A 72089-nucleotide genomic window follows, 5' to 3' on the forward strand; every position below is an offset into this window, starting at 1 on the left:
TACTGGACAGCTGAAGGTTAATTCATTTGATGTTTCTGGCATTGTTTATTACTATTTCTGAAAAAGAGGAACTCCAGACAAATGTAATGTATGTTACTTACTATACAAATGCCAACATGCCATTTCTGTTCTATGCATTTCATTCAATTTTAATGAATCTTATGTTTTAAGAAATGCTGGTCATACAGTTGATGGAATTAATTCCATTAAGAATCACTCGCCAGATATTACAAACAATACTGCTCCTATGCATTAATGTTGAGTAGAACTGACCTTTTTAAGAAACTTGGAGATCGAAATGGATAGTTACATGGACTGGATGATAATCAAATGTTTAAAATGGTCATTAGACTAATCCGGTTCAGGTATTTAGTCTTGCTTTAGCTTCTGAATCACTTTTGATAAAGTATCCACAGAACACAGGTCTTGTTTTGCTCAGACACATTACATTAGCCCAAGAGATCTAAGGAAAAATAAGTCTTAAACCCATGCTTATTGTCTAGCTTGTGTAACTTAACTGTGAGATAATTTCAATATAATGTACTTTTAATTATTATGTTTGCCCCATGAATAAGAGTGATTGTGTTAATGGAGATTTGGTGAATTTATATCTTATCTAGGGATGTTCATCATGTTACATCTTTGCTGCTTTTTTTGCGCACAAAACACCGGGGGAAACTGGGAAGATTTATGACAAGAGTGCCATCTACAGCACAAGAATGTTAAATGACTGTGGTAATGCTGCTACAGTGTATATAACACTGGAGCTGAAATAAAAATGCAGGTGATAAATGATATGTGCACTGGATTCTATTATTATTGTTAAACAATGTGATTTAATGGAGTGTCACTGAGGGCTCTGTCTTAAAGTATGTGGAAAGACCAGTCTGTACCTTGAACTTTATGACTTTAGAACCAATAGAGGGCACTATAGTTCATAATGGATTGTCACCTCAAAGCACACTGCTCACATGTGTTGTTGGAGTTGTAGCCAGGTGTCTATTTCTGAAAATTATGTGTGGTTATGGTGAGAGTTAGGGAATTTTTACAATGTTTAATTGTTGCATTTGATAAGGTATAATATTGACATATGCCTTAATAATTTTGAAATCACAGGCTTGTCGATTGTGGTTATTATGTGGTCATTTAAGATGTATATAAAATTGTGTTTGTGGATAAATGCCAGATTCCTTTTATGAAGGTTTTGTGCTGAAGACCAATGTGCTACATTTTTGCCCGTTGAAGACCTTTCAAAAATCCTATGACAGTTTGACAAGGCTACTTCCTGGAAAATGCAGTATCACTTTTGTAGTGTATTGTGTTGCATCATTGTATAACAGCATACCTTTATAACATTAACTACAATGCTATGAATGTAATCACTAACCACTCACACAATATGAGGACAGGGCATAAAATCCATGACAACCATCTGACGAGTCGGATGCAAGAGTATATCTGCTGATGGGAGAAAAAAAGGAGCTGTGCTGGTGCCATGGTACGTACATCAGGGATCCAGTTTCACCGCTGTCCAGGGAATCTTCCCTTGTGCAACGATCAGGGCTGATTAGAACCACTTTCAGCTCCAGCAAATTTGTTAGCCAGTCACGGCATATTAGAGCACTGACAATGCCTGTCTTTGTAGTGGAGTTAGGTTTTTCTCTGTCTTTAAAGGAAGTAATCTCTTTGTTTTCCAAAGTATGAGTGGGTACCATGAAGAGCAGCATGATGGTGTCACGACCACACTATGCTGAATCTTAAGGGCCAATCAGATTCACAGAGAGATAGACCGTTAAAGCACAGAGCTAAACAGGAAAAGTGCAGGATTTAAAATTAAAAAAACATTTTTATTCTGTCTATTTGTTTCTGTTCAGACATTAGGGGCACATTTCCATGAACTCACTTCACTTTTGTCATTATAGATATACAGTGGGGAGAACATGTATTTGATAACCTGCAAAATCGGCAGTGTTTCTTACTTACAAAGCATGTAGAGGTCGGTAATTTTTTATCATAGGTACACTTCAACTATGAGAGACGGAATCCAAAACAAAATCCAGAAAATCACATTGTATGATTTAAGTGATTAATTACCATTTTAATGCATGACATAAGTATTTGATACATCAGAAAAGCAGAACTTAATATTTGGTACATGTAATGATATTCGTCTGTTGTTTGAAGTGAGTCAGACCGAAATGCAGCGTGCAGGTTACTCATGACTTTTAATGAAGAAAATGCTGTACATGAAATAACTGAGAATACAAAACAACAAATGAGTGAAACTAATTACAGCCTATCTGGTGACTAACACAAAGACAGGTACAATCGCCCACGAAATACAACGCGCACTCAGGCTACCTAAATACGGTTCCCAATCCGAGACAACTAGAATCAGCTGACTCCAATTAGGAATCGCCTCAGGCAGCCAGGCCTAACTAGACACACCCCTAATAATACACACTCCCAATTAATACAAACCCTAATACGAAATACAACATATAAACCCATGTCACACCCTGGCCTACCCAAACATATAACAAAAACACAAGATACAATGACCAAGGCGTGACAGTACAGAAACCTTTGTTTGCAATTACAGAGATCATACGTTTCCTGTAGTTCTTGACCAGGTTTGCGCACACTGCAGCAGGGATTTTGGCAAACTCCTCCATACAGACCATACAGACCTTCTCCAGGGGTTTAGGAAAACTTGCAAAATCGGTAGTGTATCAAATACTTGTTCTCCCCACTGTACTTCAAAGCAACATTTATTTCCTCATTATTGATATCACAGGAATGAGTATTAAATTTATATGGTGTCCCTCTGTTCCCATGCAGATCCTCTTTCTACAGTATTGCAACTATGTACTCATGGTATGCTTTGGTGGCTCCATGTTACGATGGGGGCTTATGAGCCTCTGTGTGGGAAGGTGAATTGGGACCTCCCCCTTTTCAACCCCCCATCTTTGATTTTAGGAAAGACTGTACCGGTGGCGGAGAGACACTCCCTCTGTCTGAGCATAAAGAAATACGATGTGGAGGAAGAGAAACAGGGAGGAGGTTCTTTTACTCTACTGTGTTTGTAAATCAATGTACCATGTCCCTCACAGCTCCTGGAAGTGCAGGCTACACAATAGCACATGGGGTTATTATAGTTCTAACCTTCAGCTATGGCCGTCAACAAGCTCCTTTATCTTGATGGGCATGTTCTTTTACACCATGTTGCCAGAGACACACTGAGAGATACTGTCAGATTTCTAATTCGTCAAAACAGATGCTATCTCCTCTTCACTACCTGTGTCCTCCAAGGGCCTTGTTCACAAAATATAGCTTGCTAGAGATGAATGGGGATGTAGTCATCCTTTTTACAGTTATTCTTTCATTTAGAACATCTGTTTAGATTTGACTTCACACTCGCATAATAATGAGAAACCATAAGCCAGCAGCACCGGTACAGTGCAACTTATTGTTAGACTATGAAACATGCATAGTGAAACTACACTGAACAAAAATATAAACGCAACATTCAATAATTTCTAAGATTTTACTGAGTGACAGTTCAAGTAAGGAAATTAGTCAGTTGAAATAAATTCATTAGGCCCTAATCTAAGGATTTCACATACGTAACTGGGAATACGAATATGCATCTGTTGGTCACAGATACAGTTGAAGTCAGAAGTTTATGTACACCTTAGCCAAATACATTTAAACTCAGTTTTTCACAATTCTTGACATTTAATAGTAGTAAAAAATCCCTGTCTTAGGTCAGTTAGGATCTCCACTTTATTTTAAGAATGTAAAATGTCAGAATAATAGTAGAAAGTGATTTATTTCAGCTTTAATTGATTTCATCACATTCCCAGTGGGTCAGAAGTTTACATACAGTTAACTAGTATTTGGTAGCATTGCCTTTTAATTGTTTAACTTGGGTCAACCATTTTGGGTAGCCTTCCACAAGCTTCCCACAATAAGTTGGGTGAATATTAGCCCATTCCTCCTGACAGAGCTGGTGTAACTGAGTCAGGTTTGTAGACCTTGCTCGCACACGCTTTTTCAGTTCTGCCCACAAATTGTCTATCTAATTGAGGTCAGGGCTTTGTGATGGCCACTCCAATAACTTGACTTTGGTGTCCTTAAGCCATTTTGCCACACCTTTGGAAGTATGCTTTGGATTATTGTCCATTTGGAAGACCCATTTCCGACCAAGCTTTAACTTCCTGACTGATGTCTTGAGATGTTTCTTCAATATATCCACATAATTTTCATGCCTCATGATGCCATCTATTTTGTGAAGTGCACCAGTCCCCCCCTGCAACAAAGCACCCCCACAACATGATGCCCCCCCCCCCCCCCCCCCCCCCCCCTGTGCTCCACGGTTGGGTTGGTGTTCTTCAGCTTGCAAGCCTCCCCTTTTCTCCTCCAAAGATAACGATGGTCATTATGTCCAAACAGTTCTACTTTTGTTTCATCAGACCAGAGGACATTTCTCCAAAAAAGTATTACCTTTGTCCCCATGTTCAGTTGCAAACTGTACTGCTTTTTTATGGCAGTTTTGGAGCAGTGGCTTCTTCTTTGCTGAATGGTCTTTCAGGTTATGTCAGTATAGAACTTGTTTTACTGTGGATATAGATACTTTTGTACCCGTTTCCTCCAGCATCTTCACAAGGACCTTTGCTGTTGTTCTGGGATTGATTTGCACTTTTCACACCAAAGTACGTTCATCTCTAGGAGACGGAACACGTTTCCTTCCTGAGCGGTATGACGGCTGCATTGTCCCATGGTGTTTATACTTGCGTACTATTGTTTGTACAGATGAACGTGGTACCTTCAGGTGTTTGGAAATTGCTCCAAAGGATGAACCAGAATTCTTCTTCTGAGGTCTTGGCTGATTTCTTTAGATTTTCCCATGATGTCAAGCAAAGAGGCAATGAGTTTGAAGGTAGGCCTTGAAATACATCCACAGGTACACCTCCAATTGACTCAAATGATGTCAGAAGCTTCCAAAGCCATGACATAATTTTCTGGAATTTTCCAAGCTGTTAAAGGCACAGTCAACTTAGTGTATGTAAACTTGTAACCCACTGGAATTGTGATGCAGTGAATTATAAGTGAAATAATCTATCTGAAAACAATTGTTGAAAAAAAAATACCCTGATCAGGATGACTAGATGATGCAGATTATGTTCCCTGAGACAGTTTCTGACTTCGGTTGTGCAAAACCCACAGTTTCATCAGCTGTCCAGGTCACTGGTCTCAGACGATCCCGCAGGTGAAGAAACCGGATGTTGAGGTCCTGGGCTTGCGTGATTACACGTGGTCTGTGGTTGTGAGGCTGGCTGGACGTTCTGCCAAATTCTCTAAAACAACGTTGGAGGTGGCTTATGGTAGAGAAATTAACATTAAATTATCTGGCAACAGCTCTGGTGGACAATCATCATGCCAATTGCACGCTCCCTCAAAACTTCAGACATCTGTGGCATTGTGTGCCAAAACTGCACATTTTAGAGTGGCCTTTTATTGTCCCCAACACAATGACATGCTATTAAATCAGCTTCTTGATATGCCACACCTGTCAGGTGGATGGATTATCTTGGCAAAGGAGAAATGCTCACTAACAGGGATGTAAACAAATTTGTGCACAACACGGAATAAGCTTTTTGTGCGTATGGAAAATGTTTGCTTTCTTTTATTTCAACTCATGAAACATGTTACCAACACCTTACATGTTGCGTTTATATTTTTATTCAATGTAACCATGTAAGTATTACACTTTTTATAACTGTACAGTTACACATTATTTGTAAACAGGTTACTATTTGTTATTATTAATTTTATAGGGATATGATCCCTATATTTGATATTGGAGTTACCAGTTAAATACCACTGTATGTAACATGTTGGGTACGTTGCCTGAGTAGGATCCATAAGCTCCTCCTCAGGCTGAGTTAGTTATCGGTCTCAAACAGGTTATTGGCATGGCCTCGTCAAACCTCCAGATAAAGGCTTTGGTTATCTGAACTGGATCAGACCTCTGTCGACACTGGAGTTGTGCAACTGTAAACATACCCTTCCTCATACAGCCCCAGACCATGTCATCTTATCAGCAATGTTTGGATGATGTTGTCCTCATTTCTTTTTCTGTTTATCTGGCTACTCTTATAGCTAAAACTTCACTTTGTTTCTGTGTTCCTCACAATTTATTTGTTTTAGTGGGGGATTATTTTTCAAATAATTATTTCAATCTACAAGATATACCAGTGCATTCGGAAAGTATTCAGACCCCTTGACTTTTTCCACATATTCAAAAATGGACTAAATAAATAAAAGTCCTCCTCAATCTAGACACAATAATGACAAAGCGAAAATAGGTTTTTAGAAATATTTGCTAAATATTTACATAAGTATTCAGTCCCTTTGCTATGAGACTCGAAATTGAGCTCGGGTGCATCCTGTTTCCATTGATCATCTTTGAGATGTTTCTCCTACTTGATTGGAGTCCACCTGTGGTAAATTCAATTGATTAAACATGATTTGGAAAGGCCCACACCTGTCTATATAAGGTCCCACATTTGACAGTGCATGTCAGAGCAAAAACCAAGCCATGAGGTCAAAGGGATTGTCTAGAGACAGGAATCTGTCAATGCACCTATCTAGGTAAGCGTACCAAATAAATGTATTCAGCATGGAAGGTCCTCAAGAACAGAGTGTCCTCCATTATTCTTAAATGGAAGAATTTTGGAACAACCAAGACTCTTCCTAGAGCTGGCCACCCGGCCAAATTGAGCAATCTGGAGAGAAGGTCCTTGGTCAGGGAGGTGACCAAGAACCCAATGATCACTGACAGAGCTCCAGAGTTCCTCTGTGGAGATTGGAGAACCTTCCAGAAGGACAACCATCTCTGCAGCACTCCACCAATCAGGCCTTTATGCTAGAGTGGCATAAACTCCTCAGTAAAAGGCACATGACAGCCCGCTTCGAGTTTGCCAAAAGGCACTTAAAGGACTCTCAGACCATGAGAAACAAGATTCTCTGGTCTGATGAAACAAAGATTGAACTCTTTGACCTGAATACCAAGCGTCTGGAAGAAACCTGGCACCATTCCTATGGTGACGCATGGTGGTGGCAGCATCATGCTGTCGGGATGTTTTTCAGCAGCAGGGACTGGGAGACTAATCAGGATCAAGGAAAAGATTAACAGAGCAAAGTGCAGAGAGATCCTTGATGAAAACCTGCTCCTGAGCACTTAGGACCTCAGACTGTGGCGAAGTTTCACCTTCCAACAGGACAACGACCCGAAGCACACAGCCAAGACAACGCAGGAGTGGCTTTGGGACAAGTCTCTGAATGTCCTTGAGTGACCAAGCCAGAGCCCAGACTTGAACCTGATCGAACATCTCTGGAGAGACCCGAAAATAGCTGTGCAGCAACGCTCCCCATCCAACCTGACAGAACATGAGAAGATCTGATCACTTTTTTTCACACTTTTACAGTTAGTTTCATCAGCTGTTGTACATATGATACGAATCACACAGGAAAACAGAAATTTGACTACACTGGTACGATAAAAATGCATTTGCACCCACTACCCTCTTTGTATCTGAGATCAAATCAAGACAGGCTCTGCTCGAGCAAGGGGGACCAGTGATTATCAGGGGAGGAGATCAGAGTGGGTCTGTGCTGCAGGTGAATGCTGCTTGGTCTGACTCAGCGTCATGGCCCATTGTTACTGCCCTCACTCTGAGTGTCATGGATGAGAACTCATCTGTCCAGGAGAGCACCAGGAGAGGGGCTTCTGGAGAACAAAACCACCAACTCAAAACACGTCTGAGTCATGTACAATGAGTCACAAGAACAGGCCAATGACAATCAAGGTACATTGAGCTAAATTGAGATGGAGTAGTAGACAGCCCCTCCAGACACTGAGACCTCAGGCTTGGGAAAGCAGTGTCTCTGTCTCTGCTGATAAAAGCGAGCCCCTTGCCCTTTGGCAACATGCCTACAGGAGGCTATGTGATTGAGTGGGGTGAGGAGGCACCAAATACAAGCCATGGATTTCAGAGTTTGCTGGAAACAGTCAACTAGAGAGAGTACATTCCATAGCTGCCACAGAGGTGAGTGGGTGGCATTCCATTTTTCACCATGATATCTTACTCTAGGCTACCCTTACGCCACCCTGCCTATCTCAATGAAAACATTGTCAGTACAGAGATTGCTATTATTAACTGGCTTGACATTACTGAGAAATACAGTTTGGGTGGCTCTGTTTTACACAACCACATGCTAGTGGCAAGGACAATAGTGCTATCTTGTGTATCAATTTGACGTCAGGACAGGACAACAATAATGTCTGAGAGAGACAGATCTAGACAAGACATTTCCTAGATAGATGTTGTTGTTTTTTATGCTGAAGGTATGGCTACCTACAGTACCTGTATCTCCTGTTCCTGTTCCATCATCAAATATGTAATAAGTGTTTATTACTGATTTATAAAATATAAACAAAAACGAACTATAGTAGCCTACTTATAAAGCATTTGCAAAACCTTCATAAACCATTACAAAAATGCACCATAAAATGTTACCAAAGTATCACCACAATTACGTGTAAGATTGCCTGGCTGCCATGCGAGAGTCACATGCTGAACTCAACAACCATTTACTTGTGGACATTCTACCAATAGTGTTAGTCCCATATTTGATCCTGAAGGATACACTAACTTTGATTTCCCCCATAGCTCCATGTGTCCATCCCTTGCCTGTCTTACATCCCTTGCCTGTCTCAAGTGTGATTGTGGGGGAAACCATTTCACATTTCACGTAGTCACCACAATGAGGAACTGCCTTCAGTATAGGTCAATTAACTAAGGTCGATTTCCGAGCCCGCGAGGAGATCTAATTTGCATAATACAAACATCCCCATAAAAATCTATCAGTTTAATCTAGAGATTTTTTTTTCTTTCATGGGATGTGTCTCAATCAACCGCATCCTCTTATGTAAAACTTCCACATTTGTGGTGAAAGGTGACAGAGCTAGAGTGGAATTTGTCAGAAGGTGAGACATCCGGAAAATTGGTCTTCTTACAAAATCGTCTGTAGTGTCCGAACTATTATGAAATCTCTATGGAAAGATGAGACTCTCACGAACACATACATGTCTGTTGTTTTGCTCTAGGAAGCCCACTCCTCTGAAGGTCCCCCAGTACCAGTTGACAAAATGAATGGAATTGTATATATAGACAATGTTTAGTGCCAAATAAAAAGGGTTAAATACATGTAAAAAAAAATCATTATAGTAAAGTTTCCTGATCTTTCTTATACTGCTCAGATATAGGACAGACACTTCATAACAAACTTCCTTTAGATTTTTTTTGGGGGGGACTATCAGTTGTTCCATGTAGTGAATCTGTTATTCAATGTGTTTGTATGGGCTAATAGCAGTTAGGAAAATATTTTTTCATCAAATACATGTTTTGTATATTTTTTTGATACTTCAAGGGGTCTTAATTAAAAATCAATCAGCTAAATGATCCTTAGTATGACCTTCTTAAAACAATCCCATATAGCTATGTACAGGTTCCCAAACTGGGGTACGCGCAATGCCGTCGGGGGTACGCCAAATAAAAATGTGATTCACATTAAAAAATATATAAAAACTTGACCGCTTGCATGATGACGAGTTTCTCCCACAACTGGCCTATCTGGGTGATGTCTTTTCATGCCTGAATGATCTGAATCTAGGATTACAAGGACTCTCTGCGACTATATTCAATGTGCGGGAAAACATTGAGGCTATGATTAAGAAGTTGGAGCTCTTCTCTCTCTGCATTAACAAGGACAACACACAGGTCTTTCCGTCATTGTATGATTTATTTGCGTGGAAATGAACTCAAGCTTACCGGCAATGTAAAATCTAGTATATCGAAGCACCTGAGTGAGTTGGGTGCGCAATTACGCAGGTACGGTCCCGAAATGGATGACACAAACAACTGGATTTGTTATCCCTTTCATTCCCTGACTCCAGTCCACTTACCGATATCGGAACAAGACAGCCATCGAAATTGCAACAAGTTCTGTGAAAATGGAATTTAATCAGAAGCCCTGTCAGATTTCTGGATTGGGCTGCGCTCCAAGTATCCTGCCTTGGCAAATCGCGCTGTTAAGACACTGATGCCCTTTGCAACCACGTACCTATGTGAGAGTGGATTCTCGGCCCTCTCTAAGCATGAAAACTAAATACAGGCACAGACTGCTTGTGGAAAATGATTTAAGTCTGAGACTCTCTCCAATACAGCCGAACATTGCAGAGTTATGTGTGTCCTTTCAAGCACACCCTTCTCATTAACCTGTGATGAGTTATTCACAATTTTTGATGAACAAATACGGTTTTATATGTAAGATGGTTAAATGAAGAGCAAAATTATTGATTATTATTATATTATTATCTGTGCCCTGGTCCTATAAGAGTTCTTTGTCACCTCCCATGACCCGGGTTGTGACAAAAACTCACACTCATTCTTATGTTTAATAAATATATCGTATAGTGTGTGTGTGTGGCAGGCTTACAATGGCAAAAAACAACATTTGAGAGTGTGCTGACCCTGGTGCTAGAGGGGGTAAGCAGCTGGAGGTTGAATGTTTGAAGGGGTATGGGACTTTAAAAAGTTTGGGAACCACTGGCTTAGTAGAACCCCTCCCCGGCTCAGACAGGGTTTAGACTCTAGGTTTTTTTTAAAGACAAGTTGATGTCGAATCAAATCTCAGTTTAAATTGATGGATAGGGGCTATTTATCTGTTAAAGAAGACAAGCATTGTTGTTTAGAGAAGGCCCTCATCACTCAGGTTTTCCAGCCAAACCCTTATCTGCTCATGCAATTTGCTAGTATTATCAGAGTTTAACTACAGGTACAACCATTGTTTGCCTTGAGCAACAGTTTCTGTAGACCCTATTTCAAGCATTCATTCCTGCATGTAAGTATATACATTCAGTTTAAAGCGACACTTATGGCTCGCACAGGGAGAGGTGTTTGTCAAGAAATGGCTAAATAACTGTTGAGTCATACCTTATTTCCACAACCAGCCATGGCCAAGTACATAGTGTTCTTTATCTTAATCAACTCAGAGCTCAGAATAGTGCCATTTATGCTTGCTTAGCTGTAACTCAGCAAAATGGAAAGAGTAAACTTGAGTAAACACTGTTTCATTTTTAATAACCATAACTAGGCTACTCCCTAAATTAAATGGTGAGCTGCATGGGTACTGACAAATTTAGCACCACTTCCATTACTACAGCTGGCAAAACTTTTCATAGACCTTGACACTGCAATATCATTTGAGTTACTTAGTCTAAACATCAAATCAGTCACTCTTTATTTTCTTGCAACATACATTTTCAGGAAAAAAAACAAATAAATAACTATTTTTGCTGTGATAACATACTTATAGAGGTATAGGCTATGAATAAAAAATAATGACAGTTGACAGTTTATGACATAGGTAGGTTACAGTGTATAGCCATAGAAAAGTAGATCAAATACCTATGTTACATAATTAGCTTAACATGCTCCCTCATAAGGAATAGTGACCATATTGACATTAATATTATCCAGTAGATTTAATGTTCACCACAGAGTTGGTCTCCATGTGCGATTAAAGTCATACACATATGGTCGGAATTGATATGTTTTGTACAACGTGGTGAGAAGTGATGCTCTGACTAAATCGTCCTCTGTATTTAGTCCTTCTGACTTTTGAAATAAATCCGTACAGTATTCCGTAGCTTGCTGCTTGCGTTTGGTTTTGTATCTTCTGTTCTGAAACCAGATTTTAATTTGCGTCTCCGTCAGTCTCAACGTGTTAGCAAGATTGGCTCTTTCAGGAGCGGACAGGTACTTCTGGTGGTTAAATTTAGTCTCCAGTTCTAGCACTTGCAGATGCGAAAAGGCAGCGCGCGAGCGTTTCTGTTTTCCCGCTGATGTAAAACTTTTCATAGCATCTGGGGTGTTGGAACTAGAGCTGGCAATGGAATCTGTAAAAGAAAGTCATGATTAGCCCGTTTGTGGTACAAAATTTGACAATTGACAGGTGAGCTGCCTACTCCACAGGTTCATATATCGAATATTACCTTTTATAAATGGGTATGATTCCAGGGAATCTGGCACACCCCCGTCAAAATATACATTTGCCTATAGGCCTACACTTTCTTTAAGTTGCCTAAATAAGATCCCAATGTGCTCACCTTTCCGCGCTCCAAATGCGGTGTGCTTTGCGCAAAGTTCCGCGGACTGTGATACCTGATCGTGCTGTTGGTTATTCCATTGAGCGCATCCCTCCTTGGACTTGTGTGAAGAAGAGCACCTTACGTTTAGCCGTGTCTTTTCTTTAATGGACAAGATGTCCTCGATGAAAAATGAAGTTAGTGGCTTGACAGTCTCCGACATTTCTGCAGTTAGTAATCCAATTTATTTGCCAACGAATGTAGACTAAGGCTTGAAAGAAGCGCGCAAGCCAAGTACGGAATGTTGTCCCGGACACTGGGCTGACTCATATCTTAGTGGCGCCTCAATTTATACTAATACTGTAGTAGTCATGACAGCAGCAGCGAATGGCGAGGCGGGTCATCTCGTCGAATCAAATGCATCTCTGCCACATAGCAAATGATTAGAATTGCATGAATTAGTTGAATTAATAAGTTGCACAATTTTCTCTATGCCTCAATGTCAAATGTGTAGAACTGCAGAAAACTTCACAAATGTAAAGTACCAGTCAAAAGTTTGGACACACCTTCTCATTCAAGAGTTTCTTTATTTTTACTATTTTCTCCATTGTAGAATAGCAGTGAAGATATCAAAACTATGAAATAACACAGATGGAATAATGTAGTAACCAAAAAGGTGTTAAACAAGTCAAAATATATGTTATATTTGACATTCTTCAAAGTAGCCACCCTTTGCCTTAATGACAGCTTTGCACACTCTTGGCATTTTCTCAACCAGCTTCATCTGGAAAGGTTTACCAACAGTCTTGAAGGAGTTCCCACTTATGCTGAGCACTTGTTGGCTGCTTTTCCTTCACTCTGCAGTCCAACTCATCCCAAACCATCTCAATTGGGTTGAGGTCGGGTGATTGTGGAGGCCAGGTCATCTGATGCAGCACTCCATCACTCTCCTTTTTGGTCAAATAGACCTTCCACAGCCTGGAGGTGTATTGGTTCATTTTCCTGTTAGAAAAAAATGATAGTCCCACTAAGCGCAAACCAGATGGGATGGCGTATCACTGCAGAATGCTGTGGTAGCCATGCTAGTTAACTGTACTTTGAATTCTAAATAAATCACAGACAGTGTCACCAGCAAATCAAATGTAAATTGCTCGTGTTTCTTGGCCCAAGCAAGCCTCTTCTTCTTATTTGTGTCCTTTAGTGATTTCTTTGCAGCAATTCGACCACGAAGGCCTGATTCACACAGTCTCCTCTGAACAGTTGATGTTGAGATGTGTCTGTTTATTTGGGCTGCAATTTCTGAGGCTGGAAACTCTAATGAACATATCCTCTGCAGCAGAGGTAACTATTCCTTTCCTGTGGTGGTGCTCGTGAGAGCTAATTTCATCATAGAGCTTGAGGGTTTTTGTGACTGCACTTGAAGAAACTTTAAAAGTTTTGATTGACTACTTCATGTCTTAAAGTAACGATGGACTGTCATGTCTCTTTGCTTATTTGAGCTGTTTTTGCGGTAATATGGACTTGGTCTTTTACCAAATAGGGCTTTATTCTGTATACCAACCCTACCTTGTCACAACACAACTGATTGGCTCAAACACATTAAGAAGGAAAGAAATTCAACAAATTAACTTTTAACAAGGCACACCTGTTAATTGAAATGCATTCCTGGTGACTATATCATGAAGCTGGTTGAGAGAATGCCAAGAGTGTGCAAAGCTGTCATCAAGGCAAGGGGTGGCTACTTTGAAGAATCTCAAATCTAAAATATATTTGGATTTGTTTAACACTTGTTTGGTTACCACATGATTCAATATGTTTTATGTCATAGTTTTGATGTCTTCACTATTATTCTACAATGTAGAAAATAGTAAAAATGAACAAAAACCCTTGAATGAGTATGTCCAAACTTTTCACTGAAACCCCATTGCAAAATGAGTAGAATTGCTTTTAAGGTGTTATAAAATTGCTAAATGTTTTCTCTGCCCCATGACAAAATGTGTAGAACTGCAAAAAAAATTGCTTTAAAATGGCAACATTTTCTCTATGCCCCATTGCAAAATGTGTATAATTACAGGAAATTAACTTTAAAAAGTACATTTTTCTCTCCACAGACCAGAGGGGGGCCACTAAAAGATTCGACCTGCTTGAGCCGGCCCTGTGTTGATGTAATTAGATTTTATTTTAGTCATTTAGCAGACAATCTTATCCGGAACAGTTAGGGTTTAAGTGCCTTGCTCAAAGGCACAGACAGATTTTTCACCTAGTCAGCACGGGGATTAGACTTTTCGCTTACTGGCCCAGCACTCTTAACTGCTAGGCTACCTGCCACCCATATGACCTAGATGACTAATGATAGGGACAGACCTGCTGTGCTCAATTACATTGTTTTATTATTTTAAGATCTCTTTATGTCATGCCAGTTCATATATGTGACATGTGTGACTAAAATTAACCATTCTATAAATAATATTGCATGGATGAAATTATTTTATATTTATTTGTTAGTACAAGAAATTCAATGTACAACTGTATTTACCAGTGTCTCCCTGATCTTTAGAAATCTTTAGAAATGGCAGGATTAATGACTAAAATATTACTGTTCAATAGTGGAAATACTATTGTGATGTGATCAGATAGGACTTGGAAGATCTGGGGATGTGGCCCTTTGTCTTGTGCCCGTTATTTCAGCTGTGAGATGTATTATTGAGAGATTTATTACTAAGTGTTTGTAACAGGATAGTCATATTCATTACTGCCATGGCCTGGGTTAAAGGTCCCTGTTACCTCAGGTCTAGGGGAGTAAGTGACCCTTGTGTCTTCGCTTGCAGTGGGCTGCTAGTGCCAGGGAGGGGTCAGGGTGGGTGGCCAGCCGTCTTGGAGTAGGTAATGTGTTCAGCAGATTTAGGCCGGCTCCTTAACCAACAAATACATTGTTCAACGGCTGTTTGTTTGTTGTGCTCTACCATTTTCTGCCTGACCTCTGCCTGGGAAAGGGGGGTGTTGCAGTGGCACTAGTCCTCTGAGAATTGAGACTCTGTTTGTAATAACAATAATCTAGGGATGACAAACAGATCCGTTTTCCTCCACATGCCCTCTGCCCTCGCCAATTACCCCCATCAGCTTCCCTTGACATCTCTCTTCCCTACCACACCACACCATGGAAAGCTACTCATTCTACGTTCAATTTTACTTTCCTTTTTTTTTACACTGCAGGTCAAATGCAAATAACATGTTTGTTTTAGAGATGTACTTCAATTTATTGTCAATTCATTATACCCCCAGTTTAGTTTATTCCCCGTGTTTTATATGACTGGATTGGATCTCAACAGAGGTCAGGTTGATTTGAGTTACCTTTCTAAGTAGATCATGTAGCCTAGTACTTTAAGTAGAAAAACTTTACCAGTGCATGGATATTTTAGGTTCCAACTTAATTTCAAACATGAGTTGCTTTCATGTAAACATTGTATTACGATGTTTTGTTAGATAAGGTTCACCTTGAATTCTTTCTCTGTCTGCCTCTCTCCCCCAGATCCCTCTGTGAGTAAGTTTCACTGTAGGATGTATCTTCTCACAGTGTCTTTATCCCGTGTGTACGTCTTTGAGTCTCTTTCCCTGTTTATCCAGTATCCTGGCTATGTCATCCTCTACCCTGACTATTAAACAAGCTGAGTAATTAACATTGCATTTCTCATATCATGTGGACACTGGTCTCTGTCTCTCCTATAGACCACCATTGTGTGCCTAAAGTTCATAGGATGGTGCAGATATGAAGTAGCTTTCACTTGGCTGGCCCCACCAGATGTTGGCTTTTTAGAATCTGACCCTTTAGCCTAGGAAGGCATTAGTCTTCCACCCTACATAATAATGTGTTACAGTCTGTTGTTTTGTTTCCAGTCAGGAAGTCTTGGTTTGGACTAACAGGCTTCTGTTTTTATTCAGTACCTCAGTGCTATGTTCCTGACTGAGTTGAGGAATAGTTGAATATGAAACCAAATTGATGTGGATATTTTGCACATTTTTACTCATTATCAAATATTTGTATAATTAACCCAAAATGGACCAAAACCTGTTGTTTCCAATGGGAGCAAATTAATCCTAGTGGGCCGAACAAGCAAGGAGGTGAGCAGAGCCAAGCATGAGCTAGTTAGATCCTATTAGCGTGTTCTAGCATTTATTATCATATTTCCGTTAGGGCACTGAAGTGTGTGTGTGTGCAATAACTCAATTCGCCCTTGAATTCTTCTAAACAATGCGATTTTTGACAACTTTGGAAAAGGGTCAAGTCTACAAAATGCAGTCCACTTTGTTTGTTACCGAATCTAGTTTTGGAAACAGAAAACTTTATGTAGAGCAAATGTTTCATTGATGAGAAAATGAGAAGAATGTCAGCCAAAAACATTTCTCCATTTTCTCCCACTGCTGGCCACTGGGCTTCTTCTCATCACCATATTTGGTAGTGAGTGGAAACTACAATCGGATGCTTCACATTTATACATCCGGTGAAATACTGTGTCTGGCTTATTGTTCTCTCTTTGTTATTAGTAGGCCTACAGTATCAATTGTATTTTGTGTAATTCATACTGTTTGTAATGAATACATTACACATTTAATGTACAAATGACTTTTCTCTACTTTTTGCCTCAATACAGCACCGTCAAAAGTTGTCCAGATGTTCCATGTTTCATTATGCAACCCTTATTGAAATGAGTCTGGCTAACACCTACTGTATCATGAAGTGGAGATGCCCTCTATTGGTGCAAATGCAGCACAGCAAAGGATCCAATACTTATCTCTCACTTGGCACATAGCCTATGGTCTAAAGGAGTGTGTAAAAAAAAGGGCTATGTACAGTACAACATAAATGTTGCAGGAGGCAGGCAGGGTCAGGTGCAGAAGTTGTGATTTTATTTACAGATGACAATAGGGATCCAGATGTTCAATTTACAAAGTAATCAAATGTCATATTTATATTAGGCTCCATTGTAAGCCTATAATAATAGTCCACAACCTGACTCTCAGTCCGAACATTAATAGACGTGGCTTGTGGTACAGGTATTGAGCGCATAAGGAACTTATTTTTCATATCAGCGAGAAATAATAATAATATAAAGGTTAAATTGATACCATTTTTAGGGTTAGGGTTCCCACACAGCCATATTTCCAATATACAATGTTAGGCTATAGGACGAAAAGAAAAGCAAACAAAAGGCTCGAGATTCACAAAAAGCGTGATATAGCCTTCTGATATTTCCAAAGTTCCAGCTGATTTAACTTACTGAAGGAGGTATTTGTGGTTCACCTGACATAATTCAAACAGTACAAAATCTTGCAACTCTCGATTCCTCAACTTTACATGTAGACCCTGACCTGCCCTGTGTTGAAGAAGCACTAGGCAAGCATGTCTCTCCACTCGTGCCCTCTCCAAACTCCCAACAATTGAGAGCATTGAAAATGCATGAGGTTTTCACAAGTTAAACTAGATTTGTTAAATCTATATTGCATATTATCTAACAACAATTAGTTACACCATTCCCTTACCGTTTATTGCAACATTTTATACATTTGTTACGTTTTGGTATGATATAGCTTTCGAAAACTCTAGACGGCATTCTGCCTTCTCCCTAAAGTTTTCAGCCATTAGCTTCATCCACGACTGGCTCATGTGATCTACAATCCTAAACTGCATTTTAACATTTAGAAATGCCAATAATCATCGCTTGCGAAACAGTTCTTGAAGCCTATGGCCTGTATCATTCATCATCGAGAAGGAATCCTTTAAAAAAAACGTACTGTAGCAGTTTTGCACAGATCCATACAGCTATGGATGCCCACATCTGATGAAACTACACTTCAGCTACACTTTCCGAGTTACACTTAAACACAGGACTTCGGAGCTTGTTATATAGCTAATTAGCACAGGTGGTCGCCTGTCTTCCTGTTTTCCATAAAGAAGAGCTGTAACATGGTGATATGGCAATGTGGGAACACAAACCCTAACCCTATAAAAGGTGTGTAGTATTTTAACCTTTTTTTTAATGCGTTATTTATAGCTTGCTGTATTGAAAGATATGTTCCTCATGTTTCCAAAACCTGTCACGACTTCCGCCGAATCAGTCCCTCTCCTTGTTCGGGCGGCGGCCGAAGTCACCGGCCTTCTCGCCATCTCTGATCCACTTTTTATTTTCCATTTGTTTTGTCCTTGTTTTACACACCTGGTTTCAATCCCCCAATTACTTGTTCATTGTTTAACCCTCTGTTCCCCCATGTGTGTTTGTGAGTGATTGTTTATTGTATTGCGGTCCGTTATTGTGGCCTTGGATTTATTTGACGTGTATTGTGATTATTGTTGAGTAAAATTGCGTACATTACTCATATCTGCTGTCCTGCGCCTGAGTCATCTACACCAGCTACACACAGACCCATTACAAAACCGTACCGATGCGTGTAAGAGCAAGCGCTGTGGCCAGAAGATACATACTATCGTCAATAGGCGCTAAAGGTAGATCGAATCTATGTATACTGTGTAGTGTAATTTAGGCCTACCAAATATATGCATCTATTCTTTCTTTTCAAGAATCAATCCAGTAATAATCTACACATAGCAAAAGGTCAATTGAAACCGATCACTGCACTGTTGTCATAATTTATGTACCGTAATATGTTATGAGTCTTGTTACAGTGAGAAATGTACAAAAGGAGACATTTAATGATAGTTGGAGTAAGACATCCAGACTTAAAAGGATTTTCACACTTACAACAAGTGTTGTGGCCTTTTTGTTGTGTAGTAGCATTTTGTTGCTGTTTTCCTTGCAATTGTGTCATAAAAGTGGGGTCATGTAATTCTGAGGAAATTGGTTATCTCTATTTAGGATAAATGTTATGATTACTGCTGCATTTAAAAAATATATTTATTTCACCTTTATTTAACCAGCTAGGCAAGTTGAGAACAAGTTCTCATTTACAATTGCGACCTGGCCAAGATAAAGCAAATCGGTTCAACACATAAAACAACACAGAGTTACACATGGAGTAAAACAAACATACAGTCAATAATACAATAGAAAAATAAGTCTATATACAATGTGAGCAAATGAGGTGAGATAAGGCAACAACAACAAAAAAGGCCATGGTGGCGAAGTAAATACAATATTGCAAGTAAAACACTGGAATGGTAGATTTGCAGTGGAAGAATGTGCAAAGTAGAAATAGAAATAATGGGGTGCAAAGGAGCAAAATAAATAAATACAGTAGGGGAAGAGGTAGTTGTTTGGGCTAAATTATAGATGGGCTATGTACAGGTGCAGTAAACTGTGAGATGCTCTGACAGCTGGTGCTTAAAGCTAGTGAGGGAGATGTGTTTCCAGTTTCAGGGATTTTTGTAGTTCGTTCCAGTCAAGTAGTTGAGAACATATTATTTCAGATGTTGTTTATTTAGTAGATAGAAAATGAATACACCTGCTCTCCTGCCTGTCTGTCAGTGATATTTTGTGTGTCAACTGCTAATTTGTGTTGGCTTAGAGTCTGACATAGCTGACAGTTATGATTTTAGGAGGAAAGCCGTCTATCCCTGTTGGCTTTGAACATTGTCTTCAGCCAGTCAGGCTCTTGGTTCTGCCTGTTTATATTGTGTGTGTCTGTAGAGATACAGTATGGTGGTCTCACCAGCAGAGGGGGCTCCAAGGCCATATTATGTTTTTAAAACGGTCAACTCCCCAGGCAAAAAGGTAATATGTCACTGCATGTACGTATATACTGTAGACGGGAGTGAACATGGGGATCGATATGGATTACGCCTGGTTGGTTGTCATCTTGAAATTAGTTGCAGTGTTATGGCAGAAGGCTCCATTGCAAATATATTAGGTTGATTTGTACACTAAACCAAAGGAGGCTGGTGGGAGGAGCTATAGGAGGAGGGCTCATTGTAATGGCTGGAATGGAATTAATGGAATGACGTCAAACATCCTGTTTCCATATGATTGATGTGTTTGGTACCGTACCATTTATTCCATTCCAGCCATTACGATGAGCCTGTCCTCCTATAGCTCCTCCCACCAGCCTCCTCTCAACTGAACGTTCTAACCTGAATTATCTTTCACATGCAATTTTGTTGGTATCTTTTACTGTTTTCTTATTGTAGCTAGATGGACAGGAAATCTGAAATGTACTATGCCTACTGTTTGGTAAATGTTTGAGAAATGTAGAAAACACAGCCACAATATAGGGATATAGGTGGAAGTAAAAGGAGGACGGAAATGTAATATCTTTCCAGATTTTTTTTAGCCCTGACTAAATAGACTTTGGCTATTTACTGACTTACTTGCTGACTTACTTAGGCCATAGTAAGTAAGTAAGTCAAAAGCCTTTGTGGGCTGCCTGTATCACATCCTCATGGTGTGAATGTAGTCATCCTCATGAATGAACAGTGGTGTCTGTATCAAGCCATTTCCAATGTCCACATTCCATAGCGTTGCATTGTTCTGTGTATATCTTTCATACTTTTATCCCAATAACAGATAACATTGAGATGGCATGCCTCTGTTTCAATTACATCTCTGGTCACGAACACTGTTGACATAGTTTTACAACTGTTATTCTATTCAACGTCATTTTAATCCTATGACACAGATTTCAGTCATTGGTGGAATAGATGGAAGAGTATTGATTAAATAGAGAGAACTCCAAGTTATTTTCTAGCTGTTTTCACAACAGCATCAAACAACTTATCAATACAAACAGCACACGAATGAGTTGTTTAAAGTTGTTGAGAATGTTGTCTTTCCAGTATTTCAGTAAGCTGCAGCACATCCTAGCCAGGGGACAAAAGAGTGTTTATGGATGGTAGACAGTTGAGTGATGTGTCTTGAGTAAGAACATGTCCATCTGCAGATGTTTAGATCTAGGCCATGAGGGGGAAGTGCTTATGTCCTGGTTTGATTTGGACAAACTGTTCTAAACATCGCTTGACAAACTGTTCTAAACATTGCTTGACAAACTGTACTAAACATTGCTTGATATCACAGATGAAGATCATTTAAAGCAGGGATCATCAATTAGATTTGGTTGCGGGATCATTTTTTCCCGAGAGGATGGTTCATAGACTGCAAATTGACTCCAAGAAGCCCAAACAGATATAATATTTGACTAAAACATAATAATTTCAAACTTTGCTTTCATTTGAATACGATCATACAGCATGTCTCTCTATTATGTGTAGGAATACTTGGGAAACGGTTTCCAAAGTCAAAATCACTTGAAGCTGATTTCCTAGTGTTTTTACAGTCTTTTATCTCCAACTATACAGTTTTTCTTATTTACCACACACACACATATATATGTATATATATATTCCTGCAATTATACACATTTTGCAATGGGGCATAGAGAAAATGTTGCCGTTTTAAAGCAATTTATCTGCAGTTCTACACATTTTGTCATGGTGCAGAGCAAACATTTAGCAATTTTATAACACCTTTAATGCAATTCTACTCATTTTGCAATGGGGCAGAGATGCAGTTTCAGTCAAAAGTTTGGACATACTCATTCAAGGGTTTTTGTTCATTTTTTCTATTTTCTACATTGTAGAATAATAGTGAAGACAAAACTATGAAATAACACATATGGAATCATGTGGTAAACAAAAATGTGTTAAACAAATCAAAATATATTTTAGATTTGAGATTCTTCGAAGTAGCCACCCTTAGCCTTGATGACAGCTTTGCACACTCTTGGTATTCTCTCAACCAGCTTCATGAGGTAGTCACCAGTAATGCATTTCAACTAACAGGTGTGCCTTGTTAAAAGTTCATTTGTGGAATTTCTTTCTTTCATAATGTGTTTGAGCCAATCAGTTGTGTTGTGATAAGGTAGGTGGTAAAGAGAAGAAAGCCCTATTTGGTAAAAGACCAAGTCCATATTATTAGCTCAAATAAGCAAGGAGTAACAACAATCCATCATTGCTTTAAGACATGAAGGTCAGTCAATCCGGAAAATGTCAAGAACTTTGAAAGTGCAGTCGCAAAAACCATCAAGAGAAATGATTAAACTGGCTCTCATGAAGACCGCCACAGGAAAGAAAGACCCAGAGTTACCTCTGCTGCAGAGGATACGTTAATTAGAGTTAACTGCACCTCAGATTGCAGCCCAAATAAATGCTTCACAGAGTTCAAGTAACAGACACACCTCAACATCAACTGTTTAGAGGAGACTGCGTGAATCAGGCCTTCATGTCCGGATTTCTGCAAAGAAACCACTACTAAAGGACACCAATAAGAAGAAGAGACTTGCTTAAACCAAGAAATACGAGCAATGGACATTCGACCGGTAGAAATCTGTCCTTTGGTCTGATGAGTCCAAATTTGAGATTTTTGGTTCCAACTTCTGTGTCTGCATTCTGCAGTGATACGCCATCCCATCTGGTTTGCGCTTAGTGGGACTATAATTAGTTTTTCAACAGGACAATGACCCAACACAACTCCAGGCTGTGTAGGGGCTATTTGACCAAAAAGGAGAGTGATGGAGTGCTGCATCAGATGACCTGGCCTCCACAATCACCCCACCTCAACCCAATTGAGATGGTTTGGGATGAGTTGGTCCGCAGAGTGAAGGAAAAGCAGCCAGCAAGTGCTCAGCATATGTGGGAACTCCTTCAAGACAGCTGGAAAAGCATTACAGGTGACTACCTCATGAAGCTGATTGAGAGAATGCCAAGAGTGTGCAAAGCTGTTGTCAAGGCAAGGGTGGCAACTTTGAAGAATCTAAAATCACTTTTTAGGTTACTACAATATTCCATCTGTGTTATTTCCTAGTTTTGATGTCTTCACTTTTATTCTACAATGTAAAAAATAGCACAAATAAAGAAAAACCCTTGAAGGAGTAGGTTTTTCCAAACTTATGACTGGGATTGTATACAATAATTATAATTTTTTTGCAAAATTCTGCCGGCGGACTGCCAGCTGGGGATCTAGATTTAAAGGGATAGTTCACCCAAATTACAGTCCATGCTTTGGTGAAGTTTCCCTGTCACTGTTTCCACCTGCTAATGTTTTAGCATTTTAGGCACAAATTTCATTCAAGGCATGAGACCGATATTAGCATTTTTCACGCATCATGTCCAGATAATCCGAAAGTATGTCAAATGTATTGTGAAGCTTAATAAAATCTCTTCTAGATGTTTGGAACGTGATGCGCGAAAAATGCTAATATCGGTCCCATGACTTGAATGGGATTTTTACCGCAAATGCTAAAACGTTAGCATGTAGAAACGGTGCCAGGGAAGTTAAACTAAACCATGGATTGCTGTTTTACCTTGTCCATAGATTTCTATTCTGGCTGAAAACCATGTTAACGCATTGAACAGCTTAAAAAACATGTCTGGCTTTAAACTCAAATTCGTATTGGTGTGTGGATGCATTATGTATTAATAGGTCGTGTATTAAAAAATGGTTGACCAATTCTTGCCGATTTGTACTTTTATTTTTTTGTACTACTAGCTTGTCAACATTCTAGATTGTAAGTACATCTTCCGGTCACGACACACATTCTATGTTGTGTCTTTCTTAGACACATATACATTATGTCCTATGTGGTATTTACATTCTTGAACTGACTGATCATGTGTTCTTTGAGATTACCTCAGGTTGATGACTCATACATTTCACTGTCTGATATCTTTGATGTAAAGACTGGGTGGCAGAGTTGAATCTGTAAATCCCAGTGACTACACCTCTGTATGGTGTTTTCCCTGGCTGAAGCGTTTTGCTCCAGTCCAGTACAAAAGGATCTCTGTGACAGCATGGCACACATTTTTGATCAGTGTGTAATGCCCTCACCTTATCAAAGTAAATGTGTTTTGTGTCCATTCAGTTAGAACAAGTTATTTCATGGAGTTTGAATCATTTAGATTACAGCATACTGGTAACTAGTCTTCAATTCCAAAACAAGCACCTCAATATAAATGACATTACTTCAGTGCAAATTGGGTATCTGATTTGTAATCAACATTGTGAAAAAAAATCCATTCATTTCAATCCTCAAACGGGTGGACTTCTCTGTGATGACTACAGATCAGAGATGGTTACAGCATCTACCATTTATAGTCTGCTCTATTCTGTCCGTGATGTAAGCCCTAAGCCAGCTGATGAGCCCTGGTCTTTGAAAAGGGTATGTAATGCATTCCCATTCTCTGAGTCTCATCTCGCCCTTAACAAAGTGCCAACCTTATTCCATCTCCTCCTCAAACTGAGCTTCCGACACACACATCTTATCTGATCTTCTCAAGAGGTCTTGGTCTCCACTCTGTCTGCTGCTAAATTCTGCTCTGAGACACTCTCTCCCTTATCTCAGCTCTGATGTGCCTCAGCTCACCACTATATCTGCCCCACGGGGCTAAGGCAGGCAGCCACACAGGGAATCCACATTCACAGGTTGGCTACCAAATAAAATAACAATTTTAATTTGTTTAACTAGGCAAGTGAGTTAAGAACAAATTGCTGGGCCAATTGAGCACCGCCCTATGGAACTCCCGATCACGACCGGTTGTGATACAGCCTGGGATACAGCCTTGTGATACAGCCTGGGATCAAACCCGGGACTGTAGTGACGCCACTGCGATGCAGTGCCACTCAGGATCCCTGAATTATTAAATTGATGACACATAAATCGACCAACAAATAATTTTTACATTTCATAAAAATAGAATTATAGAGCTGTAATTGGATTTTAGGTAAGCAGAATATGAATACATAAGAAACAATGCAGTAGGCTATATATCGTTTTATCATGAAATCTGTTATTTTCAAGTCTTGACTTGAATGTGCAAATTTGGTGCACTTTAGGCTACATTCACTGATAGTTATCTAAACTGTGCAATCCAGTTAGCACAAGTGGTGTTAGTATCTCCCTCCTATCGAAGGCTGACAGGTTAGATTGGAAGCTGTTTCCCTATTTGATTGAAAGTTAAGAGGAAAAGAGCCACTGTGTCTACGAGTTTGTTTACCTTTTCCCAAGGTCCATGACAGGACAGGCTCCTCGTCCTTATCGCGTGTGGCATTGTTCAGCGGCTTTGTCGACGGAACAATAATGACCATTTGGGTTGATAGCATTAAGATTGTGGAACCATTTAAATCGTTGGGCTTATGCCAGGTCATATGTCAATATAGAGATATCTTTAGCAACAATTCATATGGTCTATCAATATAAAACGAATATTTTAAAAACATGAACATGCTATTTTACACTGCTATCAGTGAGGAAAAGTGAGCTTTGTTTTTTTATTCCGTTTTCAGGGTAAAGAAAACATAACTTAATTCGTTAAGTGGAAAAAAATACAGCAGTAACGTGTTGATTGTAATTGTCGTTAATTGGATGAGCAATTAGTCCTACCTCATTACAAATAGGCTATTTTCAGAAGCCCAATCTCAATTTGTGACGAGTATAGATTTAGGCTATTAATTGTCAACTCAAGTCATACTCAAATTCGTAAGTTAAATTCAGGCTCAACGATGAAATCCCTTTAATGGTTTCATAAAAAGATCAACGAACTATATGCTTCTAATAGAGCAACGTTATAGCCTATTTGTTTTGGACCATTTATCCCCTGCACAGAGCGACCCCAAACATTTATTATCAATTTGGCCGTATAGTAATAATAATAAAACTATAATTGTATTATAAGACAAATAATACAATTATAATGCAATTTATTTATAATACAACGTATAATACAATTAGTATTTCCATTAGGCCTTGACTGTTGATGTTGTTTAAAAAAAATCATTTTAATCGTTTGTGTTATTTGTTGTAGATGTAGTTGTAGGTCTAATACAAGTCTAAATATAATATGATTGGGTTGCAGAGAGAGGATGGCGTGATCTCACAGCACAATAAAATATTAAATCAAGGTTTATTGTCATGTACAAAAATACCATGTCTTGAACAAAGTCCGTTAGAGCAATATTATCAACTTAGTTAAATAGTTAAACAAAACGAAATAGTTAAACAAGAAATTATAGTAGACCAATACACATAGTGAGAAAAAAAAACACATATAGTCCAATATAAACGTGTTAAACAGTATATGCCTACACTTGGATTTGCCTATTGGCCTATTCGTTGATGTTTTCAACAAGTAACCTTGCAGCTGCATAGCCAAACCTAAACAAAAACCTAAACGAAAAAAACTTGATGAGAGTTGGGTGGTTGTTTTGGAATAGTTTCTCACCACGCTCTTATCCCCGGTAGAGTTGCCTGAAAGTGTCCCTGTTGGAATGGCCCCTCTACATTTTCCATGAGGTTCATGTCAACTATATGGTTGTTGGACATTTGCGTGGCACTTGGTATGGATGGCATACTCGGATAACTGCAACCATGTGAGTTATTACCATATCCATATATGGTGTTGTAAGAGCCAATTGTCACGTTGTATGGCGCTAAATGAGGTCCTCCCATGCACGGTTTGCCATCTCGAACCAACACGGGCACTGCCACCCTTCGTGGTAGAGGCGGGTATCCAGCCAATTCCAGAGACTTGTCTTGTCTTTGCCGCTTGCACTTGTACCTCCTGTTTTGAAACCAGATTTTGACTTGAGTAGAACTCAGCTTTAGAATATTGGCGAGGTGGTCCCTCTCTGGTGCAGAAAGGTACCTCTGCTGTTTGAAGCGCCGTTCAAGCTCAAAAACCTGCGTTTGGGAAAATAGCACGCGTGGTTTTCTGCGCAATCTTTGCTTTGGCTTGCCTGAATAGGTATTGTCATTTTTCCCATCACAACCCATCGAATCGTCAAGAAGCATACCTGCAATAATTAGAAATCGCAATGTTAGACACATTCATTCATTGGAAAACTGCCTAGTTAAAAACTTCCCACTGAGCACAGACGTCAGTTCACCTTCAAATTCTGATTTACATTTGGTGGAGTGGTCAGCTAACGTGAAATTAACAAACACATTCACCATGTCATTGGATTTAGGTTAAAAGTTGGGCAAAAAAATAGGAAATGACCTTACATTGATGACTTCTTGCAAATCCAATCAGTTTTCCACGTTGATTCAACATCATCCCATTGTTTTTGGGGTTTGAAATTACGTGGAAACAACGTTGATTCACCCAGTTTTTGCACAGTGGGTTAGGCCTACTTCAATTGAAATTGCTGCGTCACATGGATTAACTGCATTACGCATTATGCATATCAGCAATGTCACAATATAAAGCTCACACGGAGATTAATTTAAATGTGGTGAGAAGGTCAATTCATTACCATTTACTAGCCTTTATTTTCTCCTATAGGTAGGCCTCGTCATTGCCATGTATTTATATTTGTAAAACATTGTCAAAATAGGAGGTTTAGCTAGTTTATATTGAAAAAATGTAATTTTGTGCATGCCTATTAAAATGGCAATCAGCAGTAGAAACAATAGCAAAGCATCGTACCCTCACCTGTTTGGTTAACAAGCTGCGGGATGAGGCTGTAGAAATGTAACCATTCTCAAATTCATAGACAGAGCTATGGATTTAAGGACTGACAATCCATGAAATAAACATTACAGTTTTAACAATGTTTTGAGGCTATATAGTGTTTGCTTACATTTACTTTGTTTAGAGACATTGGAGTAAAACAAGCTTATATGTTTGGTTCTGATAGGGTACGACAGTTGAACCAAACTCATGAGGCACCAATATGTTATATTATTCAATAATCAATGGGTACATATCATTAATTTATAAGTACAGAAATTAATGTAGCAACTGCTCATTGCCCCTTTAAAAAATGTTAATTATATTGCTCATGAAAATAGATTTTGGTGGGGCATGAGGTTGAGAGACAGGCTGTCATGCAGCATCAAGAGGCAGGATTGGTGAAGCTTCATTCAGGTGTACTTCAGTTTGTTTCAAAATAATTCATGATGATTAAAAAAACAAACATTTTAATTCAGTTCTTGTATTGACAGAGCCCAATCGAATATTTTTTTCTGAAATATCTGTCATTGGATGTCAGCGCTGCGTGTTTTAACGACATCGTTTTAATTTACCTGGGTCCCCATTCGTCTCCTCCTCAGCCGCTGAACTACAACTGCCCCTCAGGATGTCAATGTCCTCCGAACTCAGGGTGCATTTCATCTGTGTTGCTCCGGAGAAGCACGACTTATCCTGACTGTCAAGTAAGTCGAGGCTCCGAAGTGCACTGTGCATGCGCTGCAGAGACATCTGGGCGTCTTGATCTGGATAGAAGAAACCTTGGTGGGGGTGATGTTGCTGCTCCATCTTTAGAATATCCTTCACCGAGAATGGCGTTGAAGTCACTGGACTGGGAAGCATCACTAGTTTATACAGATGATTATTTTTAAGACAGACAAATGTGTAACTGCACAGTTTCAGCGTGGTCAAGTGAAATCAATCATACAACAGATATTAGCGATGCTCTCCAAATGTTCTTCAATAGGGATGTAATAATTCCTTAGATCTAGGTGAGTTGATAAGCACTGTCTGAAAGTCAACCTGGTCTCACTATCGTGTGTAGTATCATCAGGGCATACCTTTCAGCACTCCAATAAACCGTCTCCAAACTGCCAATAGCCAAGTGTGTGATGCGCCTGTCTCATGCACTTTAACCACTCCTTTATCTCATCTTACACGGTGACACGAGACATCTCACTTTAACTGGGTAAGGATGGACAGAATGGGGGTGGGGTGCCAGGATGAGAAGTTATTACACCTACATTTTCTCCTAGCTATTGAAGATGATGATGACGAAGAAGAATGTTTGGCTGTTGGACACTCTTAGATAAAAAGGTTCCGGATAGAATCAAAAAAAGGGTTATATTGCTTTCTTCATATATGGCACCCCTAAAGGTTCTATATATAACCCTTTTGTGGGGTTCTTTGATCAGAACCCTAGGGATTCTTCTTCACTGAACCAACATTGGTTCCATATCGGGTTCTATATGCAATGTCGGCTCTATATAGAACCTGTAAGGCTTCCGCATGCTTCGGATCGGCTGGTGTCTAGCTGAACTCGGCGAACCGAACAAGTGTGGTCGCATACTTCCTTATAAGACCTTCGCTAGAAAATTTAGAACAAGTGGCAATAGTAGACTACTGGTTGTCCCATCTTGAGACACCATAGCCAGTATGCACTTCCTCAAAATAGTCAGAATTAATCTAAGATAATTTAAGAAATCTGTCATTGATTTTGACGCTTTTGCTAACGAGATGCGTAATTGTACATCAAACTCAAATGTTTGGTGCAGTATTTTTTAAGTGAAAAAACAGGAATAGTCTATTGTTGAATGACAACAAACTCTTCATTGAATAATCTCTACTGTTGACCAATAACCGACGAAGGGCGTAGACTTAAGCACCAGAACTTCTGCTTGCCTCGAGAAAACATTTATTGTGCAAAAACCCTTGCCGAAGGCCAAAACGAACAAAAACGTCACAAAATGTCGTCATAATATATGCATTAACTGACCCGAACTGTTTCGGATGGGAAGCATGCTGAATGAAGCCTTTAGGGGTGTCATATATGAAGCGAGACAAGCATATAACAATTGTTTTCTAATAGTGTATGATATAGACATCATAACTGAGATTATTGCAGAGGAGTTTAGGCTGATTGCGTTTTAAGACGATTTTAGGATTTGAAGCAGATGTGCTTCTAATAGCAGCCGCAGCAAACTAAATTCAACTCGCGGCTGCAATAACTATCCATAACCAGATGGACTGCATGATGCCAAACCAGTGGCTCTCTATTCATGAGCTGCTGTTGAGACAGGGTAGGTTACTCAATTGTTGTTCAGGTCTTCATGGTTGAGTGATCTTGCCCGGCAAGGTGGATGTCGCTCAGGTTTACACTGATGCTGACTTCCAACGACCTATTAGTATGCTTAGGCCACAACAAACAGTAACATTACACCTAATGTTGTGGAAGTGGAGAGGCCACGGCGCCAGCCTGCAATGCTTGGCTAATACTGAGACGCGCCGGAAGGGAAAAGAGAGACCAGGGTTTAACATTAATGAGCTCTTCTACTGCCCCAATGTAATAGACAGGTTAGGGTCTCAATTCAATTTCCATCTCATCTAATTCAGGGAAAGGGAAAAGTACATAATAAACCCATTCATATATTTTAGCCGAATTCGTGAATGGGATATAAATTAGTTGTTCACAACGTCCAGAAGCTTTGCAATACCTCCTAAAATGTTCCAAAATTAAGAAGAGCTTGCACATATGAGATCTTATGATTTTAAACCGAACTTTCCGTTTAAGTCCAACAAGAGGAATTCAAATAGGGTACCAGCAGTAGCATATATGCATAGCCAACAGCTGCACACGTTTCTTTCATTTATTTATCAGTCATGACAATCGTAATCGTCAGTCATAAAATCGAAATGCTTACAGTATATTCAGAGTAAATAATTACCTATAATTTGTGCATACTTTTTTTTAATGCATACTTTCTTCCAATCCATACCCAATCTATTTCTCGACAATTTATCAAACGTAATAAATTGTTCCATGTAGGCCTTCCTGACCTTTATCAAAACAAGTTGGAAATGACTAGTACAAATAATTGAAAATACTACTTCATATGGTATGGATAGGGATTCCTAGGGATTCTCCTTCACTGAACCAACATTGGTTCCATATCGGGTTCTATATGCAACACTCATGATTCCTGCTGGGGCGACAGGTAGTCTAGTGGTTAGAGCGCTGAAAGGTTGCTAGATCGAATCCCGGAGCTGACAAGGTAAAAATCTGTCGTTGTACCCACAGTTCCTAGGCCGTCATTGTAAATAGACATTTGTTCTTAACTGACTTGTCTAGTTAAGGTTGAACACGATTTTATTAATACAATATAGAATTCGACCCAAGTCAAAGAATATTAGATGGTCGTGAAATATATGTGACCAATGCTTTTTTGTTGTCAATATTTTTAGACGATTTGTAGTGGTATCAGAAAATATTAATTTAACTGTTTTAAATCAGATTTATTGATCAGCTGCACCAGTTTATCAAAACTCTCAATTCCTGTTTACTTGCAGGATTGTCTCCTCGTTTCACGCGTCAGTGTCTTTTCTAAGAGGAATATAAACCTGTCAATGTACGTTTGAAATGAATGTCTGCGTGATCGAAGCACCGTGTGTTTTAAGGGAACTTTAAAAATTCACCTGTCATTCACTCAGATTTTAGGATCATTTTTCTATAACAAGAATACAATATGAAAAGGTGTAACCAACTTTATTATGAGGCACAGGGCTGGGGCATAATTGTGATGACACATTTTCGGGGGTGGATCATTTTAAATGAATGATATATACCCATTGATTCTTGTGGAATATAACTTATAAATGCTGCATGAGCTTAGTTCTACTATCATACCCCATCAGAAGCCAAAATATAAGACTGTTTACTCCATTGTTTATAAACAATGTAATTGTAACCAAACACATGTTAAAAGTATTATTTTAATGTGATGGTCTGTCAGTCCTTGCATCCATAGCTCAGTCTATGAGTCTGAGAGTGGTACATTTCTCCAACCCTATCCCTCCCTCATCTGCTTACCAAACACAGTGGTGGGGTGTTCGCTTTGTTATTGTTTGAACTGTAGACTGTCCTTTTAAATTCAGAATAGCTGAATTCAAAATGAGGCATTCATAAATCAAATAACAAAATCCCCTTTTCTATTTAATCAATACAATTACGTAAAAAGGTTTGTTTGACAAAAGTTGTTTATTTGGAAGATTATGGCACATTTCACATAATACGCTGTAACTTGTAACAAGCAAGCAAAAACTTCAAAGCTCCTATACTGCAATTCATGTAGCAACTCTATAGGCATACATTTCAGCTGGGAATTGTTTGGAATGTTTCGAAGGCAGACGGTGTCCAGTTTGATGACTAAATGACTTAATGACACCCCACCTGTGTTCTGTGAACGCTTGGAGCTGATTAGCCTACAGAAGGCAGTGCTCTCTGAGTCTCTGCAGCTCCTCTTCTCTTACAGCACAGCCTCCCCTCTTAATCCCATCAATTGTCCCATCACTGTAACATAAGAAGCCAGTTAAGTAACGTTTACCACAAAATACCCTAATTAATCATACTCCAAAATAGGGAGATGATAGCAGCTGAAAGGAGAGCTCGACTCATCCTCCATTGACTTAAGCAGAATCCCCTCTCTCATGACCAATTTGTCACCAAAGATCTTCATCAAAATGTTACGTGAGATTCCCAAGAATTACTATTGGCACAGCTTACAGTAGGGCTTCTGACGTTTACTATGACAGGCTGTGACTCTCAGACTAATAGTTTAGGGCTGGTTAGTCTGGGTGTGTTGGATGGACCTCTGCTCTGTGAGATGGTGCAAAGGTCTACTTTTGGTGTGGAGGTGGAAATGATTAATTTGCCAGTAGCAGACCAAGCTATACTCTTCTTGCTCCTCACAGGTGTTATATTACGTACAACGCTTGTGTTTTCCCCTTATTGTCTCAGGTTGAGTCTTGTACTGGAGGCAGGAATTAGCGATTTCCACTAGGTGGGCCAGCTGCAAAGTCAAAATTGTCTATATTGTTAAAAAAAATGGTGTTCATGTTATGGTTAGGGTTAGGCATTAGATTTAGCAGTGTGGTTAAGGTTATCTTTAAAATCAGATTGTATGACTCTGTCGCTGTGTGAGCTAGGGACCACTCTGCAGAGCTGCCTCCAGAACAAGAATCATGACAAAAACGCTAACCTGCATTATTTTCACAACTTCTTTATAAAGACGTTAAAGAAGTTATAGGGTTTGGATTAGATTCATTTGTTGGAATATGTATACATGGTATATCTTTAGTTTCGGTGTCTCACAGACCTCTTTGAGACTTCCCTGGAGAGGAATATCATTGTAGCATTGGGAGATGGGGGAGGGGACAGAAGATACAGAGATCTGCTTCTCGTCAAGGAAACAGCCACTCTTCTCCATTGCTGCTAGGCAGAGGTCTCAACAGGCGCCAGCCCCAAACCTCCTTTAGTGCTGTCACTCACCGTGGATCCCTTTCCCTTGTAGGGTTCCTCCTGCACTCAGTGTACTGTATATATACCACACGCTCTGCACCTGAGATGCGTCTGTCACTGGCCCCCTACACTGGCAGCCAGCCCTTATGGAGATTTATATCTGTATCTGGTCTGCAAACATAGGCTGCATTCACACAGGCAGTCCAATTCTGATATTCTTTTCACTAATTTGTATTTTGACCAATCAGATCATCTCTGAAAAATATCCGTGGTTAGTCAAAATACCAATGAGCGGAAAAAACATCAGAATTGGGCTGCATGTGTAAACTCAGCCATAGAAGCTTAAATGGGTGCAATTTATATGGCCATGCTTCTCTGTGCTCCGACATCAGATCTTCTCAATGTGTCTCAATAGTACTTCTTTTGATATTGATGTGTTAAGAATGTTGTGTTCATTTGATTAACCTCCATACTAAATTTATGAAACATATCTTTATAGTACATCAATTACGAGGTAGTTATTGAGAATGTACATGGTGAAACGGTAATTACACGTTAATAACCCAATAGTAGCACCACAAGACACCATTTGGTACCAGATAGTTACCAGTTGTGTAGATTTATTTGAAGTATAACAGAAAGTATTTGTTATCAAACCTTTTCCTTTTAGACACTAATGGAAACAGTTGGATACATTATTAATTGTGCAACCACTAGATGTCTCTGCAAGACTGGCCTAATATGAACTATGTCTCCAAATTCTCTTGAGAGTACAGCAGTCCTATACCTACAGGATAATAAAGGAAACACTTGAGTAAATGAGGGATACAAAGTGAGGGATACAGGTGTGGTTCCTGAGTTAATTAAGCAATTAACATCCCATCATGCTTAGGGTCATGCAATGTATATTTAAAAAATTCAGTTTCCCATTATTTAGAAGAAGAGAAGAAGAGATCTCAGTTACTTTGAAAGTGACGACTCAAAGGAGCATAGTGGGTTTAAAATTGTGATCTCAACCCAATTGAACACTTATGGGAGATTATTGAGTGGCGCCTGTGACAGCGTTTTCCACCACCAGCAACAAAACACCATATGATGGAATTTCTTGTGGAAGAATGGTGTCTCATTTCCCCAATAGGGTTACAGACACCAATATAATCTATGCAGGGGAGCATTGAATCTGTTCTGGAAGCTGGTGGTGGCCCATCGGCCTATTAAGACACTTTATGTTGGTGCTTCCTTTATTTTGGCAGTTACCTGCATGTCAACTATCTTTTTGATTTAGCTTGACTGATGTGCAGAGTGGGCACAATTTGCAATTTGGGACTTCAACATGATTCGATGGTTAATTGTGTACAGGCAAGCTAAATCAAGCACACCTTAAAACTTCTTAGGGCTAGGGCGCGCAATTCAAATAAATAATCATAAATATTATGGATTTTAAACATGTATGTACTAATAAGTGTCTTATATCGTCTGAAAGCTTACATTATTGTTAATCTAACTGCACTGCCCGATTTACAGTAGCTATTACAGCGAAAACATGCCATGCGATTGTTTGAGGACGGCGCCCCACATCAAAATATATATATATTTTTAACATGTAGTGTCATTTTGTTAGATAAAATCCTTCTTTATATCCCAAAAAGTCAGTTTAGTGTTCGCCATCGATTTGAGTAATCCACTCATTCAACTTGCAGAGAAAGGAATCCGAAAATCTACCCCTAAACTTTATGTCAACAAGTCATAATACGTTTCTATTTACTCCTCAGATACCCTAAAATGTAATCAAACTATAATATTTATTTCAGAAAGAAGTATGTATGGAAACCAAGTTTAGCATGTGCGTAATGTCTTCATGGTGCCCACAAAAACTAATTTCCAAGACTGTGTCCCTCTACTAAAACTGATATTTCTTATTAGTTTTTGAAGTTACAATCCTGAAACCTTGAACAACAACTGCTGACACCCTGTGGAAGCCATAGAAATTGCATCCAGAAAGATAATTTTCAACATGACCTTTCTCATGCATTTCTAAGAGGATGGTCTCTCTCAAAAAAGAAATTATGGGTTGGTTTTTCTTTGGATATTATCCTGCCTTATCTATTGTGTTATATTCTCCTACATTATTTGAACATTTCTACAAACTTCAAAGTGTTTTCTTTCCAATGGTACCAATTATATGCATATCCTGGCTTCAGGGCCTGACCTATAGGCATTTTACTTTGGGCATGTCATTCAGACAGGAAGTGGAGAAAAAAGGGGCCTAGCCCTAAAGAAGTTTTTAAGTATTTGGTAGTATTTGATATCAGAAAATAATTAAAGTAAGCACGAAAGGGATTTTCCATAACTGCATGCACAAGAGGAGGCTGGTGAAAGGAGCTATGGGAGAGTGGGCTCAATGTAATGGCTGGAATGGAATTAATGGAACAGAGTCAAACATGTGGTTTCCATATGTTTGATGTGCTTGATACCTTTCCATTTATTCCATTCAAGCCATTACAATGAGCCCGACCTCCTATAGCTCCTCCTACTACCCTCCTCTAGCATGTACTATATTAGCCCCTTTTACAGTATGTTATTCCACTGGTAGTGCCCTGGTACAAGGTCTCAAGCAAGGCTTGGAAAACATCCCCATCTGGTGGTAGTGGTGAGACATCTGGCAGGTTCTACAGTTTTGTGTGGATTTAGACCTAAAAGACCTGGTTTTTCCCAACTTATCTTTTCCAATTTAAATCAACTGGATATTGTAGTTACTAAGCCAGCTGATTTTGATAATGGCTATGTCTGAATAAAACCTTGGGAATGCTGATAGTAATGTAGATGGATCCATGGTAACAGACCGTGTTAGTTCACTCCATTGTTGTTAACCAAGGTAGGTTGTGCTTTACTGAAACCCAGAATATTCAAGAGCCTGCTGGTGTGGTACAGAGAGGGTACAAAAATAGGCTATTGTTAATATATTATATTGAAACATTGAGTTCATTTTCAAACTTAAAGGTATATGGGTGAAATCGTTTGATAGATTAGGATGTGCTATATGTATTGTAATAAGAATGACTATATAGTGCAGATTATGAAGACAATGAAATTACACTTCAATGTTTGAAGGGAAACCGATTAGAATTCATCGATGTGTTCGATTACATCGACATCCTCATTCCTCTGAGAGAGAGGCCAAGGGCACAAATCATTCAAACCCTTTATAAATACAGTGTTTTGCAAAAGTTTTCACCACCCTTGGCATTTTTCCTATCTTGTTGCATTACGTGGTTGAATTAATTAGGACTCAAGTTTGTTGTATGGCATATATAATTACTTAACTATAGCACAATGTTCTCCATCCGCTTTTTCTTCATCTATCTTTAGTTCAATTCAATCTCATTCTCGTCCCTGGGTATTTCCCCAGTCAAATGAAGGGATTGTGGAGAGATTGCCTGTTGGATATAATCCTCCACTGCTCTTCTCAGTCACACTCCATTTCACTGCACATCTGATTTGTCACGCTGCCGATGAATATGTCAAGTTTTATGGGAAGAGAAAGACATAATGAATATCTAATGCAGAGGGAGACGCAGGATCTGCTTACCGCATTCATAATAGTGCAATGATCTTATCACATTGTTGACAGACGGCGTACAGATATTTTGGAGACATGCTGGCCAGCCTATTGATGTTAATGAAGAATAATTACATGTAGTTCTTCCAAGATAGATTATAATTAATCTGCCACATTTCAGAACATCAAATCCGTGAGAATAAATTGGAAGGGTTGCAAGAGGGTTGAGCTAGATTTACATTTTTACATTTAAGTCATTTAGCAGACGCTCTTATCCAGAGCGACTTACAAATTGGTGCATTCACCTTATGACATCCAGTGGAACAACCACTTTACAATAGTGCATCTAAATATTTTAAGGGGGGAGGGGGTGAGAAGGATTACTTTATCCTATCCTAGGTATTCCTTAAAGAGGTGGGGTTTCAGGTGTCTCCGGAAGGTGGTGATTGACTCCGCTGTCCTGGCGTCGTGAGGGAGTTTGTTCCACCATTGGGGAGCCAGAGCAGCGAACAGTTTTGACTGAGCTGAGCAGGAACTGTACTTCCTCAGTGGTAGGGAGGCGAGCAGGCCAGAGGTGGATGAACGCAGTGCCCTTATTTGGGTGTAGGGCCTGATCAGAGCCTGGAGGTACTGAGGTGCCGTTCCCCTCACAGCTCCGTAGGCAAGCACCATGGTCTTGTAGCGGATGCGAGCTTCAACTGGAAGCCAGTGGAGAGAGCGGAGGAGCGGGGTGACGTGAGAGAACTTGGGAAGGTTGAACACTAGACAGGCTGCGGCGTTCTGGATGAGTTGTAGGGGTTTAATGGCACAGGCAGGGAGCCCAGCCAACAGCGGTTGCAGTAATCCAGACGGGAGATGACAAGTGCCTGGATTAGGACCTGCGCCGCTTCCTGTGTGAGGCAGGGTCGTACTCTGCGGATGTTGTAGAGCATGAACCTACAGGAACGGGCCACCGCCTTGATGTTAGTTGAATAGAATGATCTGGGACCTTCATCCAGCATCTGTTTAAAGGCATGGTACAATAGGCCTCTAAGAAGACTTGCTTTTCTGTTTATGGCTTTGTCAAGCAAGTGCAGAATGCCCACTCATCTCACATGTTGAGTAAGGTGTGCAGAGCACCTCTAGACAAAATACATGTGCTTTATGTCCACTATGTATTTTTCTCCAGTGAAGAGAATGCCCCCCCTGTGGTCAGATGCAACCACACCAGTAAATCTCTGCTTTGATTGTCTCCTCACAAACGCATGATGAGTTATCATAAATGACAAATAGAGAAGTACATTTTTGTTGCACTTGGATCCCTTTAAGGATATTTAAATGCCCAATGCAGTCAAAAACTAGATTGTCTTGAGTTTTACATCATATTGTAGAATAGCTGATGTAACTAACACTGTACATTTAGGAAAACATTTCCTGATAGTTGCTTGTTGAAAATGCAATCTACACAGTACCTTCTAATCAGCAGGTTTGCATGAGTGGTAGTTTTAGCTTTCAATGGTGGCATCACCATGTGGTACATTGGTTAATAGACCAATTACAAAGAGAGTTCCAAATCTCTCTGCCAATAATAGCTCAAACACACCGGTACGATTGTCAAACTGTTGCCTGCCAACAGTACTTAGCACCTCTGAACAGTGTCGGCAGTCCATTTATTTTGTGTTCACACAGCAAAGACCTTGAAGTCATCAGCCACCCAGCCTTGTTAAAATACTCCAAACCAGAAGTTTGCAGTTAGAGTGCAGTATATCTGCAGATCAACTGCAGTACACTGCAGTTATTATGCAATTACTGCATTCAAAATACCACAGTTGACAGCATTTACTACACTTTTACTGCAGTTTCAAAACTGCAATCTTTTTTTGTAAGGGCAGTTGCGTTGTTTGGCAGTGCATGTATGTCTGTGTTGCTTTATGGTATTGTCATTGCTATCTAGCTGCACTCATGTTTTAAATGTAAAACCTCTTAAGGATAATTTAGTGTTGTGTGTATCGTGCTGCACTTGCCACCCCATTTGTGTCATGTGAAGTGTGCATAACTGCTTTGCTCAGTTAGCAAGCTAACAAAATAATCATTCTTCATGCACAGAACTCTGTAGTTAGACATGAAAGATGTAGACTTACTCTAGAAAAAAACATGTATTGCTTTAGTTACAACAATTCTGATAAAAAGGGTGTGGATTAGACTATAAAAAGTGCCACTATTTTTTTCCTTTTTCTTGTCACTCCTGTCGGCTCCCCGATGTGGAGATTAATGCTCTCTGATTGGCTCAAAGGCAAGTTGTTGGCCACTGAGGAGCATTGCGATTAGTAGAAACGTCAGGTTCATTGGTACCAAGTCGGTACGCAGCAGGTGAGTCTTTTGCTCTAGCAATAGAAGGAACGGCCTCCTACTCTGAAAAGTACCTATCAGCAGTCAGATTCTCCAAGCAAAATTCTTGCTTGAGAAATATTTTCCTAAAAGCAATTTTTTGTCAATTTTAATGGAAATCTATTACAGTAAGGTACTTAATTGTTGCCCAGAATTGTTTTCATATTGATATTCAAAAACGGGAAGTCTTCCGACTAGCTTGGAAAGGCAGTACCGTGCAGTATCGAAGAGCCCTCGCTGCTGCTCGATCATCCTATTTTTCCAACTTAATTGAGGAAAATAAGAACAATCCGAAATTAATTTTTGATACTGTCGCAAAGCTAACCAAAAAGCAGCATTCCCCAAGTGAGGAGTTTTTTGGATTGGATTTTCGCTTGGATTGCGTCCTACCTGACAGGTCGCTCCTACCAGGTGGCGTGGCGAGAATCTGTCTCCTCACCACGCGCTCTCACCACTGGTGTCCCCCAGGGCTCTGTTCTAGGCCCTCTCCTATTCTCGCTATACACCAAGTCACTTGGCTCTGTCATAACCTCACATGGTCTCTCCTATCATTGCTATGCAGACGACACACAATTAATCTTCTCCTTTCCCCCTTCTGATGACCAGGTGGCGAATCGCATCTCTGCATGTCTGGCAGACATATCAGTGTGGATGACGGATCACCACCTCAAGCTGAACTTCGGCAAGACGGAGCTGCTCTTCCTCCCGGGGAAGGACTGCCTGTTCCATGATCTCGCCATCACGGTTGACAACTCCATTGTGTCCTCCTCCCAGAGCGCTAAGAACCTTGGCGTGATCCTGGACAACAAACTGTCGTTCTCAACTAACATCAAGGCGGTGGCCCGTTCCTGTAGGTTCATGCTCTACAACATCCGCAGAGTACGACCCTGCCTCACACAGGAAGCGGCGCAGGTCCTAATCCAGGCACTTGTCATCTCCCGTCTGGATTACTGCAACTCGCTGTTGGCTGGGCTCCCTGCCTGTGCCATTAAACCCCTACAACTCATCCAGAACGCCGCAGCCCGTCTAGTGTTCAACCTTCCCAAGTTCTCTCACGTCACCCCGCTCCTCCGCTCTCTCCACTGGCTTCCAGTTGAAGCTCGCATCCGCTACAAGACCATGGTGCTTGCCTACGGAGCTGTGAGGGGAACGGCACCTCAGTACCTCCAGGCTCTGATCAGGCCCTACACCCAAATAAGGGCACTGCGTTCATCCACCTCTGGCCTGCTCGCCTCCCTACCACTGAGGAAGTACAGTTCCCGCTCAGCTCAGTCAAAACTGTTCGCTGCTCTGGCTCCCCAATGGTGGAACAAACTCCCTCACGACGCCAGGACAGCGGAGTCAATCACCACCTTCCGGAGACACTTGAAACCCCACCTCTTTAAGGAATACCTAGGATAGGATAAAGTAATCCTTCTCACCCCCCCCCCCCCTTAAAATATTTAGATGCACTATTGTAAAGTGGTTGTTCCACTGGATGTCATAAGGTGAATGCACCAATTTGTAAGTCGCTCTGGATAAGAGCGTCTGCTAAATGACTTAAATGTAAATGTAAATGTAGGAGGGCTTTCACTACAGCAGTAATAAATTCATGAACCTCTTTGAGGAAAAGATCATGATCATTAGAAAGCAAATTACGGGCTCCTCTTTAAATCTGCGTATTCCTTTTAAGCTTATCACGCCTTGGTCATTGTATTTTGTGTTTTTGTTATATGTTTGGGTAGGCCAGGGTGTGACATGGGTTTATATGTTGTTTTCGTGTTGGGGTTTGTATTATTTGGGATCGCGGCTGATTAGGGGTGTTGTTAGGCTTGGCTGCCTGAGGCGATTCTCAATCAGAGTCAGGTGCTTATCGTTGTCTCTGATTGGGAACCGTATTTAGGGAGCCATAGTTTCGCTTTATATTTTGTGGGTGATTGTTCCTGTCGTTGTGTAGTATTCACCAGATAGGCTGTAATTAGTTTCACGTTCCGTTCTGTTGTTTTTGTATTTAGTTTCAGTTATTTCATGTACCGCATTTTCATTCATTAAAGTAATGAGTAACCAACACGCTGCATTTCGGTCCGACTCTCTTCTTTCAACAGACGAACGCAGTTACTGAATCACCCACCACTCACGGACCGAGCAGCGTGTAAACTGGCAACGACGTAGACAGCTTCAGCAGCTCGACAGGTGGGCGGCCGACCCAGAGAGAGTGCAGGCACCCGCCTGGGATTCGCTTCAGCAGTGCGAAGAGGGCTACAGGCGAATGGAGTAAAAAAGGAAAACACGGCGACGCAGAGCGAAAACCGAAAGTAACCCCCAAATATTTATTGGGGGAGAGCGCAGAGAGAGAGTGGCTGAGTCAGGGTTCGGACCTGAGCCAACTCTCCCTGTTAATCGTGAAGAGCAGTTGCAGTGGGAGAGGCTGCACCTCTTGGAGAATTGGACATGGGAGGAGGAATTAGACGGTAAAGGACCCTGGGCTCAGCCTGGAGAATATCGCCGTCCACAGGAAGAAATAGAAGCGGATAAAGCGGAGAGGCGCTGGTATGAGGAGGCAGCACGGCGACGCGGTTGGAAGCCTGAAAAGCAGCCCCAAAAAATGATTGGGGGGGGCTAGAATGGAGTATGGTTATGCCAGGTAGGAGACCTGCGCAAACTCCCTGTGCTCACCGTTGGGCTAGAGAGACCGGGCAGGCACTGTGTTATGCTATGGAGCGCACAGTGTTTTCAGTGCGGGAGCATAGCCCGGTGCGGCACATACCAGCCCTTCCTATTGGCCGGGCTAGAGTGGGCATCGAGCCAGGTAAGCTTGGGCAGGCTCGGTGCTCAAGAGCTCCAGTGCGCCTGCACGGTCCGGTCTAACCAGAGCCACCTCCACACACCAGTCCTCCGGTAGCAGCTCCCCGCACCAGGCTTCCTGTGCGTGTCCTCGATCCAGTACCACCAGTTCCAGCACCACGCACCAGGCCTCCAGTGCGCCTCGCCTGTTCAGCGCAGCCAGTGCTTTTCTCCTCTCCTGCGCTGTCGGAGTCTCCTGCCTGTTTAGTGCAGCCAGAGCCTTTCTCGTCTCCTGCGCTGCCGGAGTCTCCCGTCTGCCCAGCGCCGCCAGTGCCGCCAGTCTGCCCAGCTCCGCCAGTGCTCCCAGTCTGCCCAGCGCCGCCAGTGCTCCCAGTCTGCCCAGCGCTGCCAGTGCTCCCAGTCTGCCCAGCGCCGCCAGTGCTCCCAGTCTGCCCAGCGCCGCCAGTGCTCCCAGTCTGCCCAGCGCCGCCAGTGCCGCCAGTCAGCCCAGCGCCGCCAGACATCCAGTCTCTTCCAGATCTGCCAGACAACCAGTCTCTTCCAGATCTGCCAGACAACCAGTCTCTTCCAGATCTGCCAGACAACCAGTCTCTTCCAGATCTGCCAGACAACCAGTCTCTTCCAGATCTGCTTGTCAACCTGAATATTCCAGTTCCGCCAGCCAGGATTTACCGGAGCCTACTACCTGCCTGAGCTTCATCTCAGTACTGGGCTTCCTCTCAGTACTGGGCTTCCTCTCAGTACTGGGCTTCCCCTCAGTCCCGGGCTGCTTCTGTCCCGAGCTGCCCCTCTGTCCCGAGCTGCCCCTCTGTCCCGAGCTGCCCCTCTGTCCCGAGCTGCCCCTCTGTCCCGAGCTGCCCCTCAGTCACGAGCTGCTCCTCAGTTATGTGGGGATCTGGGTGAGGACTATTAGGCCATGGTCGGCGGAGAGGGTGGATTATCCCAGGACGCGAAGGGGAGGAACAAGGACATTAATGGAGTGGGGTCCACGTCCCGAGCCAGAACCGCCACCATGGACAGACGCCCACCCGGACCCTCCCTATGCTTTTGAGGTGCGTCCAGGAGTCCGCACCTTAGGGGGGGGGGTTCTGTCACGCCTTGGTCATTGTATTTTGTGTTTTTGTTATATGTTTGGGTAGGCCAGGGTGTGACATGGGTTTATATGTTGTTTTCGTGTTGGGGTTTGTATTATTTGGGATCGCGGCTGATTAGGGGTGTTGTTAGGCTTGGCTGACTGAGGCGATTCTCAATCAGAGTCAGGTGCTTTTCGTTGTCTCTGATTGGGAACCGTATTTAGGGAGCCATAGTTTCGCATTGTATTTCGTGGGTGATTGTTCCTGTCTTTGTGTAGTATTCACCAGATAGGCTGTAATTAGTTTCACGTTCCGTTCTGTTGTTTTTGTATTTAGTTTCAGTTATTTCATGTACCGCATTTTCATTCATTAAAGTCATGAGTAACCAACACGCTGCATTTCGGTCCGACTCTCTTCTTTCAACAGACTAACGCCGTTACAAAGCTCAGCTGTCCTGAGTCTGCACAACTCTGCCAGGACCTAGGATCAAGAGAGACACTCAAGTGTTTTAGTACTATATCTCTTGACACAATGATGAAAATAATCATGGCCTCTAAACCATCAAGCTGCATACTGAACCCTATTCCAACTAAACTACTGAAAGAGCTGCTTCCTGTGCTTGGCCCTCCTATATTGAACATAATAAACGGGCTTTCTATCCACCGGATGTGTACCAAACTCACTAAAAGTGGCAGTAATAAAGCCTCTCTCGAAAAAGCCAAACCTTGACCCAGAAAATATAAAAAACTATTGGCCTATATCGAATCTTCCATTCCTCTCAAAATTTTTAGAAAAAGCTGTTGCACAGCAACTCACTGCCTTCCTGAAGACAAACAATGAATACGAAATGCTTCAGTCTGGTTTTAGACCCCATCATAGCACTGAGACTGCACTTGTGAATGTGGTAAATGACCTTTTAATGGCATCAGACCAAGGCTCTGCATCTGTCCTCGTGCTCCTAGACGTTAGTGCTGCTTTTGATACCATCGATCACCACATTCTTTTGGAGAGATTGGAAACTCGAATTGGTCTACACGGACAAGTTCTGGCCTGATTTAGACCTTATCTGTCGGAAAGATATCAGTTTGTCTCTGTGAATGGTTTGTCCTCTGACAAATCAACTGTACATTTCGGTGTTCTTCAAGGTTCCGTTTTAGGACCACTAAATTGTTTTCACTATATATTTTACCTGTTGGGGATGTCATTCGAAAACATAATGTTAACTTTCACTGCTATGCGAATGACACACAGCTGTACATTTCAATAAAACATGGGGAAGCCCCAAAATAGCCCTCGCTAGAAGCCTGTGTTTCAGACATAAGGAAGTGGATGGCTGCAAACTTTCTACTTTTAAACTCGGACAAAACAGAGATGCTTGTTCTAGGTCCCAAGGATCAAAGAGATCTTCTGTTTAATCTGACAATTAATCTTGTTGGTTGTACAGTCGTCTCAAATAAATCTGTGAAGGACCTCTGCGTTACTCTGTACCCTGATCTCTCTTTTGACGAACATATCAAAACTGTTTCAAGGACAGATTTACGTAACATTGCAATTATCAGAAACTTTCTGTTCAAAAATGATACAGAAAAATGAATCCATGCTTTTGTTACTTCTAGGTTAGACTACTACAATGCTCTACTTTTCGGCTACCCGGATAAAGCACTAAATAAACTTCAGTTAGTGCTAAATACGCTGCTAGAATCCTGACTAGAACCAAACATTTTGATCATATTACTCCAGTGCTAGCCTCCCTACACTGGCTTCCTGTTAAGGCAAGGGCTGATTTCAAGGTTTTACTGCTAACCTACAAAGCATTACATGGGCTTGCTCCTACCTATCTTTCTGATTTGGTCCTGCTGTACATACCTACATGTACGCTACGGTCACAAGACGCAGGCCTCCTATTTGTCCCTAGAATTTCTAAGCAAACAGCTGGAGGCAGGGCTTTCTCCTATAGAGCTCCATTTTTATGGAACGGTCTGCCTACCCATGTGAGAGACGCAGACTCGGTCTCAACCTTTAAGTCTTTACTGAAGACTCATCTCTTCAGTGGGTCATATGATTGAGTGTAGTCTGGCCCAGGAGTGTGAAGGTGAACGGAAAGGCACTGGAGCAACAAACTGCCCTTGCTGTCTCTGCCTGGCCGGTTCCCCTCTCTCCACTGGGATTCTTTGCCTCTAACCCTATTACAGGGGCTGAGTCACTGGCTTACTGGTGCTCTTTCATGTCGTCCCTAGGAGGGGTGCGTCACTTGAGTGGGTTGAGTCACTGATGTGATCTTCCTGTCTGGGTTGGCGCCCCCCCTTGGGTTGTGCTGTGGCGGAGATCTTTGTGAGCTATACTCGGCCTTGTCTCAGGATGGTAAGTTGGTGGTTGAAGATATCCCTCTAGTGGTGTGGGGGCTGTGCTTTGGCAAAGTGGGTGGGGTCATATCCTTCCTGTTTAGCCCTGTCAGGGGGTATCATCGGATGGGGCCACAGTGTCTCAGCCTCCAGTATTTATGCTGCAGTAGTTTATGTGTCGGGGGGCTAGGGTCACTCTGTTATATCTGGAGTACTGTCTTATCCGGTGTCCTGTGTGAATTTAAGTATGCTCTCTCTAATTCTCTCTTTCTCTCTTTCTCTCTTTCTCTCGGAGGACCTGAGCCCTAGGACCATGCCTCAGGACTACCTGGCATGATGACTCCTTGCTGTCCCCAGTCCACCTGGCTGTGCTGCTGCTCCAGTTTCAACTGTTCTGTCTGCGGCTATGGAATCCTGACCTGTTCACCAGACGTGCTACCTGTCCCAGACCTGCTGTTTTCAACTCTCTAGAGACAGCAGGAGTGGTAGAGGTACTCTTAATGATCGGCTATGAAAAGCCAACTGACATTTACTCCTGAGTTGCTGACTTGCTGCACCCTCGACAACTACTGTGATTATTATTATTTGACCATGCTTGTCATTTATGAACATTTGTACATCTCGGCCATGTTCTGTTATAATCTCCACCCAGCACAGCCAGAAGAGGACTGGCCACCCCTCATAGCCTGGTTCCTCTCTAGGTTTCTTCCTAGGGTTCGGCCTTTCTAGGGAGTTTTCCTAGGTTTTAGGCTGGGTTTCTGTACAGCACTTTGAGATATCAGCTGATGTACGAAGGGCTATATAAATACATTTGATTTGATTTGTTATTAAAATGGCTGAATTGGGTCTTTAAATATCTATACTTGTAGTAAAAGAGGCTAGTGCTCTGCACTGTGCAAGAGAATGGGCTGATGACTTCCATGCGAGTGCCTCTTTAAAAGCAGAACATGTTGGAATCACTCCATGGAGAGAAGCTGCATCACCTATTCCTTGGGACTGGAGTGCTGCTGATGAGAAAGCCCTACAGGACTCTTCCAAATTGGCATGAAATGATATCTGCCTCTGACTGAGATAGCGGTCATGCAGCCACTTGCGTACCGCTCTCTCTTTTCCTGGGGCACTCCAATGATATAGGCACTTTGCAGTTTCAGCTCGTTTGTGCTCAAGTTTAAGAAAGTTGATTTTCATAAGGACATGCTCTATTTGTCCTTGTTTTCTACTTCATGGGTCCTAGCAGATTTGTCACAGCCAGAAAGCACTGAGGAGATATGGCTGGCTTGTGTAATATTCTATGGTATTGGTAGCAAGCTTCCCTATTCTGAATCAGACTGGAGATTAATATTGGCCATTGTGATATGCACATCTACTCTCAAGTGATGGAACTGCTTGTAATATCATCAGACAAATAACAACTCATTACAGTACAATTATTTATAGATATTCACTGCTAATAATTGCACTTTTTCAGATTTGAAGTTTAGATGTACAGTACGTGTTAGCAGAACAAAGTTTACATGTTAGTAAAATGAATGCAGTCAACACATTTGATACCATATGCCAGATATGATAATAGTTTATTTCTAATCAGCAAAGACACACAGATGATACATTTGTATCTTTCATAAGTTTCAGCACAGAGAAAAAACCCATACATATCTACAGTATGGGTATATATGTAGATGAGTATGTATTAAAGTGCAAGTGATTTACAAGGATCAATCATGCTTAACATACAGTAGCTACTGTATTAAGGAACTTCAGCAAGCAATCTCCTCAAATGTCTTACTGATTAATTTCATCGACGAATTTGAAAGTAAAGTAACTGTCACTACGATTAAGATGTAATTCTTATTAATCACCCCAGTAGTTTTAATTCTGGCAAAAGTATACATATACTGTATTTATATTGATTTCAAGTCTTGAGAAGAACGAGTACCATGAAGTTCCAGAGTTCAGGGAGCCCAGTCCCCAACCTGCCCTAAACGTATAGTGTATCAAAAGAAAATGCTGCTGATGATTTCACTATGGATAGATTTAGCTATAGATCTAGCTAATAATGCAGTAGGCCTACCACCCCAAATTCACCCTAATCTTGATTTGCAACAAATAGCGTAGCCCTTTCCTGCAGTCAAATGACCAACTGGCTGGAATTAGTGGCCTCATGGGTGGAATTATTCATATTTTTCATAATTCATAAACATGTATTTTTTTTAACGCATAAGATCCGGTGTTTCTTTGCAAAAGGTTTTGTTATATTTCAGTGTTCTGTGATGTATACAAAGTGTAATATTGGGATGCAAACTTAAAATGGAATACATTTCAACTCTATATCTTACATGGTACAGGTGTCTTCATTTATCAAGCCCATAACCACGTGTGTGAGGTGTATACTTTTGTTTCAAAGGGTGCGTTAGTAAATCCACTCCGGCTATCTACGCCGATTTCCGGACACTCTCATCTGAGTGTGCAAAAGCACAGAATAACTGAGCAATTTATGACCGGTGTCAGTAAATGTTAGCAAAAAACATAATTAAATTGTTGTCAGCAGAACAATTAGTCAACAACGCTCTACGTAACATGAAAACCAGCTCTGCTGGGGTGAGTAAAATGGTCAGAGTGAGGTGTTCTGTCATTTGTGTCTGGAAGTAGCTAGCAAGCAAACTTCAGCCAGTTAGCTTGGGTGCTTAAGTGCAGTTGTGAGGTCAGGAAGCGTGGATCAATCCTACTCCTCGGCCAGAGCGTGCAGTGTGTGCTCTGAAAAAGCTATGAATTTACAAACGCCCAGAGCACATTGGTACTTCAGAGTGAATTTATGAACACACCTAAAATAGATTTGTTGACCCTGATTTAGCCCACTGCAGTAAAAGGCTAATGAACAAAACATGTCTTGAAATAACAAAATCTGACTTGTAAGTCTGTTAATTTAATTTAATTCTCAGACTTTCATACACCACCTTTAAACGAAACACACATTCTAAGATACGTTAACGAACCATCTAGGTTTGGGCACATCCTCATCAGAACAGACATTCAATATAAGATACATTCTCTGAAGTTACCCAGAACTTGGATGTATAAGCATAGTCTCAAGGGAGAGGAAATAAACAGAACACCATTGGCATATATTCACTGCAAGCAACATTCAAAGAAATGTACAAATTCCAGAAGAAGTGCCAAACTGAATGTAAATGGTAAAATGCAAGTTTACAGATTGATGCTAGGTTCTGTGAATGGGTTTTTACCAAAGATATCCAAGTAAATGTTTTAGGGGAAATTATAATCCATCATACAAGGGAGCAAGCTATTCTTTAGCAGCAACTGTTCTGGATTTGTCCAGCTATTACAGACAGAGATATTAACAGTACAGAAAGGACCCATCACAAGTGTTGAACAATTCAGTGGCCCTTTAGTGGTCATAAGAGATGCAAAGTGCACATGTAACATAAGTAATACAGTCTTAACATTTCTGAGGGATTTTTTTCCTTACTTTTTTATTTTGAATATACACAATATTGCTACTAAAAGCAAGATATTATATCCCAAGAAAAATACTAAACAAAAAAACAATACAACAGAGACCACAGCAACAAAGTCAGCAACAGAAAGGGGGAGTCCAGGGGCACGTTGTCTGCTACTTCACTATACGTATGGGAGCAAATAAGCTGCTGCCACATATATTCAGCATCAGCTGGCTTTGTTTGTGACAAAGGGCATGTTTGTGTGTTACTGTGAATCCTCCATATGAGAGATTATTGCATAGGTTTGTGAGTTCTTAACATTTCAAATGATTTTGTATTGTAAAACCATCACATCTCTTTAATGATCTTTCCCCCTGTTGTACGTCTCCCTCGGCCAGGCATGTGCACTGTGAGAATACACTGCTCAACATCTTATGAATTCATCTCCCCCTGTTGTACGTCTCCCCCAGCCAGGCATGTGCACTGTGAGAATACACTGCTCAACATCTTATGAATTCATCTCCCCCTGTTGTACGTCTCCCTCGGCCAGGCATGTGCACTGTGAGAATACACTGCTCAACATCTTATGAATTCATCTCCCCCTGTTGTACGTCTCCCTCGGCCAGGCATGTGCACTGTGAGAATACACTGCTCAACATCTTATGAATTCATCTCCCCCTGTTGTACGTCTCCCTCAGCCAGGCATGTGCACTGTGAGAATACACTGCTCAACATCTTATGAATTCATCTCCCCCTGTTGAAGCACTAATTAATGGAGTTATGTCACTAGGGTAAGCTTTCTGAGAGATACATTATTTTGCATGATGTTAAGAATAGATTCAGCAAATGCTTTGCAGTTCCGTCTTCAAGTTTAGCTGTTTGTTAAATGTACAATGAATGGCTTGACCACAATTTCTCTCTAGCTTTATAACATTATTAACTGGGTTTGGAAAATAAACACAAAGTCCCCTTGCAACAGTACATAAGTGACAATGTTGTTCCCCTATGTCCAGCACAGAGTCATACCATGAGTCCTATTCAGTCAACAGAGGGGAAAGTGTGGAGAATGGCAGATACTATAGTATTTGATCATGAGCCCCCATTGACATAGGAGCCATGACCAAACTGCACTTTAAAATTGTATATATCTGTAACTAAAACTACAGCAACATCATAAAATAACAAGTTAAATATAGTAGGAAAATAAATATCAATGTTATACCAACAAGGCTTTTAAATAGTCATTATCAACACTGGAAGTCAGTGTGTATGATCCAACCCCTCCGTGTCATATTCACCAGGGAGAATATTGTTCATCAGTCCAAGGGTGTGACCTCTATCAATCTCAGAAGGTCACCTGCTCATAAGTTACACTGCTGGTCCGTACTTATTGTGAACTGAGTGTTTCAGGACAGAACATATGTAGTTGTATCTAAACAATGCTATATTCTCTGGTATTTGGCGTTAGCTAAACACCTTCCACCACATTTAAGTCTGGTTTGAATAACATTTTGGGTGGTTTCAAGTTATTTGGTCGGTCTAAAGTAGCTTCCTGCGCAAAGTTGATTAGGATTGCTCTCATCTGAGGGACACGCCTCTCTCACAGAGCTAGCTGTGGCCATCTGAGACGAATAATTAATAAATAAATAAATCCTGTTTGTGTCAGTGACTACGTGACACTGATTTATATAGCACACTCATTTGACTAATCTCATAATATAGAAATATCTCACATAAACTGTATGAAACGTCTATTAATAATGATCTATTGATGAAGATATTGTTGACTTATCAATTGATATTCTACTAATGGATGCACATTTGAATATTGCAACCGAAATGATTTGGAAACACTTGTGCTCTATAGATATGAACCATACCTGCAGGTTTATGCTTGAAATCCTAGACAGAAAACTTAGAGGGACATCATCCTCACTAGGCTCTCAGATGATACTTGGCTCTCAGATGATACTATATCAAGTATGGGAAGTGAACAGGAATGAACAGGGCCAAGTTGTGGTGCTACAATAACAACATGTTCAATGAACAAACAGTGTGAGTGATAAGAGTTAGGAAATAGTTTAGGGGAGGGGATCCTCTCAAACCTAAGGTACCTCACACAACAACTCAAACTTTGATGTTAAACATACTTGAAACACATTGGCTATTCTCTTAGAGGTGCATGTTATTTTCCAGTCTGGAGAGGAATGATTCTTAAATACCCAAGTGAAGAGACCACTGTTAGCTTGTTTATGTTTTTGAGGGGTGTGTGTAGTTTCCGGATCTGAGTGGGAGTTAGGAGCTGTCACCAGTGGCACGCTTCTTGCCTAAATGGCTGGCAGAGTCTCTGTTGCGTAGACCAGGCTGGATCTTATACATGTGTGGACCCATGGACCACTGCAAGCTCCCACGGCCCTCCACTCCAGTTGGAATGGCAGCAGCAATAGCAGCAGCAGCCGAGGGGCAGGGCTTGTTCTGCAGCAGCTGGAAGAGAATAGTCATCTCTGGGCCAAGCCTGGACACCATACTGGCCCTCACCAGGTCCACAGTCTCCTCATCACAGTCCATCAGGCTCTGGAGGAGCTTACCGTAAAACCTACAAGAGGATGCAGCATGCATTTTTGTTGCTGTACAATTTCAAAGTATGTTTTGGGAGCCCATTGAAATGTATTTGCTTCAATAGAGTGAGTGTATCAAATGGATAGCTTTTGTTGTACTAAGATGAAGTTAAACAGAAATGGAAGCCCTTTGACCCACGTTTTCTAGGAACTCACCTGTTGGGGAAGTGGCTTGGGAGCTGTGCCACCTCTCCAATGGCATCTGGGTTGATGCGGGCGATAGTGCAGATATCTAGCTTGCTGTAGCACTCCTCCTGAACCTCTGAGATCATTCTTTGGAAGGTGGAGCAGCGGCGGATGGTGGGGAACACCTTTGAGGTGATGCCGTTGGCAATGCACTTGAGGCTTTCTTTAACAAAGGCTTTGCCCTGCAAAAAAACACATAATATCACAGTCATACCACAGAACATGACTCAACTTCAGTTAACAGGTTCAATCTACTGCAACATATTGTGTCAGATTTGAAGAGAGGAAGAATGATCATACCTGAGTGTCAAATTTAGCTGCACTGTAGAGAAAGGACTTGCAGATGTCGTGCATGCCATCTGTGTCACACGTGGAGTTCTCCAGGCAGGCGAAAGCTCCACAGCCTACTTGGAGGGCACTGTTCAGACAGCGTGCCACATCAGCTGTAGACAGAGGGAAGGGATCATTAGCCTTGGGCAGGCTACCATGTACCTCTCAACAAGAATTGAAAGATAAGTCTGTATTGGTTGTGAACCAAACAAGGAAGTGATCTGATGAGAATTTACATGCATAGTTGATTCTATGCCGATATCATCAATATTCAGACAAATTACAACTTGACTGGTCACTGGACACGTCAAACCCTTTAAAACTGGGAGACAATTTAGGATAATTACATTTCCTCTTCCTGGGAAAGAATTTTATGGATATTCCAGCATTTTGGTTCTTGGAACAGCCTTGTGACCAACTGCACCACAAATACCCAAAGGTCTCTTATGGAGTCATGGCATGTCACACCCACACACACTGGTGCGAGTGTTGCTTATTCAGGATCAGGTTCTGCTGACTTTCACTTTTGGCACCAGACCCCTTGTTTCCATTACCCTCATATGTGACAAGGCAATAATATTATGCTCAATTGGAAGGTGTGCCAAACCACCTCTGACACTCATCACCATGAACTGTGCACACTTAACAGTACAGTCAAGTACCCTGCCCACCATGGGTCACTGCCCCATTCCTCAGAAATAGATCTAATGTGCATGTGTCACATTAATATAGCCTCAGATGTAATATTAAAGAGCAAGCTGATATACACAGCTGTGTAAACTACTCTGACAAGGCAAAGATCTAAAGTATCCAGAAAACCCCCAAATGTCTTCTAATGAGTACCTCTAATGTCCATTTAGTAAGACTGGGACAAGTTCATGGTAAGCATACAGCAATTGTGACAATGAGCTGATGTACTGTATCACAAATGGATGCACTCTCATTCATTGAACCTTTTGGGTCCAGCCGAGCCCACACTAATTAACTAGCAAATCAGCAATGAATCGCTATGGCTGTCAAGCAGATAAGTGTTCTCTAAGTGATACAACACTCTAATCACTAATCGAACTGTCCCTCCACCGTGTTTCTCTCAGGTCGTTAGATAATGTCTACATTCTGTGGATGCACGCATAGAAATATAGAAATGGTATTTCTAAAGATGCACACCCCCTCTGTATCTCTTATTGGTAGGACCAAGGAGGCCAATGCTGCAGATACTTAGTCTGATGTAACCTCTGCATTGGTTTAAATAACAAATAAGGGCTTAATGATCACACCTAGATAACACCTCATATATTCCCTTATCTCCTAATTTAGGCCTTTCACTGCTCTGCTCATTTTATGGGACTGTTAATACAACTGCCTTTCTGAGAATGTAGGCTATAGAAAAACATCTCATATACACATTTTTGGAAAGAGTGCATGAGCACTTATTCCAACAACTAATTTACCGGTTAACAGAATACATGGTGGCAGACAGCCCCCTGCAATGTAGACCTAGACCATTCATTTATTTTTATTTTTTATTGCTATACAATATCATCACTTTTAAGGGGCCGTGCTTAGTTGAAATACTATGAGCTGTTTCAGTTGGCAAGCCATTGAAAAGGGACTTAAAGGGAGCCTACTGAATGAGCAACCTGGACTTCACATAGTAAATGTAAATCCAGGAGACTCCATTTTGGATGATACAGTATGTTACGAATTACAATTCATATGATATGTTACGAATTGTAATTTGTGCAATATGTTACAAATTTGAAAAACATATAATATTTGATAAATTTCAATTTGTTGTGGCTAACCTTAGCTATGTGGCTAGGTGGCTAATGCTACCATTTGCTAAGTGGCTAACATTAGCTAGGCTAGGGGTTAGGGTTAGTGGTTTTGTTCATTCGGATCCCCATTATCTTTAGTAGAAGCAGCAGCTACTCTTCCTGCAACCCACAAAAAAAACATGACAAGTAACAAAACACTGATACACCGATAAACAAGGACAGTCACACAAATGTAAAATGCAATGATGCAACAATACAACTAAAAACGAATATAAATAATACAACTAAGAATCTGACTGTTAGAGTGTGTCTGCTTGTGTGTGTCCCTTCACAGTCCCCGTCGTTCCATTAGTTATTTAATCTGTTTTTAAAAGGAAATGTTGCTGTTTGCTTTACTATTGGAGATGGAAGAGAGATCCATGCGATCATGGTTCTGTATAAAACTATGCGTTGCCGTGAATTCGTTTTGAACTTAGGGACTGTGAATAGACCCCTGGTGGCATGTCTTGTGGGGTATGTATGGGTGTCTAGTTAAATGTTATTTGATGATGCAGACAATCTAGAATTTTCATCAGTAATATTTATCATAAAAACTAGACAAGATGCAGTACATTTCTTGTCAACCCTCAATCAGGAAAGACTGACATGCATGTTGTTGATGTTAGTTCTGCATGTGCAGTTAAGGGCAAGGTGTGCTGCTCTGTTAGGAGCAGTTAGGTTAACGGGTTAAGGTTAGGGTTAGCTAACATAATAAGTAGTTGCAAAGTAGTAAGTAGTTGCTAATTAGCTAAAGTTGTCCGTGATGAGATTCGAACACACAACCTTTGGGTTGTTGGAAGTTTGCATTATATGCCAACCGATCCACCCTGACAAGCGACCCTACTTTTGTTTTTGCCTTAAGTAACCTTCCTTGTTATATCATAAATAAGGGTCCTGGATTTACATTTACTATGTTATACCTCGTCTATGAGACCAGACTGGAATGAGTGGGTGGGGACGAGCATCATGCCCAGTGGTGACACGTCATTCAGGTCAGGTTTGAGCCCCACCTGTTTAGCTAAATCAATTTTTTTAAATTGCCTGTTTTGCCTGGTATTTTGGCATTAATACATGTCATGTATCAATTTGCAAACAATGTAAAAAAACAAAAACATAATTGACTTAATAAAGCCACGTACAAACATGGTCTTTTTTTTGCTTTCTTGAGTAAGGCACCTCCAAAATGCAGGTGTTTCAGCCTAGCACAGTGCTTTCTGTGTCGGTGGGGCAGCTTGCAGACAATACGGAGCGTAGGGGTTGGTATTGTTCTCTAGTTGCGCCGTGATTGGCTCAGTGTTCTGTCACTCATGGGGACACTAATGTCACTGCAGAATCTACGGGTAGAGCTAAAACAAATGTAGGCCCCTTGTGTGCTGCCCTAGACTAACATTAGAAATGCCCATCCAAGAAGGCTCAATGTCATTGGCCACAGATAAAATGACATCAAACCACGTTATATCTTCCTTAGCTTTGATTGGACTGATCATGTCATCATACTTTCAAAATCTTAGCTAGCAAGCTAGACCAGCAGTCATGTTTCAAGTCAGCAATCTACTGGCAAATCCTTTTCAATTCTTGTCATATGAAGAGAAATTATAGATAAAATGTATCGGTGGTCATTGGCCATAAACATTGCACAAGTTGGAAAATCGCAAATTCAACAATTAGTGTTAATGCGCCACTGCAGCCCCGGGTTCGATTACAGGCTGTTTGCCCCACCAAGATTTACATGCTAAAATCGCGACAGATCATGTCACACATTGCACACTGTACTTCTTTGAGTCTGGATAGAACACCTGGTCAATGGCCAACATTCCTTCCTCGAAGAAATGAACGTCTCCACATAGAGAAGATATAGGCCTCTAGTGGCCAAACGGACGTTTTAGCATGGGCAGCGCCATTGAGCGCTTCAATTTTAATGTAGTCAAGGATGGCTACAGGCTGCCACTTTTTATTTTAGGAACTCAGTCGGTGTCTCAATTTACCGTTGAGAGTTAGAATAGTAAAATATACAGTTCGAAATTTGGTTGTGCATCAACAGTTCTTCTCTTGTTAAGTCAGTCAGTTAGCTATGTCAGCTAACATTTTTTTATTGGTAAATTAGTCTAGCCAGTTATCTGAACTTGTAGTAATATTGACCGAATACCGACTGCACACGAAGGGCATGTGCCCAGGGGTCCTGACCTTCAGGTGGCCCACATTTATTTTGTTAGTCACGCTCACTCAAAATGTGTAGAATTGCAGGAAATTATCTTTAAAACTGCCAACATTTCTATCCACCCCATGGCTAAACGAGTAGAATTTCTGGAATTTAGATTTATTTTTAATGCTAAAGTGTTTAGGGCCCCCAAAAGGCTAGAGACGGCCCTGAATGTAGTCAACTGGTTGTGACTTCCAACTTCATTGGCTGATCCCTCCAAATCTCACTTAGGGCCGCCAAAAGTAGAGAGCCAGCCCTTAATGTAGTCAACTGGGTGGGACTTACAACTTCATTGGTTGATCTTTCCATTAGGAGGTGGACAACTTCAAAATGGAGATTGTCTCAATGGCACTGCCCATGCTGTCACGGATGCTACAATGGCACAGATACAAAAATGAGTACTCTATCTATCTCTATGTGTTTCCACCGTCTTTGCTTTCACTTTGATAGGCCTATCCCCTTCAAGTTTGTTCTGGCATTAGGTGCTTCATTCATCCAGTCAAGACCGTAGCCAGTAGCCACAGGTGGGTGCAGTAGTCCGTATTTATTTATCCTACAGCAATAGTATCTTCACTTTACACTGGTGACTGCTTTGAAGAATACCAATACATTTCAAATGTGATGGGTCCATAGTTGTTTCCAAACACTTCCAAATAATTTATTTTGTGGTTAAAAAAAAATATATATCTTTAACGGTGCGTAAAGCAACATTGCAGGTAGACTAATGTATGACATATGCAACACTGAAACGACATTACTTGTCGAGTATGTGACACAATCTATAAGAAAAACAAGTGTTTATAATACAGTAAAGGCAGTGACAAAATAACCATTGATGCATTGATCCACACGATACAAGTGGGCTCACCTGCATCAATGCATTTCCATATCTGTCCTAAAAGAAATATGAATCTCTCTCATGTTCTCTTCTCCGGTCACTCATCGGGTTTAAACAACCCACACGACCATTAATTCAAAGACATTTGTTCATAGACCATTTATTCAACAGCTGATGGTGGTATTCAGCTTTCAAGCACAGGTGTCAGTCACTGCGAAACTCGCACTCATCTGTTGCCGGTAAAACACCGGTAACGGTGAGTAACCTATCCTTCGAGCTATTCATTATTCTGTCGATCAAGGCGTTCGTTCACTTGGAAACAGAGCTGCATATCATGAAATCGCAAACATTTCCCCCCCATACTGTGCAGTGCATACAAGGTAATATAGGATAAAAAAAAATATATGTGCATGAGAACACCGCATCCGCTCAAAAATATGCAATATTGTAAAATATACTGTTTGTTACTTACAAGGGGTATTTGCTGAAAAGCGGGCTCTTCTGGGTGAATACGACTCGTTCTGATCCAGTTCATATGCAGATGCAATCAGCACCATTAGAAGAAAAAGTCCGGTCCTCAAAGGCATTATTCAATAATCACTGATGATCTAACAAAATACAAATAGTGTTTCTTGCTTGTCTGATATATAGTTCATACAGCTCTGAAGATGTACAGTGCCGTGTTTTCAACAATGTAATTCTATTAGGTTACTAAGTAGGCTACCATCTACACAATGCGGCTTCCATGGACCGTACACTGATTTCTTTTGACGAGCATGACAGATAGAGCGCTGGTCTGCATGGGTTTATATCGGACTGCGCACATTACGAGTCTCCTGGCTCGCCCAATCAAAACACAGCATCCACGACCACGCTTTCTCTCTCCACGACCATGCTTTCTCTCTTCAGTCGCCTAATTGAGTGATCATTTTACTGTAGCCTACATTGAAATTCAACTCATGTTGTCTTGGGCAGCCTATTACGCGACAATGATAGCCTACATACATTATTGTTTGAGTTGATAAAACAATGAAGCTTTAGTGCCTCTTGTCAACTCAAGTCCAACAGAGTTCATTAGCCTGTTTATTCAGTCAAAATTGACATTCATTTGTTTTAATAGTCAATGACTTTCCGTGTATCTGTTCTCTTCAACCAACCGTTGACTGGCATATTCACTTGATTGATTGTTAATTAAGTTTCTGTGCGCCATATGCAAACTTCAATAGTGAAATATATTTAATGTTACCTGATGTTACCTGAACCCATGCAAACCAATATCATATTGTCCTTTTCTGCTATTTCCATTTGCTAAAATAGACAGGACAGATTGGTAGCAACATTGACACTGGGTAAGTTCTCGACAACCAATGGCATGGTCCAGTCCAATTTATGTCAACACGAATGTATCAATTGCATCTTGAAACAATGCTCAATTACTTTATTATGTTTATTTATTGCCTGCCGGAATGAATAGATGACATAATGTGTATACGTTATACTGCTTAGGCTAATAGATGTGATTTAATAACCTGCGATTTTAGTCAAATGGATTGCGCGCTTTGTCGTACATAAATGTCTTAGAAAAAATATCAACTGAAGTTATTCAAATGATTAGACTTTTATCGCATTGGCATTTTGCTGAACCATGCTCAATAAATGATACCATTGTTGGTTTAACGGATAGAATGTATTTAACATTGAGATAAACTACCTCATTATTGACATAAAGTATGTTTTGTATGGATAACCATCATTGTTGACGTATTCCCTGCTTCGCGGCATGCCGGTGAGAGACTTAGCCAGGCACGGATCCAAACGAGTTGGAGCTACATGTGCCAAAGGGATGCCAATAAAGTGTCATCCATGTCTGAGCATAGTAACATCCTTGATCTATTCAAACATTAATCAATGGAAGGCAAACAAAGCCTAATAGAAACGTTTGGTTAACTGAATTCATGTACTTCAGTGTCAAATTGGTGATATTCCACATTACAGTGGCATTATGCCAAGGTGTAATGCTGGTATCTCCATGTCAGTACATCCATCCATCTATCCATTTGTAGATTTATGTATAGCCTATGCTACTCTACTAGAGTGACTTTGGTGTAAAGCCAATGTAATACCTGAGCTTGATCCTCACTTTCTGGTCTTGGAAGCCACTATGTGCAGGCTTTGGTTTCAGTCCAGCACTAACACACCTGATTCAACTTATTGTATTTTTGGACCAAACCTGCCCATTCTATTTCAACAAGAGTTATACATATTTATCTCTTATCTAGGCCATAATAGCATTAGATCTGGGAGACAAGGAATAGAACATCATCTTGTTTAGAATCAAAGCATTTGATCAGTTGAGTTGTCTTTCATGTGGCACCACATACAGAAATACACAACTCACATCTAACATCACAAATACACAACTCTCACACATATCTACATTTGTAGGCCTATAATATCTCCACAATCTTATATTGGCAGAGTGCTTTTACATTAGTGAGCCCTCATTCACATTTTCATAGGCTACCTTGTGGAATATTATAATTACTTTTTTTTATTAATATATATATTTTACGGTTATGGTATTGGTATTTTCTTCATAGGCAGTCCCAGGAAACTTCCAAACGTAATAGAGGCCCAATATAGAATTCTCTCACTCCTGGAAGTCTGGTCCTCAGACACCATTTAGTAATTTACCTTGTTTCACTTTTTTTCATGACAGGAAAAGTAAACTGGAACATAGGAATGTGCCCTTGAGTGCTTAATATAAGAAATGTAGTGCCATTTTGGCTAAAGAAAGAATCCATATGTTTGCTCAGCATTTTACATGAAATTACTTGTTTTCTTTTCTGGTGTTTCAAAGAATAAATGTTCAAAGACTTTTATGAAAGCATCTCTCTCTCTCTTTGTTAGAATTGCTTTGGCGATGGTGATGCTTTAACTCTGATTGGTTTTACCCCAGAACACCGTTCAGAGCCAGGCACTTTGCCAAGTCTCCTCTTGGCAGCTTGTCTTTCCAGGGTAGTTCAAACATGGCAACATAGTCTCTGTTAGATATCTTTCATAGAAAACCCAAGGCTGTCCACTGTCGTACAGAGGCGTACTGCCCTGTGCTACAGTGCAATGGTCAAATGAGTTCATCAAAATGTAACATCCCAAATTAATTAAACATAGATCCTTAAATCCCAGGATTTATTGAGTGCCTATTCCTGGGACTCTCTAGAAGTTGGTAAAATCCCTCTTTATGAGTACTCAAGTAAAGAATCTTCCTTTGGGAACATAGCCATAACACAAACCTATTTCAGGAGACAATATCTGTGTCGTCTGGATAAGTGATAGTGAATCCCCTTGTCATGCTGAATTAGGTAATTCCCCTAATTTCCAGAACACAGCAGAGAGAATAGACTGGCATCATGCTAGTATTGATAGCAGAGTTCAAAGACAGGACAAATCTGCCACAGAGAGTGAATACTCAATCACCTGGCATAGCACAACATGGCAGCTTTGCATTCATTTACATTGAGGTAGTATTAACAGATTTTCAGATTACAAGGCACTTTGCATCCGGTCCTGTCTGTAGTCCATCACAGATACAGTGCCTTCAGAAAGTATTCATACCCCTTGACTTATTCCACATTTTGTTGTGTTACAGCCTGAATTAAAAATGGATTAAATATCATTTTTTCTCCTCACCCATCTAACACACAATACACCATAATGACAAAGTAAAAACATGTTTTTAGACATTTTTACACATTTATTGAAAATGAAATACAGAAATGTCTAATTTACATAAGTATTCACATCCCTGAGTCAATACATTGTAGAAGCACTTCTGGCAGTGCTGTGAGTCTTTCTGGTTAAGTCTCTAAGAGCTCTCCACACCTGGATTGTGGAACATTTGCCCATTATTCTTGAAAACATTCTTCAAGCTCTGTTAAATTGGTTGTTGATCATTGCTAGACAACCATTTTCTGGTCTGGTCGTAGATTTGAAAGTATATTTAACCTTTTACTGCAGTGGGATAAATCAGGGTCACACAGTGTTTCTTGGTAGTCTTAAACAAATCTACTTTGAAACAAAAGTATATAGCTCACACACATGGTTATGGGCTTATAAAAAAATAAGACACCTGTACCATGTCAGGTATAGAAATGTTGAAATGTATTACATTTGGAGTTTGAATCAGCGTATTACACTTTATATACATCACAGAAGACTGAAATACAACAAAACTGTTTGACATAGAAACACCGGGTGTTCGGCAGTTTAACAAAAAAAAAATGTTGAAATTGTGAAAAATATGAATAATATTCCACCCATGAAGACACTAGGTTATTTGACTGCAAGAAAGTGCTACGTCAAAACTGTAACTCGGCCACTTGGGGACATTCACTGTCTTCTTGGTAAGCAACTCCAGTGTAGATTTGGCCTGTTGAAAGGTGAATTAATCTTTCAGTGTCGGCACTGTTAAAATTAAGTGCTTTGTAACATCAAAACTAGTGGCAACTGAGCTGCCACCAACTTGAAGGAGATGAAACCTTAACTTTGCTGAAGTATTCAAACACAACATCCTGAGATGTTTTGAAACATTACATGGTGTGTTGTAACAGCACTTAATTAAGTGTTGTGCAACACCTTGCCAGGGATTGGGAACACTGACAGAAAAGGTTGAAAACACTATGTTGGTGTTTCGAGTTCTGTCTAGTGCAGAAGTAGATACCATCTCTATTGGTGTTGTGTCCTCTCTCTAAAGCTTCTAAACACCATTATGATGTCTTGAATCGTGTCTAGTGCAGAATTAGATCCCTTTTTCTGAAGTTTGGATGTTTAACATTGTTTTATGATTTTGATAATTTGCCATTTTATACTGTTTTGGCCGGCATTGTCAAGCACAGTGTTCAAACCACCAGTAGTAATTAGAGGTTGAACTGTAAGAATTGAGGATTCTGTGCTTGCCTCTTCCATTGACAATCATGAATGTGGGAATGGTTGCTGTCCTCATAGAACGTCAGTTTGCCTCACGGTTTTGATATCCATTCATCATGATCCATTATACCTCATTGCACAACAAGCTAATACAAATATAGACATATACTTTTCTTTCTTCAAACATGCATACAATATTGTGTGAAAGAATCATAAAGCCCCCCCAAAAATGAATATGCACAATCGTCTAAAACAGAGTTGCGTGGCAAGTGAGTAAATGCAAGGTGATTAAAACCAAAGACTTCAAATGAGTTCAACCACTAAATGTTCTCTCACTCTGGTTATCCTCATGAAAGATACTTAATTTTGAACAATGTATTAAGTTGGATGTATTCTTATATTATTTTGGTAAAATGAAATGAACAAATAATTGAATGACTTACTGTGTGGCTGTGGGGTTGAGTGGGTAAAATTCCAATGTTTCTAATCTGTCTAAATTAAGCATTGAAAAAATAAAGGTGGAATTCCATTTAAAAAAAACTCTCCATAGGCCCTTATCCCCAATCAATATTTAGGCTATGAACCATTTGCATTTATAAACCATTGATTGTATTAAAAACACAGTTTTTGTGTTTTGATGCTGCTTTTTACATGCACTGAACAAACATCAATATTCAGGTACTTAATTACTGTTTTAAAACACATTACATTGGGTTTACATCCAAGCACCAGATGTCAGGTACATTACTTTTCATGGTTTCATTACAAAGTCATTGTGTTTTGAGATTTTCTATCTTTACAGTGTGGTGGAAAGCAGACAGCAAGCAGACAGCAAGCAGACAGCAAGCAGACAAAAAGCAGACAAAAAGCAGACAAAACACATGCTTAGCTCCATTCTGTTTATTTTGAATCCTGAGAAACTCCCCAGTCTTTAACAATTACAAGCATACCTATAACATGATGCAGCCACCACTATGCTTGAAAATATTTAGAGTGCTACAACCGTGATTAGTTGTATTGTATTTTCTTCAAACATAACAATTTGTTTTCAGGGCAAAAAGTTAATTTGCTTTGCCACATTCTTTGCAGTATTACTTTAGTGCCTTGTTGCAAACATGATGCATCATCCAAAGTGTAGTTAATAACTTCGCCACGCTCAAAGGGATATTCAATGTCTGTTTAAAAAAATAAGTAATTTTTTTATTTTAGGATGTAGCACATCAAAATATGGAAAAAGTCAAGGGGTGTCAATACTTTCTGAAGGCACTGTAGCTGCTCTGTCACTTCCCCATGGTCATTGCAATATTGCAAACATTTTCATACCACCACAGTAATACATGCCTTCCCTGATTAGGATATGTCACAAAATATTTTGCTCATAAACTAAGCACATACATATTTGCATACTCGCATACATGAGTCCATCAAATGTACTTAATTAATCTCATAAACGAGTAATACCATATTCAAATCCACTGCATGGCTTTATGCCAGTGCCTGTACAAAAATGTCAGTCATTGTCATAGAAGTTTCAATTATATGCCAGTCATAGTCTTGTAACTACAGTCCGGTACAGCATGATTTGGTGTTGGAGTATCTGCAGTGTAAACTGTCAGAATTACAATACCACCTGAGGTTAACTGCAATTATGCTTGTGTCCACAAGAGGGAATTTGAGGAGGCAATATAACCGACAGGTGTGAGACATCTACAGTGACTTTGTCATCTTACTACGTGCCCACTGTACTGCATAAAGGTCTTACCTGTCATGTGGAATGCCAATTTAATGTTTATTGAATGGAAAACTGTACATTGAACTTGGCTACTGACTTTGTGGCTTCCTGGAAAAGCTCTGGGACTGTGTAGAAGTGTGGCACCTCTGTGGGCTGTAGCTCCATGCAGGGAGAGAGGGAGGGAAGATTGCATCTGGCAGCACTGAGCAGGGACTGGGGCTCACCATCAGATATCGTTCACCACTGTCATTACCATCCCAATGATTGAGGGCTTTCGAATGCAGATGTGAGGGAATGAAAATATAACTATCATATACAGTGCATTCTGAAAGTATTCAGACCCCTTGAAAGTATTCAGACCCCTTTTCCACATTTTGTTACAGCCTTATTCTAAAATGGATTCAATAAAAATGTTTCCTCATCAATCTACACACAATACCCCATCATGACGAAGCAAAAACATGTTTTTAGAAATTGTTGCAAATTTACAAAAACAAAACAAAAACAGAAATAATGTATTTGCATAAGTATTCAGAACCTTTGCTATGAGACTCAAAATTGAGCTAAGGTGCATCCTGTTTCCCATTGATCATCCTTGAGATGTTTCCAAATCTTGATTGAAGTCCACCTGTGGTAAATTCAATTGATTGGAAAGACACTGAACTGTCTATATAAGGATCAACATTTGAAAGTGCATGTCAGAGCAAAAACCAAGCCATGAGGTCAAAGGAATTGTCCGCAGAGCTCCGAGACAAGATTGTGTCGATGCACAGATCTGGGGAAGGGTACCAAAACATTTCTGCAGCATTGAAACTCCCCAAGAACACAGCGGCCTCCACCAATCTTAAATGGAAGAAGTTTGGACCCACCAAGACTCTTCCTAGATCTGGCCACCCGTTCAAACTAAGCAATCGGGGTAGAAGGGCCTAAGTCAGGGAGGTGACCAAGAACCCAATGGTAACTCTGACAGAGCTCCAGAGTTCCTCTGTGGAGTTGGGGAAACCTTCCAGAAGGACAACCATCTCTGGCAGCACTCCACCATTCTGGCCTTTATGGTACCGTGGCCAGAAGGAAGCCACTCGTCAGTAAAATGCACAACAGCCCGCTTGGAGTGTACCCAAAGGCACCTAAAGGACACCCAGACCATGAGAAACAAGATTCTCTGAAGTGTCACGTCTGTAGGAAACTTGGCACCAAGTTTTTCAGCAGCAGGGACTGGGAGACAAGTCAGGATCGAGGGAAAGGTGAACAGAGCAAAGTACAGAGAGATCCTTGATGAAAACCTGTTCACCTTCCAACAGAACAATGGCCCTAAGCACACAACCAAGACAACACAGGAGTGGCTTCAGGACAAGTCTCTGAATATCCTTGAGTGACCCAGCCAGAACCCGTACTTGAACCCAATCAAACATCTCTAGAGAGACCTGAAAATAGCTATTTAGCGACGCTCCTCATCCAACCTGACTGAGCTTGAGAGGATCTGCAGACCAAATCTGCAACCAAACAGGAGTAACCAACCAGAGTGTAGTAGAGGGATATTCTAAAAACTATCTGTCCTTATTGTAGCTCACAACTATTGTTACAGGCCATTAAAAAAAATAATCATTTTGCCATTGTACTGTAAATATACCTTGTCAACCGGTACCTTGTCAACCACTCCTCTGAATGTGTTAATGTGCAAAGGAATTACTGAAGTGGGTGGTTTGTTCATCCTATGTTCTTCTTTTGAACAGTACACCACACATAATGTGAAAATGGTAGATTGCTTTGAGAGAGATTAGAATCCCAATTCCTTTGTTTCATCCAATGCAGGCCAAGTAATTTAATACAACAGTTCCTAAGGCAGCTTTGCAAAGCAGATGCCAGTGAGAGCAGAGAATACACTGGCAATTTAGTTCAACCAATCTTTAGGGAATAGCGGATCTCTCTAGCATAATCTGCCTGCAGCAGATATACACAGTATCTGACATTATATCCACACATTGAATTTAAAAAACACTGCCATTAATTCCTGGGAATCTGAGTAATCAAGATGAACTGAGTGATCAAGTTAACAAATAACCGTTTTTACAACTTTCAAAATTACTTTCGTAAATATTTCCAACATGTTTCCAAACTTCAAGACCACAGTCTAAGTAGCCACAATTATAGTGTATATTTTCATTATGCCGAGGGTAGACTTGATACGGGTGTTGAGTAGGTTAGAGCCACTCCATTGGTAAATGATTATATATTCCGTAACGAGGACACAACCAAATGAATCTCCATGCATTTGGCTTATTCCACTGAAGTGCCCCATGTCCAATCTGTGAAAGAGTATAATCCAGTTACTTTGAACACTTTGTTAAAAGCAGTTGTGTTGCTAATTGTTATAGGTTTGGCCTGGGAAAATGGTGGGATGTAGTCCTCAATCATTTTAAAGGAAATTAAGAGATAAAAGCATAGGTGTACAGGTATGTATAATGAATACATGTATTTCTTGTTAGTCATAAATTGACATTCAACATTGTTACATTAGTGCCATGCAAAAGGGACTTGTGAGACATTTGGAATCTTTCAGTGAATAATACTGTCATGTAAATGCTGCCTCAGCAACACCCTGATGGACAGTGTTTGTCTCCAACAGTGTGTCAAAAACATAAAAATATCATAAACACACAGGGGATTTACATTCCAACAAAGGAAACATGGCAAGTTTATACAGCTGGTAGAAACCATAAAAACATATATATGGTCTAGAGAACATTACGTGATTCCCTAGACCCATTCCTAACTGCCCCTGAAAAGGCAGTTAACCCACTGTTCCAAGGCCGTCATTGAAAATAAGAATGAGTTCTTAACTGACTTGCCTGGTTAAATAAAGGTAAAATAAAAAAATGAAATATGGATGCGGTAAGAGATCAATGGAGGGCAGATAGAACAAGGACCCCGTCGTTGAGGCCATTCAAAAAGCTGATTTAACAAAGTGGATATTCGTCAAATATATATATTCTAACAGGCCCACATTGTGGTTACTAAAATCAGATTTCAATATATTTGGCAGTTTTTGCTGCATAATATTTAGATGTTGTCTTTTTTGGGATTTCGGAAGAGAAAAACTGGTAGCATAGCTAGCCATATATAAATCAGTCATGGTAGTTTAAGTCATTTTAAGTGTAATGCAGTTGATTGGTGACGATGACTTAAACATGTATTGGGGTTGACATCCGAACATGCATGATACTGTCACGCCCTGACCATAGAGAATATTTTTATTCTCTATTTTGGTTAGGCCAGGGTGTGACTAGGGTGGGCATTCTATGTTTTGTATGTCTTTGTTTTTGGCAGGGTATGGTTCTCAATCAGGGAGAGCTGTCTGTCGTTGTCTCTGATTGAGAACCATACTTAGGTAGCCCTTTACCACCTGTGTTTTGTGGGTAATTATTTTTCCGTGTGTGTTTGTGTGCACCTCGGTTGCATCATGATCTTTGCTGTTTACCTGTTTGTTTTTTGGTTGTTTCGGTTTCACTTTCATTAAAAGATGTGGAAGTACATGCACGCTGCACCTTGGTCGATTTATGATAGGGAGTTTGAGGATAGCGAGCATGACAGAATTACCCACTACCAAAGGACCAAGCAGCGTGTAATGGACTCCTGGACATGGGAGGAAATATTGGACGGCAAGAGACCCTGGGCACAGTCAATCACGGATTACAAAAAGAAAACCAGCCCCGTTGCGGACCAGGATGTCTTGCTCCCAGACAGACTAAATAACGTTTTTGCTCGCTTTGAGGACAATAAAGTGCCACTGACACGGCCCGCTATTCAATCAATCCTTATCCCAGTATGTTGTTCCCACATGCTTCACGAGGGCCACCATTGTTCCTGTTCCCAAGAAAGCTAAGGTAACTGAGCTAAATGACTACCGCCCCGAAGCACTCACTTCCGTCATCATGAAGTGCTTTGAGAGACTCGTGAAGGACCATATCACCTCCACCCTATCTGACACCCTAGACCCACTCCAATTTGCTTACCGCCCCAATAGGTCCACAGACGACACAATCACACTGCACACTGCCCTAACCCATCTGGACAAGAGGAATACCTATGTGAGAAACCTGTTCATCGACTACAGCTCAGCATTTAACATCATAGTACCCTCCAAACTCGGCCCTGGGCCTCGACCCCTCCCTGTGCAACTGGGTACTGGACTTCCTGACGGGCCGCCCCCAGGTGGTGAGGGTAGGTAACAACATCTCCACCCCGCTGATCCTCAACACTGGGGCCCCACAAGGGTGCGTTCTGAGCCCTCTCCTGTACTCCCTGTTCACTGCGTGGCTATGCACGCCTCCAACTCAATCATCAAGTTTGCAGACGACACTACAGTGGTAGGCTTAATTACTAATAACAACGAGACGGCCTACAGGGAGGAGGTGAGGGCCCTCGGAGTGTGGTGTCAGGAGAATAACCTCACACTCAACGTCAACAAAACAAAGGAGATGATTGTGGACTTCAGGAAACAGCAGAGGGAGCACCCCCCTATCCACATCGACGGGACAGTAGTGGAGAGGGTAGTAAGTTTTAAGTTCCTCGGCGTACACATCACGAACAAACTGAATTGGTCCACCCACACAGACGGCATTGTGAAGAAGGCGCAGCAGCGCCTCTTCAACCTCAGGAGGCTGAAGAAATTTCACCAAAAATCACCAAAAGCACTCACAAACTTCTACAGATGCACAATCGAGAGCATACTGTCGGGCTGTATCAACGCCTGGTACGGCAACTGCTCCGCCCACAACCGTAAGGCTCTCCAGAGGGTAGTGAGCGCTGCACAATTCATCACCGGGTGCAAACTACCTGCCGTCCAGGACACCTACACCACCCGATGTCACAGGAAGGCCATAAAGATCATCAAGGACAACAACCACCTGAGCCACTGCCTGTTTACCCAGCTATACTCCAGAAGGCGAGGTCAGTACAGGTGCATCAAAGCAGGGACCGAGAGACTGAAAAACAGCTTCTATCTCAAGGCCATCAGACTGTTAAACAGCCACCACTAACACTGAGTGGCTGCTGCCAACATACTGACTCAACTCCAGCCACTTTAATAATGGAAATTGATGTAAAAAAATGTATCACTAGCCACTTTAAACAATGCCACTTAATATAATGTTTACATACCCTACATTACTCATCTCATATGTATATACTGTACTCAATACCATCTACTGCGTCTTGCCTCTGCCGGTCTGTACCATCACTCATTCATATATCTTTATGTACATATTCTTTATCCCTTTACACTTGTGTGTATAGGGTAGTAGTTGTGGAATTGTTAGGTTAGATTACTTGTTGGTTATTACTGTATTGTCGGAACTAGAAGCACAAGCATTTCGCTACACTTGCATTAACATCTGCTAACCATGTGTATGTGACAAATAAAATTTGATTTGAGGTAGCCTGTTCCCACCTGTGTTTGTGGGTAGTTGTTTTCTGTTTCTGTATTCTGTACCAGACAGAACTGTTTCGTTCATTCTTTTTTGTTGTTTTTCCATTCAGTGTTCAATTCATAATAAAAGATGAACACGTACCACGCTGCACCTTGGTCCTCACCTTCTTCAACCCATGACAGCCGTTACAGATAGTGTAAAATAAACATCTAAAAATAGCCTAAATGTAGGCACATTCTGATGTGTGGAAATAAGGAGATTTTGGATCTATCCCTTACGGGGAGACGAGTGTGTGGCGTTTTCATGGAGTTTTGTTGTTCTTACCTGATCTATAGTAGAAAATGTTATATTTGAGTTGCACGTGTCTGCAAAGCTTTACAGACAGAGGTGTGCCAATGATACTTTTCTGATTAACATAATGTACCTTCACTGAAAACTGGTTTTGGATAACACTTTTCTGAAGTATTGTCATTCTTTCTATGTCCGAGTTTGCTATAGCATTTCAAATGGACTGATAGACAGGTGTCATTTGATAGTTAGAGGCTCAATATATTATTCTTTGTTATCACATATATTTTGTTAAAGTGTCCTAAGTAACATTTATGGATAAGATATAGATTTTTATCAGCTAAGAAGGTAAGATACAGATGCAAACCTTGTCGGATAATCAATAGTTTAATAAAAGGGGCAGGCAAATAGACAGGTCAAGGCAGGCAGGGGTCAATATTCCAGAGAAGTGCGGGAAAGGTACAGGACTGCAGGCAGGCTCAAGGTCAGGTCAGGCAGAGGTCGGTAATACAGAGGTAGGGCAAAGGTACAGGACGGCAGGCAGGCTCAGGGTCAGGGTCAGGCAGAGTGGTCAGGCAGGCAGGCTCAGAAACAGGGCAGGCAAGGGTCAAAACCAGGAAGGCGAGAAAAAGAGAGACTAGGGAAAAGCAGGAGCTGAGACAAAACGTTGGTAGTCTTGAACAAACAAGATGAACTGGCAGAGACGGAGAGAAAACACAGGTATAAATACACAGGGGATAATGGGTAAGATGAGCAACATCTGGAGGGGGGTGGAGACAATCACAAAGGCAGGTGAAACACATCAGGGTGGGACAGTACCCCCAGTCCGTCCGTCAGTCCTACCTGGGTGCGTACCTGGTTGACCGGGGTGCCGGCAGTGGAAGTCGGCTTTGAGGGCTGGGTCCAAAGCCGACTTACTCATTCAAAGGTTTTTATTTTTTATTTGACTATTTTCTACATTGTAGAATAATATTGAAGACATCAAAACTATGAAATAACACATATGGAATCATGTAGTAACTAAAAAAGTGTTAAACAAATCCAAATATATTTTATATTTGAGAATCAAATAGTAGCCACCCCAAAGTAGCCACCCCTTGCCTTAATGACAGCTTTGCATAAATACTGGAGGCTAACAACAATGTAGTAGATTTTTTGTTAAAGAACCCCTTTCATTGTCACATTAGATTCAAGCTTCTTAGAAAAAGCTGCATCGATCATGTAATAGACGAACGTCTTCACATTCAAACTGCGCAACACAACGAGAAGGTCATTTTGTTATGCAGGTGAGTGAGGACCCAAAAGCGACTTAACAGAAACTGAGTTTATTAAAGTCCAAACAGAGATAACATAATCCTCAATCCTTTACAGGAAATGTCCAAACGGGGAAAACATAAATCCTCTAGTTGTTGAGGGGAATTGCAGGATAAGCGGCAACCGACTGCAGGTCCCTTCGGGTAGGCGCGGGCCGTAGTGGACAGAGACACCTGCTCACACGCAGCATCTGATGATAAGGCAAAACACGACAGGACGGAACAAGGACACAGCAAACAGCAAACAAGAATCCGACAAGGACAGAGGCAGAAACCGAGAGAGAAATAGAGACCTAATCAGAGGGCAAAATAGGGGACAGGTGTGAGAGAGTAAACGAGGTCGTTAGGAGAATGAGGAACAGCTGGGAGCAGGAACGGAACGATAGAGAGAGAGAGGGATAGAGAGAGGGAAAGAAACCTAATAAGACCATCAGGGGGAAACGAATAGAAGAGAAAGCACAGGGACAAGACATGACAATATATGACAATACATGACACATTTAGAAGAAACAGGGTTTGGCTTTCACTTAGAGGCATGAAAGTTCAGCTAACAAGGGCAACTACAAAGAGCTTGCAGAGGTAATTGCACATTAAGATGCTTTACTTGCTAAGCATATGGAAGTTTCTATTGTCTTCTCTGGGATGTCAAAATCATTTCAGAATGATTTGATCACTTCCATTTCATCATCCATTAAAAGTTCAATTGAAAAGAGAGGTTGATGCAGTGGATCTTTTCGAACACACACAAGTGGGCTTACAACTTTCCTCCGGTATTTATTTAGTAAAGGTGATAACACATGATCACTCCAGACAGACACAAGCAAAAACTCATTACATAAATGCTGCACCAGCCTAGGCTACACCCGAACATGAGAGATCTGATATGCTATATAGAATGTAAATTAGATGATTTTTCAGTTTGATCAACTGTAGGTTGCTAATAATAGCAAGTGCATATAGCCCATTTTTGTTATTTATTTAACCTGGCTAGTCAGTTAAGAACACATATTTACAATGACAGCCTAGGAACATTGTGTTAACTGCCTTGTTCGGGGGTAGAATGACAAATGTTTACCTTGTCAGCTCAGGGATTTGACCTAGCAACCTTTTGGTTACTGGCCCAACGCTCTAACCACTAGGGTACATGTCACCTATGAGCCTGACCATCTGGTCAGGGTAATGAAATTGGTAGTGTTAGGTATTTATAGTATTTGTTTGTCAGGAGAAAATGTGCATGTGATCAAATTTGGTTTATATTCAAACTTGGGCTGGCTAGGCAGCCTATACCTTTTCATTCCAACATTATTAACTGGTATTAATCAATCAAGATAATAGTGATGACATAGACTGTGAGTTACTTTTTATTAGGCCTGCAGTTGCATAGGCCTGCATGATGAAAACGTGCATAAAGCAAACTCAGCCGCGTCAGTTCTATGGTCTATCAGTTGTTGTCTGGGTAGAGAAAACCTCTGTTAGTCTAGTCTAAATTGAATTCATATGAACAAGTATGAGGTTGCTGTAGTTTGACAGGGTTTCCATCCTTCCCAGGGTCAGAAGTTCTTTCCAGGAGTTTTTTAAAACCATGTGACCTGATTAGAAAAAATGACCCTACCTCTTTGCGACCTATTTGA

General features: G+C 40.8%; 4 protein-coding genes across 5 annotated transcripts in view; 1 reads left to right on the forward strand and 3 right to left on the reverse strand.

Annotated features, from left to right (window-relative positions):
* slc25a37 (solute carrier family 25 member 37) overlaps positions 1-795 on the forward strand; it is an 11004-nt gene extending 10209 nt beyond the window's left edge. The window contains exon 4 of the mRNA XM_046350628.1: positions 1-795. This exon is cut by the window's left edge and continues 3027 nt beyond it. The gene's annotated coding sequence lies outside the window, so the exon portion shown is untranslated.
* A 10558-nt stretch (positions 796-11353) lies between these two features.
* LOC124035209 (homeobox protein Nkx-3.1-like) lies at positions 11354-12526 on the reverse strand. The gene is made up of 2 exons (XM_046348640.1): positions 12239-12526; positions 11354-12028 (listed from the first exon to the last, which is right to left on the reverse strand). The coding sequence occupies exons 1-2, from the start codon at positions 12438-12440 to the stop codon at positions 11622-11624; spliced, it is 609 nt and encodes a 202-aa protein (XP_046204596.1). The 5' UTR covers positions 12441-12526; the 3' UTR covers positions 11354-11621.
* A 13583-nt stretch (positions 12527-26109) lies between these two features.
* Positions 26110-28906, reverse strand: nkx2.7 (NK2 transcription factor related 7). 2 transcript variants are annotated; one of them, XM_046348642.1, is made up of 3 exons: positions 28745-28905; positions 28241-28515; positions 26110-27006 (listed from the first exon to the last, which is right to left on the reverse strand). In XM_046348642.1, exons 2-3 carry the CDS (start codon positions 28470-28472, stop codon positions 26432-26434), a joined length of 807 nt encoding a protein of 268 aa, XP_046204598.1. In that variant the 5' UTR covers positions 28473-28515; positions 28745-28905; the 3' UTR covers positions 26110-26431. The 2 variants fall into 2 exon arrangements, with proteins under 2 accessions (XP_046204598.1, XP_046204597.1); XM_046348641.1 differs by having other exon boundaries at positions 28241-28906.
* A 17971-nt stretch (positions 28907-46877) lies between these two features.
* On the reverse strand, positions 46878-57532 carry stc1 (stanniocalcin 1). The gene is made up of 4 exons (XM_046348643.1): positions 57243-57532; positions 51886-52028; positions 51556-51767; positions 46878-51377 (listed from the first exon to the last, which is right to left on the reverse strand). The coding sequence occupies exons 1-4, from the start codon at positions 57355-57357 to the stop codon at positions 51077-51079; spliced, it is 771 nt and encodes a 256-aa protein (XP_046204599.1). The 5' UTR covers positions 57358-57532; the 3' UTR covers positions 46878-51076.
* Positions 57533-72089: the final 14557 nt, after the last annotated feature.

Source organism: Oncorhynchus gorbuscha, linkage group LG05 (genome assembly GCF_021184085.1).
Source record: "Oncorhynchus gorbuscha isolate QuinsamMale2020 ecotype Even-year linkage group LG05, OgorEven_v1.0, whole genome shotgun sequence".
Taxonomy (NCBI): Eukaryota; Metazoa; Chordata; class Actinopteri; order Salmoniformes; family Salmonidae; genus Oncorhynchus; species Oncorhynchus gorbuscha.

What these genes read in the sequence shown, in the direction of transcription:
- stc1 (XM_046348643.1), bottom strand. Translation starts at nt 57,357, where the DNA reads ATGCCTTTGAGGACCGGACTTTTTCTTCTAATGGTGCTGATTGCATCT. An exon ending in CAGCTAAATTTGACACTCAG is followed by an intron (nt 51,768 to 51,885) that starts GTATGATCATTC and finishes GTTTTTTTGCAG; the next exon opens with GGCAAAGCCTTTGTTAAAGA. An exon ending in CCAAGCCACTTCCCCAACAG is followed by an intron (nt 51,378 to 51,555) that starts GTGAGTTCCTAG and finishes ATCCTCTTGTAG; the next exon opens with GTTTTACGGTAAGCTCCTCC.
- nkx2.7 (XM_046348641.1), bottom strand. Translation starts at nt 28,526, where the DNA reads ATGCTTCCCAGTCCAGTGACTTCAACGCCATTCTCGGTGAAGGATATT. An exon ending in GGAGACGAATGGGGACCCAG is followed by an intron (nt 27,007 to 28,240) that starts GTAAATTAAAAC and finishes TAATTATTGCAG; the next exon opens with GTATGCTTCTTGACGATTCG.
- LOC124035209 (XM_046348640.1), bottom strand. Translation starts at nt 12,440, where the DNA reads ATGTCGGAGACTGTCAAGCCACTAACTTCATTTTTCATCGAGGACATC. An exon ending in CGCATTTGGAGCGCGGAAAG is followed by an intron (nt 12,029 to 12,238) that starts GTGAGCACATTG and finishes TTTCTTTTACAG; the next exon opens with ATTCCATTGCCAGCTCTAGT.